The sequence below is a fragment of the Haliotis asinina genome, chromosome 2 (genome assembly GCF_037392515.1).
Source record: "Haliotis asinina isolate JCU_RB_2024 chromosome 2, JCU_Hal_asi_v2, whole genome shotgun sequence".
NCBI classification, from domain to species: Eukaryota; Metazoa; Mollusca; class Gastropoda; order Lepetellida; family Haliotidae; genus Haliotis; species Haliotis asinina.
Window position 1 is genome coordinate 18,902,984 of NC_090281.1, and position 72,089 is coordinate 18,975,072.

A 72,089-nucleotide genomic window follows, 5' to 3' on the forward strand; every position below is an offset into this window, starting at 1 on the left:
GACATAGGCGTAATGAATTAAACACAATGTCGGCATCTCCTCACAGGTACCCCTTTTACTGCAGGGGAACTGAAATCTGGATCTAAGTATCTTATCTTAGGAGAAATGTGCCAGCCTCGGGACCCGGACCTGTGTGCCTTCACCGGGGACCGAACCTGGGCATTCAGTGTGAAAGGCAAACACATTACCCACTGCAGTACTGCGCACCATATTGCTAAATACTTCTCACAGTGTCGGAGTACGATAGTATAATACTCAATAATGATACACAAAGTTACCCGAATGCACCCAGAGACGTCATGGGTCCCAGGTCTCAAATTTAGTTCACACTTAATAGTACCTGAATGAATGAATGAATGAATGAATGAATGAATGACACAAAGCACAGGAAATAAAACATGTGGACAAAAAAAATACTATATCAGCAACGAAACATGACATATTGTTAAATTGAGAAATGAATGTTCAATAAAGCTGAAAGCTACACTTTCTGTATTTAAGATTTCATTCATCACAATCTGTTCAAACTTTGTAACAATAATTGTTCCAATGTTACATTCCACTGTAACTCCTAGAATGTTACACATCCAGTAATTATTTGTGTTTCCAAGTCTCGGAATGTTTGTCGTGTTTTCTACAAGGTGTTGTGGTCAGTTCCTCAAACACTACATCCACAACCCGAGGTCGGGGATCAAGAGGGGCGTGTTGACCAATGCCCCGCATGGGTCAGATGAACACGAGAACATGGCACGGAACTTCTGGGGCAACGCTGTCTTGGTCATATGACGTCACATTTAATGACGATGATTATTGTGACTATTCAAAAAAACAAAAAACAAACAGTATCGATATTTCTGTGTATGAGGTCATGGTTCTTTAATCAAACTATAAAAAGAGACATTTCCTTTTGGCAATGACTCGGCCTAAACATTACTCGGAGCACGATGAGTCTACTAGCTGTTGCGGGAGGTTCAGTGTGTCATGTAGTAAATATACAATTGATCAGTCTTACAGCAGGTGCATTTTTAAAGAAATGTTTATTACAAAATAACTGCTTACCTACTTGTACTCTCTATATCTATATCCTTTCCTCATTCTGCTTTCACTTTGATATTATCCACTCTATCTTTCGCCTTATCGATGTCAACAGTTGCCAGTTACTAATGATTGATGTATCGTTCACGGGCTATGGACTCTGACAATGACACTCCGCATTCCCAGCAATCACACCCTTGTTACATAAACTCTTCGATAAAAGTAACAATAACTAATTTTTTGTACTAACTATCAAAATACCCTTGGAGTGAATATACACTTACCGTTAATTAATATATGTGTGAACATAGCAACAATATATTTGTGTTTACAGCTGATGCACATATAAGGTTCAGATTGCACTAGAAAGTTCTTAAATGACAATCTGTGGAATGTTCATGATCACCACGCAAGAGGAAATTGTTTAGCCACGTGCAGGTGTTGGTACTTAAACACGTACGTGCGTGTGCGCGCAAATATAAGTAGGTTTAAGAATGTTAATTGGTGGTTGATAAATCCTCTCCTTTCAGCTTGGACAAAACACCAACTAAATACTCCATTAGTCATGGACATGGATCTTAACCCATGGGCAACGATTTGTGTTTTAAACGTAAATTATATGTTCTTTACACTACCAGTTTTAATCGCTGTCTACTAGAACAACGCTGAAGGTATCTCAAGGTGTGTTGTGTAGCATCCCCTCGATGAAAGGCACAATGTATACATTCATTATGTACATTCAATACACTCCTTGTTACGTGTATTTGTTAAGGAATTTTAATGGAAAAAATATAAAGTCACGTGAGGTCATTATTAACCTTTTTGTACTTTAATGGCACTGTCGACCCAACTCCCATTATTGCAATACACTGAAATTCAAAAGAAAGGCAGAAAAGTTTGTATGACAATATGTTGGCTTTTTTCAGGCCAACCAATGTTCAAACTGTACCTCAGTGTCACGACAAAAGAAATCACATGAAGCACGTTAAAGTTTAGTTAGTGTATTTAGCTTCCCTTCAAGAGACTCCCCGAAGCCCAGTTAATTATGGCACCGCAAACTAAAATGCGCGAGAAGAATATAATTTGGGGTTCTAATCCAAGATGCACCACATTATGAATACTTTGGATATTTCCCCCAGCCTCAATGGGGCAAACCATGTTTTAACTGAAATACTACACAAAGTGAACTCAACTGGCCAATCATCGGCATCATCAACGTCAGTTTTTTCCTGGCAAAACTACAGCTCAAACTGGAAGTACCAATCATCAGAAATTCAATCACAGCGTGTATAAAAACGTAACTACTACCAGCCATGATGTTAAATTTGTTTTTAAAGTTTGTTTTAGAAACCTAATTTGAAAACAGCCATTCATATAACCATAGATGGTGTCAAGAAAATAAATATTTGATAATAAACCTTTGAAATTTAAAGTTTATTTAATTAAATATGCTGGATATTTTGGGTTTAGTTCTTCAAAACCTAGAAACAAGACGAGAGGAGACTGTGTGGTTTTCTCTTAAAGTCACACCAGGGAGGATTAGTTACTTTTACCACTGAGTATAACCACATGGGCAATCTTCATATCGCTCACTCCTTGAAACTGTTTCTTTTATCATCATGATGATTGATTTGCTATGGATGCCCTTTAACAGATCTTTTTAAAGCAACCAGGCTAAACGTATCAACCCAATTCTCGGAATTGTCAAAGAAAATAAAAAGGTATCATTATTTGAAATCGTCTCACAAAGGATAGATCCCTCCTTAGTATTCTATTACTCGAGCTGCGCCACATTTTCCCACTAATGTCCATTACTAAATGCTCTCTGTAATGTAGGACTGACCATTAGTGAAAAATGACCACTCGCATGCAATGTGTTCCAGTCATGCCGGCCTCTGGAACGCTGGAATGTCCGACTGTGAAAGATAACAATGTCTATATGTGAGCCCCTTCCTTCTCAACTGGATCATGAGTGACTTGAGGCGTACATTTATCACGAGAAAGAAAGGAGCGTTACACTTTGGGATTAGTTGGGGAGTTTGGGGGTCACTCACAGCCGATGTTTTAATGGGCCGGTAATACACATGCATAAACATGGATAAACATGCATAAACATGGATTAACCTTGTCTATTTGTGGTAGGCTAGTACAATATGAATTATTGGCAGCTAGTGTCGGGTATTGAACCCTTGGTGCTAAGGTTACAGAAAATGTGTTAGGGACACCTCCGTATTGTTCAACATAAAAACTAATGTTATCAAAGAGTGCAATTGTTTCACGAACACTAACAGAATAATAAAAACATACCAAATGTAGTATGTAGATTTGGGGATCATCAACATTTCGCCATCATAAATGTGAAAAAAAGTAACATAACATCCCAGCGTCACATTACGGCTTTCCAAGTGACAGTCTCAGTTACAGATTATTATTCGGCACACTAACGTTGAGACGTTTGACAATCTCTGGGGTGGGGGCAGAGGTAGTGGTGCATGAGTCAGTCATTTGGGTTATTCGCCGTTTTTAACAATGTTCGAGTAATATTACCGAGGTGGAAAGCAGGAAAAAACTTCACTGTTTGTACCCAAGGTGGGAATCGACTGCAGGTCTTCAGTGTGAAGAGAGGACGATGTAACCACTAGACCATCCTTAAATGTATCAAAGCATTAACCTTGGGGCGTGTACCGTAGGAGTCGACCAAACTGATCTGTGGTCAGGTTCGGTGACGGCTTTGCTCATGAAATCAATCACTGAATTGTCGATTTCATGTTCTGTCATAGTCTGCCATGACATAGTTGGGAGATTGTTAATTGTGGCGTTAAATGAAAAATGAAAGCCCAAAAGACAAAAGATAAATAAATAGAAATTGAAATGAGAAATGGTAAACAAAACTACAACACTATGGGTATTTGTTTATTAATAAAGAAAACACAGTTTTTAATTCCTGGTCACGTCGCTTGGTGAATGGTGTCTCAGTTACGTGTCCAGGATGGACGCACCTTATCTGTCTAATATGACTCGCGTGCCGGACTGAGCGAGCTGGTTATCAGGCGATATTGTATAATACCATAACACTTCCTGCCACCCTTGGAGATGATAACCTAACACTAACACCGATGTTGGACAAGAGGAATTAAGTTGTGATAATAAACAACTACCCTTGGTATTTATACCATGGTGCACTTTCTACTGGTTCTGCCGTTCGTGAGCGAGGCTACCTGGCAGAAGGATGTCTTCTCATTCTACCAAGAAACTGCAATAATTACCCTTTCCCCAAACCGAACAACATACCATCCAGTGACGGGGTTATTCCATTATTTTACAGGTCATAAACGTTTGCAATTCTGCTTACAGAAAAACTTGTAGACAAACTGGGATCTAGGCAAATTGGGATTGTAGGTAGAATGGGATGTAACCATGTAAGTCTTAGATATTTACCATTTGGGATAAATGGACGAACCGATGAGGTGTTGATGCTGACAAACCTAGAAACAATCAACGTGACACCAGGTGTTGGATCCACACGTTCTGGCACTCCTTGGGAAACTGGCACTGTAGGCATAATGGGACGTAACCAGTGGAAAGATGTCTATCAGCGATGTACGAAATTGGATCAACTGATGTTAACACACTGATGATGAAGAGTTGATAGATTCAATCTGGGGTTACCGGTGTCAAGAAAGGTAACTTTGAATCGTTCCCAAAACATAACTCCTTGAATGCAACCTCAGACAGACTACAATGTACCAGCCAGAAGGGGTAGAAACACAACAATGTATTGCTATACCATACCCCTAGGAGACAACTATGTGCTTAGCTGCTGGACAACGCTGGGAGGGGATCACTGGGGACTGGGTGGGGTTGTGTGGAGGGACGGGCTTGTCTCCTCAAATGCAGAAAGCTGAAATGTGCTAATATCACTCACTAACTCACTCACTCACTCGTATCATTAAGGGAGACAGTATACGTGAATCACAGGTAGCAACACAAAACTGGAGCTGGGTGGGGTTGGGGCAAGACTTGAGCCGGGTGGGGCGGGGCAAGACTTGAGCCGGGTGACATACAGGCCAAGTTATGAATCACATCGGCAAAAGCTAACATCGTGTAAAGGCGAAATTCAAACACGAAAGGTACTATGGATAATACCATTAATGAATGCCAGTTTTAATGCTAAACCGACCACTTGTGGCCATTTGTAAATTTGCAGTTAACCGGCCGAGAAATGGCCTGTGACTGGCCATGTATGTATCTTAACTGACCACTGGAACACCAGAATGTCCAGCAGTGAAAGAGAACGCTTTTATTTATATTTGTTTCGATTTGTTAAGCTTTACCGGGCTATGGAAGCCTCTCTGGACCATTAACTTCATACACACACTGAAACCTCGTATACCGATCGTTATTTTTAAGATTAACGAAGACCCTTCGTAAATGGGCAATACACGCAGGTCCCAAACTACGAGAAATATATACTACCCATCAAACGTTTAGACTCACTTATAACACTCACTATATGTTATTATGTATGAATACATGTAGTTACAACTTGAGGCAACAGCTACAGCTGTGCAGATAAAGTGCACTAGGATCGTGCACCAAATTGCTGAAATGCACGTGTAAATATCGTGCATGTAAGCAATATTGTGCATGTGAGCAACTGAGGTTTGGTGTGAAGTTTTGATAAGAATTCGCCATTTTTCACCGAGTGTGATCATTTACTGGCACGCATGACAATATTTTCAAGGTTTGTTTTACAATACACCAGCTCTTGTATAAACAGTACCTTTAAACAGTATGGATTAGTTGGCGAAATCTAGTTTAGAACAGTAGACAACATTTACACTACTGAGTCTAAACATTTGAAGGGTAGCATAGTTTACGTATAAATCGACCGTTTTCGGCATAAAACTTGCTGAAAGTCTCACTGACTTGGTGGTTGCATTGTATCCCAGCTGGTAATTTTCTGATCACTGGATTGTCAGAGCCAGGCGAGGTAATTTACAGATTCGGTCTTCATGCAGTGTGGAGTGTGGAGTTGAACGATGAAGACGTAAAACCGGTACAAGTACGCATTATCATTGATTAATAAGTATCACATTTTAATAATTTACTGCAAGTATACACATATTGGCTATAAACGCCATGCTGGGTGCGAGAACAGCTGACCAAGAGCACGAGGCGGGCGCCACATCCCGTCATATTGGCCCGGGGGAAGTTGTTATAACTCACCGAGGCGGATGTCGAGGGGCTTCAGTGTTTCCACGATAAACAAACCCCAGGTTCCAATAACCTGATTATTAATTACATTAGATGTTGTCTGTTGCCCTTGTTTTGCAGACGCTGGGGTTGGGTTTGCAAATCGGGAGTTCAGGTGGGTCTCTATCAAATCAACACCCAAAGGTCAAAATTTGGTGCACAAATAGTTAGTTACCGACACGGAAGGAGAAAGAAAGCCCTTTACACAGCAGCACCTCGCCATTGAAGACTTTGGTATTCATTAAAATCCTCCTCCGAATGTTTTAACATTAGAATATATTATTCACTGAAATATAATTAAAGAGGCGAGGGACCCCCCAGACAAAGGACAGACGGACAGAAGATAGTACAATTCCGACCGTTTCATACGCACGTGTTTTTAAGTCACAATGAATGAATGAATGAATGAATGAATGAATGAATGAATGAATGATGAGACAGTCCTCCCCAACATTAATGAGGCAATCAGTGATATCAAAAGTGATGTCTGCTATGTTTGGTGAGATTAAGCGTTCTGGGCATTTAAGTGAATCAAACGCGGAATTTAGTCATTGAAGTTAAACTTTGTAACATCCTACTTTAAATATCTAAGTTGTTTCAAAGGCATTTTGAAGCTGGAGGAATCAAACTAAAAATGCTTCATGGTTCAAATTCTTTATTATACAAGGTCACAACGTTTCGAGACAGATCCTAGTCTCTCCTGCAGGTGTACTACACTACAACCACCTGAAGAAGTTACTAGGATTTGTCTCGAAACGTTGTGACCTTGTATAATAAAGAAGTTGAACCATAAAGCATTTTTAGTTTAGTTTGAATATCTGATCACTAAGATTTCTTTTAAACATGTATCAAAACACGAGAAATTAAAGTTAAGGATTATACGAACCGCCTAATGTTTCTAAATTCGCAAAATACACGTTTTACACATGCTTTCCTTCTCATGTGATTAATACCTTTAGACACAACACTAACACACCTTAAAGAAGCGACACATTTGTCAGTAACCGTATCAAAAACTCAAGTCACTGAAGACAGCTTACACCTATGGATGCTAACTTACGTTATCTTTATTGAAAATAATGCTTTGAAAATGTTGCATAGATAAAGGATGATAAATACACATATCCCTTAGGCAATAAAAGTATTTAATAAATACCCCAAACAAACAAAACACCTTAATACTATGAAAAACAGATATCCACGTGACAATGATCAGCATTACAATTGTTTTCTTAACACATTCATATTGCTTTGAAATGTACATCACCCAGACACGTTGTCAAAACAATGTCGAGACGATTGATGACGAGCTGACGAGGTGGACATTTCGCAAACGAAAGCGAGCTTAGAAAATGTAAATAATATGCTTAGGCTTCGGGTCATGGGGACTTCATTTGTTTTTATCACCTCTAAGTGCAATTAACATGACTTGTTGTCTACATGCTGGCCCCTTTGTTTTCCATGTAGATCAACATTCTTAGTTTCTCGAAATCTTGAATATTCTGAAATTTAGTTGTTTGCTATTACTTCATAATTTTAGTGCATTTTTGTGCATAGATATTTATTTTTATTCGTGTTTGTTTATTAAATGTTCGTTAAGACCGGTGTTACCAAATATTTACCAGTACAAGAAAGAATAGAGGTCAGAGTGTTATCCCTGACCTACAGCTGTTACCGTGATGTTGCGCCAGGATATCTGAAAAAGCTTCTCCAAAAATGTACTGAAAGCAAAAACCTGAGATCCAATGGTCAACTTTTATTTACCATCCCCAAGATCAATCTCAAGTCCTTCGGCCAGAGATCATTCTCATCCTCTGCTCATTCTCTCAGGGACTGTCTTCCATCTGATATCAAAAACTCCCCATCTTTGGCCTTCTTCAAGTCCAAACTTAAAACTCATCTCTTCACTCATTACGTACCCACAACGGATGGAAAACAATAGAATGCAATGCACTTATAATTATGTACCAGTGTGAAATATCCCAGCGCTATTGTTGTCATTTTGAATTGACTTCACCTTTCCTATTTCTTACTCAGCACGACCGACTGTAGTAAAGCATCATTAACACTTAACTAATGTTGTATTTGTCAAAACTTTGCTATGCGAACTACAGAGTATGTACTTGAAACCCAAGATGACACAAGCCTTAATTCTCTTCTGAATATGTACAGGTTATGCCGTTTAGAAAGCGGTCGAATCTGTCGAGTCCTCCACTATGGAAGCTGTCCTGACTGAGTGGGTTAGATCGTTGACATGGGGTGTTGGCGATTAAGTGCGAGACTGTGGGTTCGCATTTCGGATGGGGCTCAACCTAACAAACGATCCTGTGCTTTACCTAGAAAGTGTAACCCCCAAAATAGCATATGACAAATTCTTTATTGATATGTCCTCGTATTCCATTGGCACTACTCGGGTTCGATCCCCAATGAGTACTACTCGGGTTCGATCCCCAATGAGTACTACTCGGGTTCGATCCCCAATGAGTACAATGTGTGAAGCCTATTTCTGGTGTCCCTCGTTGTGATATTGCTAAAGGTAGTGTAAAATCAAACTCACTCCACTGGCGCTGGTGGTTATTGTTCTAAACTTATTCCACAGACCATATATTGAAGTTGGGTATCTGTGGTAACACTTCCGCCACTTAGTTTGTAGTGGTCAGGAATATGTTTCAATACAGAAAAAAAATCATTAAACTTTTGTGTTTAGTCTTTTTGTTAGTGATACTACCACTAGATAATGCAGGAGATTTCCTTTTCGTAAACCCCTGTATACTTTGTGAACTATGCATAGTCCTGCTATTACCTACTATTGTCTCTAACGCTCAGTGATGTCTGTTGTGACACATGTTTGGGCTACTTTATCCCCAGTGATGGTGTTTTGAGTTAACTACAACAACGCAAACCGTGTAGTCAGGATTCAAACAGCTACCAGCTGACTGTGCGTCCAGGATGAATTACATGCGTGTAATCTTTGATTCACTTGCTTCCAAAAACCAGGCAATATATCCATCTCCAAATCAGTACTTATTGCAGATTCCTGCAACATAAGTCATATTTGGGATTTTCTCAGTAAAGTACAAATTCTCGTACTTTTTTGGTTGAGTCCCATCCGGGATTCGAACCCGCACCCTCAGAGTCAGGCACCTAATCGCCAGCACACAAAGTCAGCCGCCTAGCCCCGATTTGACCACTTTCTAAATTGGCATCGTGTAATTATTGCAGATTCCCGTTCCAACTCTAGTTTTAGCAGAATTGTTTTCAAGGCATGTAGCAAACCATTTTTCATGAAAGCCCAATAGACTGCAATGTTTTATATTTAGATAGTATAGGGTGCTTTACCAACTTTTTTAGCAATAATGGCGTGTTAACCCTGGCTTTTTCATACTGGTAGCTACGTCATTGTTTTCTGTCGTTTCTATTTATATCTTTTAGCATAAAATTTAACCAATTTCAATTTCGATTTCGGCCCACCCTTTCAACAGTCTGTGAAATGTCACACGTTTCATCTTGGAATGTTATTTATTGAAACAGAGGAACAGCAACTATTATAAACAACTTTGTTTGCAGTTTCAATCAAGTGTGAAAACGGCCATTAGCTCCACTGCACATTTTTCAAAATGTGGAACAATCCCCGTTTGGGTGGCACAGAATGGAACTGAATTCTATGTGACACGTTTCAGCATTCTCTAGATTGCAACTGGTGTCAAATTCTATGCAGTGACCATTCCATGACGTCATGCTTGAATCTACCGCCATTCTGGACGTGACTAATGACCCACGCGTGCCTCCTACATCACCATGGTGACGTAACAAGAGATTCAGTTTTGTAGCAGTTACCTCCCTTGGTGTGATCTGTAGCGCCCACTGACCGGGGTGCGTTTGTGTATGATACAAGCCCCGAGGATTGAGTTGATGCGCCGAGGGGGAGATACCATCTTGTCCCCCGGACCAGCTCGCCCTGATCCCCCTCACACAAAGGGGAGACAATTTCACGGATGTCGGAATCCCCTGGGGTGCGGGTGGGGGTGGAGAAATCTTTAGACTCTTCTGACACGTGATTGGAGGAACAATGGCCGACAGAAGACAACGTAGCAATTACTACATTACGTCCAATTAAACTTCACGAGATTTGGATTTGGATTTCAATACACGAATCGCTTCATTTTGTCCGTCCCGAGGCGAGAACATCAACGAGTAATGACGGGCGAGGGCGAGGAAAGTAAACAGCAGAATAACAACGGAATAATCAACAATTGCAGTCTAATCTGAATTTGGTGACACGCGTTGAATTAGAGAAAATATAAAGGCGTTGAACCAATTTACTTCTCCCCCATTGTTCGTCGTGATCATGTTCCTCTCAAGGAAACACTACCAACGTTTACACAAATTTGATACCTGCATTGGTTAATACATTTTTCAGCATTTATACAATGACTGCATGTGGCCAGGAGAAACTCGTCTCTCACAGGCCGTTGTAGTATCATTAGTATCAGTACTGGTTCATACTGTATCAGAGACATGTATAACATGATACGTAATTAAAACTATCTTCACAATGCACGGTGACATCAGCCCAGGTTTAGATTTAAGGAAAATGCAACGGGGTGCAATTTGTATATTACTTATTTCAAACACATCCTGAAATAATTTAGCAATATTCGTGGAATATGTTTGATCAGCTACCTGTAAACTGTCTAAATTTAAAATCATTTAGTGTGTTCAACACGCGGGTCTGTGCGAGTGCGTGTGCCATCATGATAACGTACGAGAAAATATCACTCTATTTGTTTGCTCTTGGCTGATTTTTAGGAATAGGAGAAGTTATTTGTGAACATTGAATTAGCTGGGTTAGGTTTAACTCCGCTTTTAGCAATATGTCAGTAATGTAACGACACCAGAAAAAGGCGTCACACACTGTACCCATTTGTGGAATCGAACAAGGCCTTCGAACGAATGTACCACAAGACTACTACACCAGCCCTGGAAGAGGTAAGGATCCAGTCAGTAAGAAATGTATTAGTGTGGTGCGTAGTGATTGTACTGTGGTATACTGAAAACAATTAACCTCTTGATCCTAACCTGAAATAGAAAAATATACTTTTGAAAGGTAATGTGTTATGATCCTCGGAGTGAAATGAATCCGATGTGGAAATACTGAATCAGTGAGTGAGTTTAGTTTTAAGCCGCACTCAGCAATGTTCCAGCTATATGGCGCGACCCCAAAATAGTCTGGACCAGACAGTTCGTTGATAATCATCATGAACATTGATCTACGCAATTGGGATACAATGACATGTGTCAGCCTAGTCAGCGAATCTGACTATCCGATCCCGTTAGTCGCCTCTGCTTTCATCTCACATATGAATCAGTGTATAGATTATACACTTCTATATATTTCAAGAGTTTTAGCGTAAACAAAGGTCGCATAGGCCTTTCTTAAACCCAGCAAGTAATCAGAATTGGAGAAAAAAGGATACAATCATGAGGAAAAACAAGAAAGTCGACACAATATGTTTTCGGCTACTCGTTAAGGAGTCGCTGTTTGTTAAAAACATAGGGACTTCGTTGATTTTAAGCGATTTTTGTCTTCAACATAACGACATATAAACCGATGGCATTTGCCAAAGTTACCTAAAGCGAGTGATGTTCATACCTAAGCGCCCCCTAGCGGCAGTATCAATTGCATCACACAGAAACGGCAACCGAAATGAAATTGCAATTAAACAACGTCACGTGACCATTGACATATTTGTTTGAAGAAACTGATCGACTATTAATGCCTCGTCTAACTATACACGTCAGCTTCATGACATACGATTGATGGACAGGTCGAAACTTCATAAGTTTAAGTTAAGTCAGAAATTGAATAGATTGTTATGGTGAGCGAGTTTCGATGAGGTCGAATTCGGATGAGACATCTTGTGTGTTGAAATGGACGCCCATTTAGATGAATGAGCGTGTCAGTTAAGATTATAAGTCAAATAAGCAATATTTCAGTCATATCGTAACTAAAGACAAGTTACAACTTTACAATAAATAAAGGTATTTAATTAGTTGTTGAAGGACACCAGCGTAGTATAGAGTACTATATTAAGCGAGTATGGTTTTACGTCGCTTTTAGCAATGTTACAGCAATATCGTGGCGGGTGACACAAGAACTAGGCTTCACACATTCTGTTGTGGGGAATCAAGCCCGGGTTTTCGACGTGACGAGCGAACGCTTTAACCACTGGGCTACGCACACACCGCCCCACGGAGTACTGCAAGATATATTTGTATAGCGCCATAGTGAGCAATATTCTAGCAATAGCCTGGGCCAAAGAGTTCAGTGATAGATATTTTGAGCAACTATCAACGCCCTAGGATTAAAATGATATAAATCCTGATAACCCAGTCCAATAGGTATTACGACCTCTGTACTAACTAGGTTGAGAGTTTGAATTCGTCCGGAACCTATAGGGAATGCCATCATCGTAGGGGGTCTCATAGTAAACCGACACTGTTTGGGGACCTCTTGATTCTGTGAATAAATGAACACGAAAATGCTGAAATATATTCACATCGACATTTTCTTGGAGTTTCATCTTCACCGCCTCACAACGAAACATCATTTTACCCCTCAAAACATCGTTATTTTTAAAATTCCGTTTACTTGGGATGTGTAAAGACAAGGGAACCGATGAAAACACAGCTGTCTCTTTGAAACACCCCAACACCCTAGAGGAGAGTGTTCTGTATGTTGTAGCTTCTATCTACAAATACATATAAAACAACATGCACTTGGAGGTGTCATAAAACTGCTTTTAAGTTTACTAAGCTTTCACTGAAATTTGATGTCTGTTGATAATGTGAAAACTTGCACTATCGGTATGTATGTATGCATGCATGTATGTATGTATGTATGTATGTATGTATGTATGTATGTATGTATGTATGTATGTATGTATGTATGTATGTATGTATGTATGTATGTATGTATGTATGTATGTATGTATGTATGTATGTATGTATGTATGTATGTATGTAATGTATGGGTAATTCCTATATTGGCGTATCAAAGAGGTGTATACAGTTCATAGCCCATTAACTTGCCAGTGGAGACGTAGTGCCCACTTAGTATCGTGATCACATTTGAATTTAATATGAACATCAAAACAAACAATATTAATGTTAGCCAGACAACATGGCTTTTATTGCTGCGGCAGCCAGCTTGGCCGTGTTCATTACACGGCCATCTAAGTCAAATTGCTGTTTGACTGTCTGTACAAATTTGTTTAAAAGTTTGGGATAATAAAACAAAATCCCCTACAGGTCTTTTCGTCAGTTTCAAAAGTTGGATTATGGCGGCCAGTTTGAAGAGTGCAATGTATCATTGGCAAGTCTGTGTCTAACGGGGACGAGAGGTCAGGCTGACAATAGTAGATGCAGGTCATCGCAACCCAGTTACTAAGATCGCTGCCATCGTGTCAGTCACTAGATTGTCTGATCCAGACCAGAGTCTTTACAATCTGTTTGGCTTCACCCCGCTTTTGGTAATATACCAGCAATAACACGGCGAAGGACACCAGGAATGGGCTTCACACGTGGTACTCATGCGGCGAATCGAACTCGGTCTTCGGTGTGACGAGCAAACGCTGTAACTTCTAGGTTATCTCCCGCGCCGATGCAGATTTGAGTACAATATATTTACAGAGACGACATAGGTGGAATTTTCTGAGTACAGCGTATTAAAGAAAGCAAACTTTATAATGGTATAATACTATTTATAGTTTACATAACAAGTTTCAGATCTTGAAATTTTCTTATCATATTTTACATTTGAAACGTCAGTGAAAAGTAGTAACGACACCCAGTGTTATTGCAGATACAAACGGTAGCATGCCATCCGCCATTTCCACCATACATGTATATGCATCTTATTAATGGGTTGGAAACATTTTTTAAATCACAAACCCCACATTTGTATGTTACATTCAGATGCTGCTTGTGATTTACGATTGTACTTGTGCAATGTGGGGAGTGGATTTGTTGTTTTTCTTAATCTAACACGCCGTCTTCGTTATTAGGTCAGATGTTTTCAAACATGATAGTTTAACGGTAAAAAGCTTCAACATTGTTGTACAGAGTTTCTGTGACTGATGGCTTGTCGTGTTAATATCATTAATGTCACTCAAAAGATAGCGTGTTTATCGCAAGAGAGGTTGTGAACAAACGTAATGGGGTAAATCATCACGCTGATTTCCCACACATTTATATATACACCTTCTCGCTCGCGCGTTTTTCTTTGAAGAATTATTTATTATACGGACCCTTGGCCATTGGTCAAATTGACTTTGGGTCAGTTTACACGAATAACTTGACCAGGTCAGCCAATTTAATTTCCGTACTGGCTTTATATTACAAATTGCTTGATATCCGCGAGACTTAATTCGTATATACACACGTGCTGGGTTCGTAAAAGGAAAATTCTTCACTCTCGGTGTCGTCTTCCACATTTTTGCTTTTGATCTGCAGGGAAAGATCACGTACAAACACGCGCATGAAAATGGCTTTACTTGGGAATTGCTTGGAGTATTTTATAATAACAGTAAATATATTTACAAGTGAAAGGGTATGGTATGGGCAAAGTAAACTGATGTCATGAATAGGGTCTGGCTTCCCTTTCATACAAAACACAAACATGTAAATAGCCCGAGTTTCGAATTATAACTTGGGGCATGCCTTACAAGAATAATTTAGATAATAAAAATATACTTCCTGGTTAGAGAAAAAGCGACATTTGCCAATATTACAGAGGCTACTTTCATGTCATCAAAAGGTCCCAGCGTTAAATAAAAATTATAGAAAAAACAAATGTCTGAATAGTTGAAATTTTGACTTGGGGTATCCAGTATTGTCGCAAGACGATTTATTTTCATAGCTAAATATTTTATTTCCTGGTTAAATAACACGTGAGTTTCAATATTACAGAAGTTACTTTCGGGTGTGAAATGAAACAAAAGTAACGATAACTTCAGTCAAGTTGAGATCGGCCGAGTCCCCCGAGTATCCATAAGATACAGGCAAGGGGAAGTAACTCTGACGAAATGGTCCAGTTTTCAAATGCCTGAAAGTACCATCAGGACTGAAAGTTTGTGGTCTTAGAAACCACTTCATGACAACTTTGTTATCATTTCAAATGGAGCACTGTTAGTCGTCTTGATTAGTGAAGAAATAATTTCTAAACCTTTGTACTGAGATGGAATCACAGATGAAATTAATTATACAACCGGATATTACGCCACTGTGTGTATTTTGTAATTTGTTACAAAGCAAGTTATTGTAATAGAACACAACGGTTCAACATCCAATCTGGTTGAAGACAGGCTAAACGATTAATCTCAAACTTCCTACTAGGAAATGGACGCCTCGGGTATTGTTTCATTTCTTAGGACACATAATCGTGCCGTTATTACTTCTAAATTAACATGGACAAATACAGTTCCTGCATCAGACATCAAACACGAATCCCGGGGGTGAAGCCTGGGATATCTTGGGGGGTGACTTCGCAGACGCGTGCTCGAGATTATCTCTTCTGATTTACATAGATTAGCCTCGGTCACGTGACTTCCCCACCCCAGGAAAAAGCGTCATCCGCAGCCCCTGGGTGGGTTCAGAGCGATGGCCAATTAAACCCACATACGATCTCCCATTTGCCATTAACTAAGTGATTGAGCTATAGACAATGACATATTCTAACGACGCCCTCGGAGAATTTCGTTATGGGGAATTACTTTCACTTAAGTCGGTTGGTCGCATTGGAACGGATGTGATTTAATTGAAATAAACTTGAATAACTTCTGTTTAATTGTTTACGTCAAAGATTGTACGCAGTGTGAATGTAGAATCATTGCTGGTCATTATATGTAATTATGTACACACCGGAAAGAAATGATAGCGTTTAGCGATGCACAAGAACCATCGCAAATTGAGGTCCAGATTTGAACATATCAAAATCGTACAAATTCTTTTGGCAACTGACATGGCAAGGTGTGCTTTATCATATGTGGTGTTTTTTGTTCGGGAAATATTTTCTGCTTTTCATGGGTTTGCTTAACCTGTCATAACGTGGAATTCGTTATCATGTGCGAACATGATGAACTGGAATACTGTAGTTAGCATATATACACATTCTAGTCCATTTGGGGGTTATTCACCTTGTCAGCCACAGATCTATGTTTTAGGTTACAACCGTAGGATAACTCTGTATGGTGTCGATACTCCTCTTTCTACAACTTCTGTCATGACGGAGACAATGACAGTGGTAGTGGCAGTGATAGTAGTAGTAGTAGTAGTAGTAGTAGCAGCAGCCGCAGCAGCGGCAGTAGTAGTAGTATTGTAGCAGCAGCAGCAGTAGTAGTAGCATTGTAGCAGCAGCAGCAGCAGCAGCAGCAGCAGCAGTAGTAGTAGTAGTATTGTAGCAGCAGCAGTAGTAACAGCAGCAGCAGCAGTAGTAGTAGTAGTAGTAGTAGTAGCAGCAGTAGTAGTAGTAGTAGTAGTAGCAGCAGCCGCAGCAGCGGCAGTAGTAGTAGCAGTAGTAGTAGTATTGTAGCAGTAGTAGTAGTAGTAGTAGCAGCATTGTAGCAGCAGCAGTAGTAGTAGTAGTAGTAGTAGTAGTAGTAGTATTGTAGCAGCAGCAGTAGCAGCAGCAGCAGCAGTAGTAGTAGTAGTAGTGTAGCAGCAGCAGCAGCAATAGTAGTAGTACAGACCGATTTTCGGACGCACATGTTTTCGGATATCAGTGTTTTTACTGTGACATGCTGGCTTGCATGTTAAATAAATAGATTTGACTCAAATATGAGTGGTTTTTTTCAGTTGCTCATATGATAAACATAACGAATATTCTGAAGCGTGCGAAACTCTTAACACAATTACATAGCAGCAGCAGCAGCAGTAGTAGAATATACAAATCAAATCAAGATATATGTCACACCCACAAAACGTAAAGTGTTTAAATGTGCCGAGTCAGCACTCTTGTAGGTGTCCATTGTGTGACAATGTCATTTTTATAAGTTTATTGAACCCAAAGGTGTTAAAAGGTGTAAAGATATATCGAGTCCAAAAAAAATCTCACACAATTTCCGAATCAGTAACTTTTAATTGCCCCATGAATACATACAAGGGGCTATAAGGAACTTTTAATTGATTCATCATTACCTCCTACGTTTACAATCCTATTGTTTAAAGTCAAAGCGTAAATTTCACTACTAAACGGTGCATGAGCACTGGGAGATTACTGGCCATTTCCTGGGAGCGGACCTTAAATAACGAAACAAGGGCCCTAAAACACGTACACGATGCCCAGATAACAATACCCTCAGGTAACACGGCGATACGGGACCCTTTAACTCTTGATAGCCACGCTTCACTGATTCCAACTAAACACAATCACGTTGGAATTAAAGTCTAAATTATTCAACAAGCTATTTTGGTTTGATTTTCAGAATAATTCAGTCATTACGATCAGAATATTAGAAAACCTCAGTATTAAAAAATAATAATTGAATGGTAATTACCAAAAAATGTTGAATGGTTCTGTTCTATAAATACGTTTTCAGATAAAACTGAATCGAAAATTATTCCCATGACAAAATCTATTGAAGACAAAATCATAGACGCTAAATATTTCGACCCATATTTTCTGTTATTGTAATCAGTAATGAAATGTCTCGAAAACTGTTGTGTGACTGCTTCCAAAGCTCTACCAGTGTGAAAGTGACGGTGGTGTGTTGAATTCTTCCAGACATCTGATCCGTCGTTCTGCCCCAGTGCTCCCATTGAAACCCCTCCCCCACCCACAATCTAGCCGCGCAGCTGCTGCTGTCTCCGGATTGGCCGCCAGAGGGAGTCTAGTGACGTCACGTATCGCGGCACGTTCAATTCGGCTACGAATGTACACATTGAACCACGAGAAGTGGAGAGAGCAAGACCGTTGCGGACAGTTCGGACGATATCTGTGTTTATAATTTGGAATATATTGGATTACATAGCTGAACTGCTTGTGCATATACCACAGACTATCAACAGAGACGTTGGATATTTGTTTTTCCCCTATACGGTGAGTTTTTACTATCTGTTTCTTGGCTTTGTTTCGTGGAGCAGTCAGACGATAGCCCCATCAGCAGACGACAATCGACATCTGCCAGGCCGGTCTCTATAGTAACGTTCGCAGTTTAAATGATATCGCTGTACCATCTCGTCTAGGGGATAATTGTGCATTGCGTACTCACAGAAGAAATTAATGTGACACTTTTATGATTGGTTAGGTTGATATCCAAACTTCACGATGTTATGTACAGTTCGAATAAAACGAAATATTATTTTCATAAATGTCATAATGTCATTTTTATCTAATAATTTATAACTGGCAAAATTATAGTTTCGATATCTTCAATATCTTCTAATTTTGAATAATCGTGGAAAAATATCTGTTTTTGATTAATTGGTGTTTGTCATTTGATCGTGTGATAGTCATAATCAGTGGTGAAGTCTGTATTATAACTATGAGCCGGCTTTGCTTGTCATTGAACTCAAAAGCAGTGATTGATAATGATTGATTCATATTGTCATATATTAACTGCTACTACCGATAATGCCATTTTGTTTCATTAATCTTATTAATTATTATTGCATATTGATAAAAATTGTTTGCATTTGTACATGACATTGCAGGTAGTATATGACAAACATTACTTAATTCATCCTTGCCTCTGATTTCGATATTTGTATGGGTGGGGTTTGTTTGCTGTTTTGTTTTTTGCTTTTGGGGTTTTTTTTATATTTTTTTATGTACGTTTATTTTCTTTAGAGACTTACTCAATATTCATAAGACCTGTTCACTGCATCCAGGAAGTTTCTGGGAGTTTCTGTACCTGACATATTTGACAACTCACATTATTGTCATTGAAGATACCGTGTTTGTATTTAAGATTATTTTGATACACCTTCTAAAACTTTATACTAAAATCAAGACAATTGATGACGTTTATCACTTAATGCGCTTCTTTCATCTTTAATGCCAACCATTGTGTCGACTTCCACGAAAACAGTAGGTCCCCAGAAACCCATCTATAGGATATAAAACACGTATCTGCTAACTTCAATATTTTGCCTCATTGTTTTATTCTCATGTTGGTGTTGCTGCCCCCGGTTCTCTGCACCATGGCACGCACTGTCCTCCCCATTCTTCCTGTATTTGCCCCGTGGGGGAAGGGAATCCTACAGTCAACACAGCACGGGAGAGATAACCTCCTCGCCTGAGTCCAGGCCTTTGTTTTACGCCATTTTCATCGCTTCATTGCCCCCAGCTTGCAAATATTACGTGAGGGGAGATATAGCGAAGATACTCCTGATATCAGACTACTCGTGTCAACAAACATTGCACTCTAACACTGTTGGAGCAACAATCTAGTCAAAAGTAAACACTATAAAGTGGTTTATACTCGGACATCGAGTTAAAATGGCAGATACGTGAACGGTTGACATGCCTGTGAACGGAATGTTTTTCATTGTTAAACTTGGAGATAAATGGGAGAAGGACCCTTGGAAACTTTATGAAAAAACTGAATGTATGAAATTGTGTTTTTATGTCGAAACGGACTATGTTGTTGGAATTCAATATAGTATGTAGAACCAAGTGAAGAAACTAAGACAGTTTACGTTCTTCATCAGGCATAGAGGAGGTAGAACGTGTGCAGTAGCAATCTTAAAGGTGTGATTGTGGTCATTAGTGGTTCCAGTAGGAATGTGATTGTAGCTATTAGTGTCTCACAATGGTAGCGGGCACCTGCCAGAAGCGATCTGCTTGTCACAACCACGAACGTGTTGTGATAGACATTAATTTAACGTACAAACCTGAGTGAATCGCAGCTACCGGTCTTTCACTAATGGACTTTCATTTTATGGTATATCGTAGAATAAACAATCAGGGATGAAATTAGTAATGAATATTTAACATATTTGCTTTACAATCTGTCAAATCAGCACCAGCTTCTGTAAAGAAGTTTGACACTTCAAGGAACCATTAATCACTACTTTGACAGCATCTTCAAAGTTTACTAGTGAATTAGTATATTTTGAAGTTTCTGATTTATCAAGGTAAGCATGTTTTCCTGTAGCGTTTGAAAGTTACTTCTTAGCTGCTGTTGAGGTCAGAAAACGTCCATCCTCATTCTCTACCCATCATTAACTCCGTACATGCCAAATGCACCATTATCCCCAAACATGTCAAATGCCTGCCCTTGCCTCAGTGTCGTCGCTTTGTCTCTTCGCCTCATCACATCAATTCATCCCCCAACCTCGTCGGTTGCACATGACAGATTTTGCTATATAGGACTACAGGGTGTATCCGCCTCTTAAGTAACTTCTGGCTATCTATTTTTCGCAAATTACGAATAAGTGTTATTCAATACACCACCCTATTCTCCAATAACCAGATGTTGAGTGAGAGACACTCCAAATGTAGTTTTGCTCTTCGTATTTTAATGCATGCATGATGTCAAGCAAGTCATGAGTGCGACTGTTTTAAAATATTAGCAATTATTTCTAACTTTAAATATCGCTTGTGATATCAAGTGATGTCATGTTCGTAGATTAACGATATGGTATAAATCGATTAGAGTCGGATCAATACAAAGATATCTAAGAACTGGGCGTGTTTCTTTTCTTTATTGAAGCGCGCCGATGTACAGTCTCGAACGTTTCAATGTGTACCGCTTCTATGGCCCCTTACATAGAATTCATAACATCAGAATTTCTTCCACGATTTCTTAGACTAGGCTTGATATGTATTTGATTATCGGTAGGTCATAAAATTAAATATAGGAACAATGTTACGAGGTCATTGGACATCAATTAACAAAACCCTTCGTTGTGCATCCCTTGAGATCAAAAGCACCGCGTTCATCTTTCCAAGTGCTGCTAGTTTGCAGGATTGCACTAAGGAGGCGGAGACAGGGTTGGACAACCCGTCAGCTGTTTTACATCATGGAATTGGCAATCAAAGAGCCCTGTTGAACTGTGCAAGGTTACTCCATAGACCTACAATAAACTTACGTCCTGCTCACATAACCGTGTTAATGTCCAGTTACCGCGGCCACCGGTCATCAAAGAGGACAGCGCGTTATCCCAATCCCCCCGAAGCCCCTTTAAGCAACACGTGGTTGTATGAAATCCTGGACAATATCGTGGCTGTCCAGCCTAGCTGACCATCACTCCATCTGACATTTCAAGTGAGAAATGTATTATAGGGAGCGAGTTGGAATTAACTTTTACTACAACGGCGTTGGACTGGATGCTCGGGGTGATGGACATTATTTATGGAATGTCCCCTCTGTGTTATATATGTCACTGAGATATATGTTGACCCGAATAACAGAAATAAACAATACACGTCTTTGTTAATGCGTCTCGGCATGTCTCAAGTTTAGCTGATTGATGACAGTGGTGTGGTCATCTGCTGGAAACCCAATGGCGGATATGACCAGCCATGGAGTGCATTTTATTGTCCGGCTTGACCGCTATGCTGCGATTCACGGAACAAAGCCGCAGCGATTTGCTCTTGTGGGGTTCGTCTGTTATTTTATTCTCGCAAATTGGTCTGTCTCTTGGGGGCAGCGTTTCGATCGCTATCTGGTGGGGCTAGACCTTTTTTTCTGACAAGGTCAGATTTCGCGATCCTTAAATATTCTTTAAAAAGAGCCTCATAACTGCCGTTTGAAAATATTTGGACAATTTAAGTGGATAATTTCATAAGGTGTGGATTCGCGTTGTTAAAATATTTTACTAATCCAAAGGATCAAAGGTTTTTTTCTTTTCATTCACCTGAATATGGAATAAAAGATGTTGATAATCCAAATACCGAGACATATCCCGCAGAGTGCTCTGCTAAGCTGGAGTAATGGGTTAATCAACTCCAGAGATGCTTAATTCAAAGAACAAGGATTCCCCATGGTGATCCTGGGGTACGCTCAAGTCTCACCACGTGACTATAATCATCTTCAGGTGGGCATCTCTCCCATGTGGGTGGTACGTGTAGTGGTCACCCAGTCTTATGAGAGAAAAAAACGAAATGAAAACATGAGTTGAACAGCTTTATTATTTGAACTCAAACTTCCTCTGAATGCCTGTTCCGGTTCTGATGGACCTTTGCCTGATCAGAGATAATATTACCGGAGGTAGCATAGGGGCTGGCACGACTGTCATCCGGTGCAGTGGAAACGCTGGACCCCTTGGGACAGAAGTCGGAAGTAAAATGCGAGTTTCACAGGTTTGAGAGTATCAAACTGTCACATTTCAGATAGGAATGGCGCCCAGTTGCTATTTGATCTGTCCCACATGTGAAAATCATATCGCATAACCACCGACAAAACATTTGTATGCCTGACGTGAAGGTTTTAACAGGTCTTCAAGTTGCTCTGCAAGCGTCTGATGGACGTGGTTAGTGTGGGTGTGAATGGATCTTGTTATGACATCGCAAAGTCCAGACAAACATTCAAACTTTCCCTGTTATCACTTCCCAAACATACAACCCCAAATACCATATGGTCAAGGGAGGGGCTTAGCACGTGAACCCATAGCACGTCGAATCAGCCATGACTACAAGTATACGCATCCGAGATTCCTGTTCCCAAATTTTATAAACATATAACCCAAACATTGAACGATGTGCCTGAGTGAAGAATACAGGGTTTTAGCATGGTGAAACACATTCTTCCCTTGTACTTTCCTACCACATGGCCTTGTTTAATTCGAACCACCCCTACATATCTGACATGATGCACCATGCATGACATGAATAAGTGCTGCGAATCAGCAGGACATGAATATCTTACTGCAGTTCCCATGTCCCTAGCTGTACCCAGTGACCTTCCATACATGAGGTTTGCATGGGCTGTGAACACGTGTTCATGTCATTCCAGGCATCCATAATTGGAACTGATTGGCTATGTTTATGTTGGTTCTCTGTTCGTAACTGATGTTATATGTTGTATATTATTCCGTAGCAGGCTGTGGTATAACTTAAATGATTGCTCAAAGCTGGGTCCAAACTCATTATAAGGCGCTAGTTATATGTAGCAGTGAGTTTGTCATTTTTATCTTCCGGTTTTTACAGCTTTTGAAAGAATGTTTTTCCTATATTACACAGAATTTGAAACAGTAGTCGTTTGGCGGATGACACTCTGAAACGAAACCCCGAATTGTTCTTAAATGTTTCCAGCCGGGAATCTATTCCGTCATCGTGCATATAGGTCGTGTTTGGACACAACTCCACGTCATTCTGAACCTATGTCAGCAGACGGGGATTGACACTGAAATAATCAACCCGTTTCACGAATGCTGGGGAAGCGTTAAACAAGAATCTGACCATCCGCCCTCTTTTGACACCACCGTCATGCAATATTCAACACCTGGCCGCGGTATGTCCACGCTCTGTCCATCTTAACGGGAGATGGACTCCTTGATTCTCGCTTCACATATTTTCTAAATTATCTTATATCTGACACCCGTGGAACCTTCATGGGAGATTGGGGATACGGTGTCACATCAGATATGATCCCCATGGATTGTGACGTCCATCTTGTTTTACTTGGACCTTTCTCATTGTGACAGCACAGCAAGGAGGATGAGATAGATTACAGATCTGAGTTGACTTCAAGGGTTCTGGCAGACATTTTAACAAATCTTGTTTTGGCAAGGAGCGGAATTTTTATCACACCGGGGTCGGAAGGCAGGTGACCCCTGTCAAATCGGACAGGGGTAGGTTAAAGCGGAACAATATCAAATTTTAATTTTATTTCGAAAAAATTTTTGTCATCCAACAAATGAGCACTCAGGTGTCAGAATAAAATGCAATAGAATTAGACGATAAGAAAATGCCTTTTTCTGCTATGTGTAGTCGAAGACGAACTTGAATATTTATGTAGATTTCAAACATATATTTAAAGGTTTGTACCAATTTCAAGAATGGTAGTAATTTGAGCACCTCAGTCGCTTAACTCAGAATTTCCCAAACTGCATAGATTACAGTTCGCAGGTGCGAGTCATTTCTACGACGTTGACGTGAACACTTTGAATCAAATTGGGATATTTCACACGGTAATTTGTAGAGTAGAACTGCCAAGTGGCTCAGCAGTTGGTAACTGTCCAGCACCCTGGAGGTGGCAATTTGTTTAAATACAGGTAATCATTACACACAACTGTTCTCGATCACAGCGTACAAACTGCGACAAGTACCTAGATGGGTTTTCATAGAAAATATTATGACACAAGCATCGGAAGGGGGTCGTCCCTCCCAACCCAGCGTCTGCTCATCTCCAACGCTGACAGACTGACACTTGAGATGATAGTAACGAAAACTGGTCAGATTATAATTGGTCTGAATCATCCCTAGACTCTCCTGGATATCATGTTTAAGTCTGGAGCGGGATGTCATGTGGTTCGTCGGTGGGAATTTCAAAATTTGAATTAACTAATTAAATCGATCAAGGTTTTGAAGCTTGGCAGTGTCTCCTAAGGGCTTAATTGACACGTCCACAATCTCATTGTTAGATGTGAATAATGTATTTAGTGAGACAGCTAAACGTTCAAAACTGACAATATCAGGTGCTGTTTCCCACACAGCACAATAACACTTTCGGGTTGGAACCACCCCACTTCATATGGTTTGTGAAGTGTTTTGTGTTATCCAACACTGAAACCATTGTGTTGCACTGATGACGCTATGTGAAATAACGCCATAAGCAGGGTATTGATTCAGGAAAGCTTTGTGGATGGGTGAAAATGGAACCGTTGTTTTTATCTATGGTTTTACCATTCTTGTTTTAATCAAACTAATTACGAAAGAAGACACGGTTTTAAATTACATTAAGAACCAGTAAACCAGCATGACCGTTTATGCAAATCCCGGTAAACCCTTCCCATCAAACTAAGTGATAATGTGGTCTAGAGCTCTCCATGTTTAGATTAGGCACGTTTTAGACCACCAGTTCCTCCCGACCAGTCAAGTTAATGATAACCTTTGACCTTCCTGCAAGTCCTGGTTGATCACTTTTCTGCCAATTTCCTCATTTCTCAGTTCTGATTTACACCAATTACATTTAATGATAAGCCTCATTAACAACGTTACCGATGGTGGTACAGCGTGAGAAAGCGCCCTCTACCGAACAGCCTCGTTCTAAAGTGTGATGTTGCGTCACGTGTTGCGTAAATTAACGTGAAGCACATCTCAGCAAGTTAAATATCGGCCTCGAAATCAAACATTATCCCTCTTTGGTGTTGGCAATGTTGACAGTGTTTTAAATTCTGAAGAGTTTGTGACTTCCTAGATTGTCATAGGTTTTGGGGGTTTTGTATTTTTGTAACCAGGGATGAAAATTTGCATCAGCACCAATTCTTCCCAAAGTTGCAACTGACATTGATATACAGTGTATCAGTTTAGTTATCTCCGTTGGGATTGATTCTGAAAAGATAAACCTATTTTGTCAAACACCACCGAGCATGCACAAGTAAAACGAATAGTTACCGCATGCCTTTGTTGCTTAGCAACGGGTAATATAGGTATCTGTTGGGGGCGTGTTGTGGCTTAAATGCATCGGGGTTGTGGGCCATAAAGCCAGAAATATTGTTTGTGGTTTAGATCGAGTAGTAGATATCTGTTTATATGTGAGGAAGGATACATGGGTAGAGGAGGGGGTAAACATGGCGACCATGGTTCGCTATCGTCACAACTGAACAAACTAATTGATGCCATTTCTTATCTGGTTAAATTGAGTGTACAGGTCAATCGATTTGATAGATAGGCTAGTATTGCACCATAAAACGGTAGGGTAAACTGTCAATGGGATTGACAGTTGTACAAAGGACGTAACAATATTTGTTCCGAGTTGATAATTGACGTCGCTGTTTCACCCAAATGGTGTACAAAGTCTCAGGCTCGTAGGTGAGAACTGGCGAACAACTATTTATCGCTATAAACATCATAGATTGGCACTTGACTTGTACACCGAAGTCAGTGATTGTCTGTTACACGACAGTGACGTAATAGAACAAACGGGGAAGTTTTCCCACTGCATGCCACGGCTTGTTCGACTTGTTGAACACTGCTTTCCATTCAGCTCTTTCCCGGACTTAATGTCAGGAGCAGTGAAGCGAAGGCCACCTTCAGTTCTTATCATGTCCATATTTCCGCCATTTTCGGGTGGGATAGAGTTTGTTCGACGAGCGTAAGGACAATTAGTGTCAGGTAAAATTCGGGATCGGTTGAGGAGGAGAGGGAGAGATGTAAGGGTGGGTGAAAATGACGGGGTGGTTTCACTAGCTTGTGCACATCTGCGGGAGCTGCCATTCAGGCTCTACTGTTATTCAGCAGCTCAATTAAGCTAATGCTACTCTGTGAAAACATGCTTTCACTAGTTCCATTCGGGAAACGTTCCTGTTCATCAGCGTAGCTATTTTCTTAAAATCTTAAAATTCTTAAGTGAATAATGTCGGTCTAAAACACGAACCGTGACATCTAAAAACGTAACTTTTTGAAAACAGGATGTTCACGGTGTAATTATGTTCTTGGTAACTAAAAGCAGTAGAATTACTCCAAAACAAATTTCTAAAAAAATAATTATTCCATCTAAAACCAGTAAGTAGAAAATTACAGACGCAGTCAATAGTAGACACTCCGTAAGTCGCAAAGCATCCTCAAACTATCTTGGTAACAAATTTAGATGTGTAGGATATTCCACGGATCAAGTCAAAGTTGTAAAAAGTTACCAGTTTTGTGTTAGTAGTAATTTTCAATTACCCCCCAAAGCAGCTGGTGTCCAGTGCGTACTTAATTGGTAAAATAAAAACCCAATATCTCATCAAACTGTATTTTATGACTCAGCCGTGGCATACTGCTATACCATTCAGAGTAATCATGCTATGTTTAACCTTAAACCCGAATGTTTAAAAATGGACGTAAGATGAAAAGCATTATACAATAGACACGTTATAGTATATTGTTATGTCCCAATCGTGTGATAATCCCTTCATATCGCCTAGAGAAAGAAGAAAGTACATGGTAATCTGCTGGTGACTGTCCAGTGTTTCAGTGCTGTTGATCGTCCCCAGTGATGTCGTAGGTTGATGTAAGAGATTATTCCGATTGGAAGGTGAACACAGAGGTTCATTGTGTCGGCCTGCGGGTAGACGATAATCGTTGCGCTGTTGTTGAGGATAGTCAGGTAAACGTGCAACAACAGCCAAAGGGCAAAGCAGTTGTCGACCACAATACGACAAGACCTTATAGACCTTGCTTGTGAAAAGGCCACCAGAAACAAAGCTGCCTTCATTACAATCTGACCTGCTCCACCGTCTTTGAATGCACAGATTCGGACATCAAGAACCACTTGGCTTTGAAGTTTTGCCGCCAACCGGGCCATTTGCGACAATTTTCACTTGTTTTGAAGAAAACTGATACCCCATTGTAGGGAAGGGAGGATAACACTGTTTGTTTGAGGTTTATCTGATACAAGCCTTGAGTAATCCTGGAAAAGCGCTCGTAATAAAAAGTAATGGCCGTATCGCCCATGGTGGTTTGTGTAATGTTGTTTGGTTTGCTTGTATTTCTTTATTTGTATATAACCCTTGATTTATCGGAAGGAATACAATGGGGCTATTCTTTCGGATGAGCCTTCATTATACTGCTACTAAGTAGAATGTACATGTGGTCGAATCCGAGCATTTTAGGAATGGCGTTACATTCGCAAATATTCTGCGAATTGAGACTCCTTTCTTCATCCGGACCGACTTAAGAGACCTCCGCGGATTAAGGAAATATTTCAGTCAATTAAAACATCATAACCTGTCAACGGATGGTTGTTAGAAATCACAAATAAACCCCACAAATCGGCATCTATCAAACGTTGAATTCGTGATGGTTTATTCAAATATTTGAAATTCATCAACGGGGTCATTTGAAGAACCTGGGTTGGAGAATTTTAGAACATTGCTTGCTTGTTAGTCGGGAATATGAAGAATATTCTTGTGTCTAAAAGGAGTCAAAGAAAGTCATTGTCAATTTTGACCAAACAAAACAAATTATTAGGTTTATTTCCTGTAAGTGAACAATTGCGATAATTCGGGTAGTTTCAGTAAACGCTTTTAAGAAACTGACCAACCGAGCTTAGCTGATCCATTAACAGATTATGGGATCTGATCCATAGACAACGATTGTTTCTCAGATACGATTCTGAAGCTTCTTGGTCAATTTCCTCTGTGTCTTTTCTGACGACCGCCACGGATTCACTGCTTTTTGAGTGACACCAAGAACTCAAGATTGTATAGAGAGTATTTAACCCTTATTGTGGTCGTGCATCGGACGATTAAGCAACTGTGAGCAGAATTTCCCATGGAGGGATTAAGCTTGAATGGCTCTGGGGGTAGCTGGTCATGATACAGTGCATATCTGTAGCTGTCAACATCAGGAACCCCGGGACGTACCTATTAGGTATGAGAAATGATTGACACAAACGGGTGTATTCAACCTGCACAGACGTTAGGTGCCTGTGACCACAGTATATTGATAAATGAGTCTCTTCTCTCCCACACAAGCACACCACAGACAGCACACATTCTGAAGGTCACTTGAATGAACTCCCAGTAAAAGTTATGGAAAACTGTTTTTGTTATCTGTATAATCGTGCGAGTTTTGTTTTAACATGCTCAGTTTTTTGGGAGTATGGTAGATTCTGGCATGGGAACATGTTACACCTTTGTCGTGAATGAATATGTGATATTTTCCCTATGAATATGTTTCCACCATGTTAAAAGCTGGACTGTTTCAATTGGTAACTGTTGAGGCCCATAGCTCTACTTTAACAAGAGAACTGTTGGTTTAATCAGGATTAAGGCGACTTTGTGTCAAGGAGATGTCAAGTACAAAATACATTCTTTGTATGTCGGTGTCCACCCCTAGGACGACGTATCCCTGACTATCTTGTCATCGATGACATCCTCTACCAAGACACTTATTGGGGGAAGGGGTTCCGCCCTTTGGGACTGGCTGCAACAAGGCGCTGTGGGAGGGGATGTCAGAACGGGGACGGGATTAGTAGGGAGTTCCACAAGGGTGAAGTATGTGGAGGAGGCTTTCAACGTGACGGGAAGTTGAAGTTGAGAGAATATTCTGAAAAAAGATCTCTACTGGTTTAATTATGAAGGTACGGTGGGAAACTAAACTAAGGTGGGAAATGAATGGTTTTCTTTGGTTTCCAACCTAACAGGATAAGAGGTTTTGTTCAGTTTAGGAGGTTGAAGTTAGAATTGTACAAAGACCACGAAACAATACGTGAAGTGTTGGTCCTTTCTTGCGAAAACGTCCAGTGGTCAGAGGGATCTGTTGTTAGAATGACAGACGTTAAAGGTCCTTGGTGTCAGACTCGGCTATATCTCACTGTCCGTGATCCTACTTGAGGATGAACAATCATCAAAGGAAATCGTTTAACCCGGAGGCACAGAACAATCTCAAGATGACCAACCAACATTTAGAATCAGTACTAGAGAGTGCCAGCTGTCAAATAAGAGACACGAGAAATGTGTATACAGAAATTTATATCAAATAGATTTCTTTCGTAATTTGTGTTTACGAAAAACAGTCATTCGCAGTGCAACACCACAGTTAAGCGTTCTTTGTTGCTGGTCACCCAAAGGGAGGTAACTCTAACATATAGGTAGTGATTACGCAAGACACGTGGCTGAGAAGGCAGGGGAGCTGGTCGCCTTCGATGAACTTTTAAGGTGCTTCGCCCAATTCACCTGGTAAATTGCTGACAATGCCTTGATGCCTGAACGTTTTGATAAATCAATCAACCGAAATTGGACATCTCACAAATTTCATCTGTAATTCGAGTTGCACGCATAGTCAGTTTGAAAGATTCACTTTGAAAACCGAAGTAGATCAAATTTCCTCAATCTATGTCTCCATTAGGACGACAAATTGAATTATAATTAAAGGTCAAAGTTTAACAACATTAAGACAGGGGTGCTTATCAAATAGACCAGCAAGACGAAGGTTGTTCAAACTGCATTAAGATACGAGGCACCTGAGTTACAATGAACAGTGGAAAGGTCACACTTGACGAAATGGTCTAATTCTCACTTGGTCACATGCAATGAAAGTGTGATCGCTGTGAAGCCATTTGCGGGAACAATGGGCGATTTCTCAGCTTTCACGCTCGAGGGACTATCGTCCATGTCGCGAAGAATTCCGGCATGGTCTTTGACGGCAACTGAAGACAGATGGGCCTTTCCTCTGCAAAACATCTGTGCTAACGCGTGTCTGCCTTCTTCTGATGTCAGGTTCCTTTTTAGTGACACCACCTTTTGAAGACCATTCCTTTATTTTCCAGAAATTGCCCGTGTGATGTAGAAAGTGCTGCTGTCATCCTCTGGTAATGTGAACCCGGTTGAATTACATATATGGTAAGTACACCCTCATTCCACTTGAACAATTTTTCAGCCAGTTTATGAAAAGACCAAAGACTACTGGAGTCACAATGTATGCTAGCAATGGTTGTTTTGGTTACCTGAAATGTTGCAGTGTAGTACCGTTTAACTCTTCATTAACATATCACTCCATGCAGATAAACTCCAAGAGTATGGCTCCCCCAGCCCTTTAATAACCAAGTTATAACCTCTGCTAATGTTATAGCATCTGCTGTGATTATGGATATTCAACAATGAGTTTTATTGCTTGTATATAGCTGCGGATCATAAATATGTTCTGCCTAAGCTGACCTAGATTTAAAGTATTTAAGTCAGGCTGAGATCAAGGGGAGTCATTAGTGATGCTCCTATCTCCCTTTTGGAGTCAGGCAAGGAGTTAAAGCATCATATTGCATCAGAGACCTTGGACAGATCAATTTGCAATCAATCATGGCTGCTGAAGTCTAAAGATGGAGTTGGGTGAAGTTAGGACTAAACTATCTTGAACTAATTGAGTGTATATCTGATTGGCCTGGGGAAGAAGAAAATTGGCCCCTTGGTACCCCATTAGAAATCTCAAGAGGAAGAGCAGTTATCTCATGGGTAGGAGCACCTGTTGGCTCCTTACACTGTTGAGGATTTATAAGGGTAACTTAGGATCTGGGTACACTTTGGCTTATTAAATATTGCTGAACCTATGACAATGATAGTCAGTTATGTCAGATATATAAACTTAAGGTTGATACTGTGATAGAAAGGTGAAAAATATATTCACAAAATTATATTATAGGAATGAAAGAAGGTAGAGAAATGTGGTTTGCTCCTAATGTACTGCTTGATAAGTTCTGCCAATCCCAAGTGAATGAGTGCTTTTGTTAATTCATGATCAGATATTAACATGACCCTGAGCAACCTATTCATTTCAATCAGACATTATTCCTGACATTGTAATAAAGAAGTTATGTCCAAGACTTAGGACCCAAACAAAATGACACTAATAACTTTCAACTGGACAATAAGAGTAAATAAAGCATGACAATCAATAATCATTGCTTGTTATTACTTTTGGGAGTGGATGAGAACAGTTCATGTCAAATATTGTAATTTTTAGTAATTACTGTAGAAACAGGTTAATTTCATACATAATGTATGCAAACTTGCTCAAGTATGACATGAGAAAGTTTGCTGATGTGGAGTTGGGTCAAACATGACTTTCTGATAACTTGATTGCTTTGGCTGACACTTGAACAATACAGATTCAGTCCAAGAGAATGGACACAGGCCTCAAGAAATAAACTTGACACAAGTAAATTGAACTTATTACCCTGTGCAAACATAAATGGTCAAAATTTTTATTCACTCACTACAAGGAACAAAATAGCCATTGTGAAAGAATAAAGAAGTTAAAGATGAATTACAATACCACTGTGAGGGCTAGTGTCAAACCAGACTCATGTATTTGAATAATCGGATACTAAAGTCAACTATGAGAGCACCGAATTGAAGCTATTGTTACAGCCAGTGTGCTTTCCCTCACACAGTGAGGGGGATTATGGGATTGTTTGAAGAGGGGTCCTCCTGTCGACAACGTTTTACGTTGTTCAACAAATATTGACTGTCTCAATCTGTCACTCATTTCAAATTTACCATGCATCCAGTGTGAGAAGGCAGGTTCAGTATGGGACTTGAGTAAAAGATAAACTCCTTCTGGTATTGATTTTGGTCACAGATGTCTACTACCAAGCTGTGGAGGCGCTTCTCCAGACAGCAACATGATAAAACTGATCTCTTAGGGCCTAGGTGGGCAGAATGATGACCTGTGGCTCCCCTTACTGTTTTATGTCTAATCCTGATTACACAGTTTAAACCTCTGTGGATACATTTCATGTGGATGAAATCAGAAAGGACAGGCTTATTACTCCCGGACTTCGAAATGTTTTGTCAAGGTACTGGAGAATTTATCACAGATATGTTTGTGAATACTTCCCCGAAGCCCTGTTCTTCATACACTTAATACAGTCAGTTATTTCTTTCAGCGTTTATTTGGCTCTGTAAAAGTGAAGAAAAGTCAATACAGAAAATATTCAGTGCAGAAGTTGAAATTGTGAATAATCCTGTGGTGTCTTGTAATTAGTTTACAGCAAACTAAAAAATTTATTATTCAAATTGTAAGCTTTTCTTATTTTAAAGCTTAATTCCATTCACAATAATGGATTGCTATTATTTTAAAGATAAGCTTAGATGTAACATGTTGCACTCAGTTGAAGGTCAGCACTTCAGAGAGGCTGCCGTGACTCTTTGTGACTTAGAGGTCCGATGAGAGATGGCAGATTTTGACATTTAAAAGAATTATTTCCCATAACTGTCTCATTATGGGTACCCAGCTCTGTTATCAAGCATAAATAGGGTCTAAATTACCCCCAAACTTTAAAACAACTCTGTTCCTGAAGATCTGATGCTTCATCAATCCAGCAATGTCTGTTCTTGTTAAAGGAGCAGTTTATGATGCTATGTAGACAAAGGAGTCCCAGAAACAACAGTTGTGGGGTCAGTCTGTCCATCAGTGGACTCATAAACCAAGTATTTGTTACTAGGACCTTCTCCAGTCATGATGACCATAGGTCATAGTTCTCATTACCGCTACACAGGAGCTCAAGGAGTGAAGTGTCCTCATTGCCCCCTACAGTACGGCCTAGTTTACGCTATGTATCACCCGCAGATTAAAAGACAAACCAGAATCAAAGGGGAAATCATTGCAGCATATCACTTGACCTAGGAGAAATTACAGCAAAGAGTTTTATCACTTGTATTATTGTAGGCTTTGCATCATTTTGTTTACAGTTAACTTTGGTATTTGAAATCTGATACTGTGTGTTCTTCTCTGTTGTTCACTGAGTAAAGAGCCTACTAGTATGTCGATTTTCAGTATTGGGTTTATGGTTTCAAGATTGTTGTCTTAGCAGTGATAAGCTGGGTTAATGAGAAGGTCTTTGACTCATTGTACTAGCTAGAGTAAATTATTAGTTGGTCAGATGAGTTTCGTGAAATGCCTGTAAGCTGACAGGTAAATGGTACTACCACTGCTGTAAGTGTTCTTTTGCACCTTACTTTGTGATCACAGGTGATGAAGTGGCATGGTCTGATATTGTCGGGGCACTTTAATGTCCAGCCTTGCCATCTTGACCTTGGAGACAGTGGTCATTGAATGACCAAATACCCCATGACCAGCTACACAATACTTTTCTAAACAAAGAGACATTCAAACAGGTTTACAGCATGGCACATCAAACAGACACAAGATCCTCTGTGATGAGGTGAACCAGAGCTCAACCCAACCTTGTCTGTTGGAAAAACAAGATGGCTGACAAGACGTCTGCAGATGTTGTAAAGGCCTAATGAACAGGATCAAACAAACTAGATTGGGGGGAAGGGAAAGGCTTGTCACACAGGGTAATAAAACTGTATGAACTGATGAAACTCTGTCTGGAACGGTCACAGATGAACAGAAGCATTTCACCAAAGCCTTTCCCAAGTTCCCTGCTTCATTAATATGTGTCTTAACTGGAATTAAGCATGGACGAAAGATATGGTTGAGTTATCTTGCAGTGCTGCTATTGTCAGGTATAACTGATCAATAGAGATAATGCAGCATATCACCATGCAGTGACAATAGCATCCTAGACTCCATTAGCATAGGCAGGAGACCGAAACTAACAGGCACATATGAAATGAAAAAGGACATGGACTGCGATGAAATATAATTGCTACTCAGAACAAGTACTGTAACTAGTGTGAAAGGAGGTTGGTCTCTTGGGGCTGACCATGAGAAAAAACATCAACTGGATTTACAGTTATGCTAATAAAAGGGCAGCCTTACTTTTATTTTCCACACCCTGTTGCTTGGTGCAGGGACAAATATGTGACCCCTGTTGATCTACAGGCAACAATTTACCTGTTCAACGAGCTTAAACCCAGGTACTGAATAAATATACAAGTCAGTTGAATATATTCTATTTTATTAGCAAGGTTCATGAAGAGTGATTGAGTTAAGATTGATTTAGTTGTTTACAAAGTCTCACTTATTGCTTGATGCCCTAGAATTTACCAAGATAAATGAGTAGCCTGATACTAACAAGAGATAATATTTCTTTTGAAGCTACCATTTATGTAAAATGGATATGCTTCTAAAAAAAGGATCTATCAGATCGCAGGTCCCATAGTTTGGACCCATATAAATTGATTATATTGAGCATTAGTACTGAGTGCGATAATATCTGAATTCTTCAAACCTAAGTGCATCAGTAACTGAATATGAAAATGGAGAGGCCTGTGTTTAATGGGAACTTAATGATAGTCACAAATTGTACCTTAGATAAGGGTGACTACCATATGGGTTCCACTGCTGGTACCAGCTCCATCGAAAGGGATCAGTTACACAGATAAGGTATCAATGTCATCTATTTGTTTGGGACATGATTAAGGAGATTTAGATGGACTCGAATTTTGCTTAAGTGCTGCCTGGAAATAAAGGATGTTTTGTAAATCAGTGTAAATCAGAAAACAAATTGAATGTTAAGCCACTGGGTACTTTGTTACTGTGTTGACATTAATTCTGATGGATTGAACATTTTGAATTTATAAGACAGTGTGAGATGCTTTCAACACCTATTGATGGAGATTAATGTTGATATTAGTTCTGTGGTAGAAATTTAAAAAATGTTTCAAGACACTATGAGCAAGCCAGCAAAATGTATTGAAATGAAAATATTTCATGATAATTGAAAGATATCAGATTTCCCTTTGGGATTTGTCTGAAGGTATAGAGGGTGGAGTTATATGAAAACAATATTTCTCATTTCTAAAAGGATGCAGATGCTGGTAGTGGCTTGTGTGTGCATTTTGAAAGGGAAAAATTGCTGCTCTAATAATATCCACAGGGTGTCAATAGCCGGAGTAGTTTTGAAATGCATTAGGGATGAAATTAATTTCAACTTAAAAGATGACCAATAAGTTTAATGAGGCCCAGAGGGCATGTGCCATAGTTGTAAGGGTCATGGTATACAACATGTGAAAACAGGAACCAAAATGAAACAAAACCTGATGTCCCTTTGAGGGGTGATCCAAACCACATTGTATCAAGGGCTCCAAGCACTTCAGAGAAAAGTTCAGAATAGAAATTGTCAGATGTAGTGAAATGTTAAGACATTCAAGATGAAATCATATCATAAAATGGAAAAGATCATATAAGTCAGCTAGGAATTGAGTTTACAGTGGCTTTGAACTCACTCACCTTCAGATGGTATCTTGTATGTTATCCTTCATTCTGTAACAGGAACCTCAAAGACAGTTGTCAACAGATTCATGGCTATAATGTATCCAAGTCGTCTTATGACTGAGACATGTAACTGATACCCTTTCTAAAGCAGGCCCTGCTTATTTTTCTTCTGGTGGACCATGCATTTAAGAATTGTAAGTCTAGCCACATTTTGAATTACAAGTTGAATACAAGAGACACTACCTTGTACATAGCCTATCTTTGAGGTAGTCTTCTAATTATCCCGTTTCTAAAGGTTAAGTAAAGGATGGTATAGTTGCCTTGTTCACACCAAATACAGTTGTCTTTGTGAAAGTCTGTGATTATATACGCTAGCTTCATGTGAACTTGAAAGAGTTAACTCTGTCAGTGGGATGTTTGTAAAAACACAGGTAACCAGACAAGACAGTAGGATAGATTGAGTTAATTAGCATCTTAAAACAACACGGGTGATAGTAAGGAGTCCACCTAATCATCAGATTAATAGATTGTTGTACAAACGTTGCTGTTATATAGTGGATAAATGATAATCAGTCTATTGTTCATTGACAGGATTAATCAATTTAGAAACAGCATACAAGTGTAGATTTCGTTGGACAGGTTGATTACCTGTAACGAGTATTGACTGGGCATGATCTGGCCAAGACTTTGGGAATAAATTAGTTCATAGAAAACTTGTTATGTGCTTGTTTAGAAGATGGATACGCAATAGTATCACTTACTTGACGGAAAGTACATTTGAATTAAATGTTCATTAATTGAACAGAATGCAAACAAGTACTCTAAGTCTAGACTAGATTTGGGGGTCTAGTCTACCCCTTGAAGTCTCAACAAGATCTTAGCTCAAGTTGTGAATAAACTTGTCCTGAAATTGGCTCTGGTTGTGAATGAATTTGTCCTGAAATCGTATTGGAAAATTAAAGAAAAAATGGATTAGATTTGCACCAAAATGAAATGAATCTGTTTTTTAGAAAAAAATAGAGATTATGCTAGCAGTATTCAATTGCCCTGGACATAATGAGCAGTCATCTCAAGTATATATATATATAAAACAGGAACTTCACAGTGCATATCATTCAGTGGCAGACTTAAGTTCATTATACAGCATTACATGTTACAAACCATTATGTATTCACTGAGGAACATAGCCATGAAGGACTGCAGCTATGAACTAGCATGCTCTGCAGAAAGATGTAACCTTGACTGGGAGAGCGAATCTCTCAGGTGAGATTTGACTCATCAGTTTGGCTTCCAGTCCATATTACATAGCATTTTTGGTAAATCACTGGCACTTGGGTATTAATAGCCCTTATCTTGCATGCTCTTAAGTTGTTGAAATATTGTTGAAAGTGGTGAAAGGTCATTTCTTTCATTGATAATAATTTTGAGACCTGATGTTGTTTGTATTTTAATAGTAACTTTGCCTTTTTTTATTTAGACAGGGAATGGAGAATTGTATGAAACGCCGTGATCTCCTGTCTGAGGACAGTGATCAAGAAAACTGTGTTGAACGTGGAATCATTAGCCCCTACAAGAAACTCAAACTGTCAGACTCCCCTTTCCTCCGCAGTGGAGAATGTCAAGTACAGTGTACAGCGCCTGTCGCAACCAAGAAAACACACAAAGTCCTGCAAAGTCAAGGTAAACATTTGTGGTTCATGTTATCCATACCACCAAACTAACCACTGCAGTGTCTACTCTTACACTCATAGCCTTTCTTCAGAAAATCTTTTGAATAGGGTCTCAACTATAATTTGTGATGGCAGAGGTAGTGGTTAAAAAAGCCAACCTTCAAACCCAAAAATGAGTTATCTCCCATGATGTCAGGAGAGGTTTTAAATGATAGTTTAATCTGCAAGAGCAGGCACTGTTTGTCTTCAGTAATCATCATTACTAGTGTGATGTAAACATTGTATTGTAGGATTTTAAAGAAAGTTTTAAGTGTACTCAATGCCTCATCCCTTGTAGTCACATGACCTCATTAATCATGTGACTCCATCTTTGTGTTATCAGTGTTTATACCATTGATGCACATCAATCAAACATCACTATCTGTAATCTTTACAGCTCGAAGTTCCACTGTTTTGACTTTTCGCACCCACAGGAATAACCAATAAAAGGACATTTCTCAACATTGTCAATAATTTTAAGGTTCATTTGTAAAGTATGAGATAACACATTGAATACTGAAGAATGAGATAAACAAACATGAATGTTGCATAAGTTGAACAAGATGTGTCATAGATAATGAATAGTTGTCTTTGTCCCGTAAACTTGGGTTTAAGTCTCAGTTGTGTTCCCTCATCACTCAAGAGAAGATGGTTAAACTTGAAGGTAATTCTTTGACTGCTAGACTATTTATGTTATTTGTGTATTATCCTCATACTTTCTATCTGTCTTTGTCAGATTTTAACATGAAATGTGTAGTATTCTTATAATTTTCTAAGCATTTTCTTAAATTTTATCAGTCTGAAATTAGGGTCCATTTGAATTTTTTTGTGCTGAATGTAGAAATGTTTGGAGGAACAGTTAAATATATAGTAGGTTACATTTGTAATTAACAATGTGTTATACTCCAGAATTTCTTTAAAAAATGAAGATGTTCATCTTGAGGTAGAGTGACATTTATCTGGCTTAAATGTTAAGACTATCAGTCTCAATTCATGAAATGACAGACGTCACCAGCCGTTTTAAGACAGCCTACCTTTCAAACTCTCAGTTGGGAATAATGATATGACTGCTTGTTCCTTATGATTCAGGTATGCTAATTAAATCAGGCTAATTACAGGTATTGTTCTGGTAGAGCTACCTACTAATTAGCACTTATGACCATAATGATCAATATTAACCCATTTATGACAGGCCACTAAAACAATAGTAGGCACATGGCTGTGACATTTGCATGAAGAGGGGTGTGAATGGGGGCAGGATGTCATAAAGATATTACCTTACCTGTGTGTTACTTCCTAGGGGGGCCATGTGTTTGGAGAATTTAGGATAGGGATTTTGAAGAATATTACCCCCTTCCTGCCATATAAACTAGGTGTGAAAAACTTTGTGTCATATTGTTCTTACCTGTAATCAACCAATAGAATTTTAGCATGATAAGGCGGTGCATGAAAATCCTATATATATTGAGTGTGGGCAATTCTGTATCATTCAAACCTTATGTTCTACTTAGTGCTGTGCGAAGGTATTAGAATAAGTTATCAAGTACTACAGAAAAACTGGCCACAGCTTTCAAAACCTGATATTTTACTTTGAATATTTTTTATATCATCATGGTGTACAACCAACAAGAAATGGAAGGTAAGACAAATATTTCAACATCTCCGTGTTTGTAAATGCATAAACATTATTGAAATGTCAATTACAAATTGCTCTAAATCTGAAAATATTGACCTCTCTAAAAACTCTGATACAATGTAAATGCCAGGTGATTATCTTAATGTATAAATCCTCAACCTAACACCTATCCACAAAGAATGGCCTTGTTTACAAACAGTAAGGCTCAAAGCTGTGACAGCTTCTTGTTTCTCAGCTATAGGTGATCCATTACACTCAATGGTTGAAAGAATAAACAATTTGCTGTTCAGTGCACAATGCCCAGAATAAATATCTCACCTGTAATGATGTGCAGGTACACATGCTGTTGTGTTACCTGTGAGGTAGGGGCAAGGCCAATTAGCAGAGCATCAGTGACACTAATGAGTTATTCCATAACAAGCAAGGTGGTATGTCACATGAGCAAGGCATCATGCCTCCAAGTCACATAAAGTCAATATTTAAACATTTACAGAAAAAAATAGGACACAGTAAGAAAAATATTTAGTTTTGAAGTAGAGTATTAATGCTGAGGAAATTTTGAGGGTTCAGTTCTTAGTTTGGAATCGTGGAGACAGTTTGATCAGATAGAACAAGGATGGTAAATGCTGTTGGTATAGGTAGGTGTTTCTGGTGTTTTGTCAGAATACTTGCATCTAGCTCATTAAGACATTCAATTATGAGCAAGAATTATACGTAATCTTAGTATATTGTTTATGTTATTTTTTATGTATAATATTAAGATTTGTTGAATTCTTTATCTGAGTTTAAAATACTGTGGGTTTTTTTCCTGTTCTGTTTTTAACAATCAACAGTTCTTGAAATGTTTCTTTTTAAAACACATTAACAAATCCATAAAATATTACTCTCACTGAATTCAAAGTTAAATTTTTCAAAATCAGTTTTCACTTCCTTTGATTTGTTTTTCAAATTTTTAGAATTAGGTCATGATGACAATAATGCTGTCAAGTAATTGCTGCCCTCAATCATTGCTGAAGTTTGAGGGTCTATATGTGTGTGATATTTACCAAAATATATTTGTGATAAAAAATGCATTCTTATAAAGTATTTCCCAGTATTTATTCCTGAATGAATTATTGTGATCTTTTTCTGTAACATTCTTAGATTGTAATTTGAGTTTTGTAAGTTTAAATATTTCCAAATAATTGGGAGGACCCCTTTGGACCCTTTATCAAGCGGCAGGTGCTCTTGAGACTAACAGGTTACTTGAGAGAGTCTAACTGATCACTGAGTGAATAAGACGCGTGCGCACCTGTTGGATGTACCTTGATATCCCATTCTGATTGGTTGAGAGTCCCGTGACATAGGACAAGACGTGTGGCATCCCTCACGCCTCACCGACCGCCTTGTGTAGTGACACACGCTGGCACAAAGGCCGGATAATATTAGTGGTAGGACAGGAAAACTTGAAGGCTTATCACAGCTCTATCTTATGCATAGCCAACATTAATCCTGGTATCTTTAATGAAAAAATATCAAAGATAGTCATGCTGTGATGTATTGTTATATACATGGTATAGGATGTAACCAGGAGTTTAAGTTTGGTAGGTTGGAGACAGATGGTTTCAAGTGATATGATGAATCTTGGAAAGCTGTATTCAAAACAGAAAAAGTGACACGTGATTCTAGCTTGACAGGTTCAGTATTCTCCATTGTGTCTTTTAAACTTGAGGTGATATTACATCCTCAGGTGTAGATAGGCTTCAAGTACATCCTGTCCAGTGCTAATCTACAAACATCTCGGTATTATATGAACAAACATATGTTGATTATTCATCGGATACTGCAGAACATTTTAGTGGTAAAAATAAAAAGGATTAAATCAAAAAAGTGAAAAAAATAACATTTTGACACCCCCAAATCAATTATGCTTTTAAAACTTTTTATGTGCCAATTTAGTTATAAAAATAGATATGACAGTAATATCTCAATTGAAATAAAACAGTCCTTTCTGAACAACCAATGTGTCTTTTGAAAATACATGAAATTAGTAAATGCTTGGATATGGCAATAGATACAAAGGCAGTCAAAATAGATGTATATGATACTAATGTTTAATGTTTTTGAAAACACATGGCCTGTGGTTAATTGTCTGTCTGACATATATGTGATATATGTGTTTATGGGTATAGGAAATGGGAAGCTGGGCTGTTAATGAGTGGAGTGGCACCTGACATTAGACACTGGGCATGCTGCCTTGATTGCAGGATGTTTGTATAGTCCTTGATCACCTTAACGATCTCACTGAGATGATCAGTGCTCAAGTCTAGGTGAGACAGTAATAGAGGACGTGTAGATTTATGATGAACAGAAAATGAACAATGCTGGATTATTGCTACGTGGAATATTTATTGTTAATAAATTTGGCAATGGTTTCATTAAATGTAAAATTGAATCTGGTATATATCATGAAGTGAGGAACAGCGAATGATGTTTTCAAACTTTTGTTCATAGAAATTAATGTGGATTTTAAAAAATAAATGCAGAATAAATTTTTAAAAATATTTCTTACACTAAGTACCTAAACAGAGAAAAATGAAAAATGTACAACTCTTCATTTCTTCATTATTTAATACAAAAAACACCACAGGAAAAAAAAGTCTCTCACATGAAAATGTATGTTGATAGTAAAATAAGAAATATTAGTCTCTAATTAAATTATGGCGAAATATTTGTAGATCAAATTGTCTAAAAATATAAATATTTGCAACTCAAAAAATCAGACTGCCCACACACTTCCTTGAGTACTATTTTCAAATCTGTGCCATATGGCACTGCCAGGTGAATTACACTATGTCACTAAACCACTAATCACCAGCCATGGGGGGCTCATCCGATGTAACAACATGTCACTGGGTAATTGCAGGTAGGTAATACCTACCTGAGTTACCTGTATATTGTCAGTAATCAGAGGCACAAGCCCACCCATGGTGTCAGCCATGAGACCCATCTGTCACTTGCTGTACCAACAACCCTGATTGGTTGATTGACACTACTACTCAACCTGGGATATAACCCCTGACCCCAGTCCAAGAGCCATTCATTCTCTGCTTCTAGTGCTGTTCACATCTAGATTTGCTTGCTTACTTATTACATACATTCAATATGGTTTGGTCTCCTACAGAGGAAACTGACTCTCAGAAAATCATGTTAAAAGGTAAACTAAATTGCACTTGTCAGCTGCACCTGTAAATATCTCTGTCTTTACTATGTTTACTATAACTTTACTATGCTAAAAGTCTAAGAGAATATCGTCTTATTTCATTTATTTTGTTTCATTAACATGATTTCTAATTTGCTATTTTATTTTGCAGGACAACTGAAGGTATCTGCCTACATGAACTTTGGCTTGTTAACTGTTCATGGTAAGTGTTACTTGAAATATGATCATGAAATATATACAATGCATTACTTTTCCAATTTGAATGCTTGTGTTATGATAAGCATAAACATTAAGATGTTCCTGTAACTTTAAATGAATTTGTTATGATAATATTTAAATTTTATTTAAAACATTCTGATGTCATTCCATGATGCATTCTTATGATCTTCTTACTTTTACAGTCGTCCAAGCCCGCAATCTTTCTTCAAACTGGAAGCCACAATGTGACTCATATGTGAAGGTAATTGTAATAAACTTAAAACTTAAGAAGTAACTGGCAATACAGTTACTGCAATATCTAAAATGTAAAGTTTTCTCCTTTAAAAAAAAACATCATCACAAATTTAGAAGCTTGCCCAAGCTGAGGTGACATGTGATTTGCCCCATGACACCCACTGAGTTTGTCACACCTTAATTAGAAGCTTGGCTTAATGAAGAACTGACACTGATAACTGAATTCACTCTAACTGAACTGTGTCCTTGCTATTTTGCTAATTTCACCTGTTTGTTGATGTAGATGTCACTGGTCCCCGATGAATCTCGACGTACTCGCTGCAAGACCCAGGTTGTCTGTGACTCCAACAACCCAACCTATGATGACAAATTTTCCTTGTAAGTATATATACCACAATTCTGTTTACCCAAATTAAAATAAATACAAATATTTTAATGTAGATTTTCTGCCTCTGTCAATATTACTAATCTCTACTGTTCTTCCCAATCTGAAAAAAATAAACAGACATTAGTTTATAAAAAATATTTTGAAAATAACTACCATCAAAGTAATTTGTGTTGATGTATATCTAAAACCAAGTCTGCCAAACTAAAAATGAGCTGGCTCCATGACCAACTCACAATCAAATAATCACCAATTGTTAGATCTATTGTTCTCGTCAACATCCCTTTGTTAAGTGATTGTCTTGTGTCTCACAACCATTGTCTGCTGTTTGTCTCTTGTCTAGTCAAATTAATCTTTGTCAGACATGGGATGAGTCGTCAGCAGGTGTAAAGTCATTAGTAATACTCGGGAAGGTGTTAAACATTACAAATAGTTTCATGAAAAAAGTAGGTTTATACTTTATTATGTAGTTTATACTTGCATTGTGCAAAGACATATATTTTAATGTATATTTCTTGTTTGTTTTACAGTGAACTCCTTGATGAAGATCAGAATAAACGTCTCCTGATTTCTCTCTGGCACAAGGACCAAAATAGCAGGTAAGCATCAGATGATTTAAAAAAAATTTCATTTAGAACAAAATTGCAATTACAATTGTCATGTACATGTTAATTTCAATTAGCACTACAACAGTAACAGTAAGGACCAGACTGTTCCAGCTGATTGAGCAGGCTGTGATTGCAGCAATGTGATCCCTATTGTATACAAAGATTATCACCCCTTTCCCATACCCTGTGATGGCATTGTTGTCCAATCGGTAATGTTGTTACAGTCAATGTATGTATCCACCAGCCAGGTATGGTAAATGGACCAGCAATCACATCGGTCCAGACATAGTTAGTGGTGTACATTACATCAAAGGTAGATCCTTCGTTCACCTGGGTGTGAATCTAGACAAGAACGAAAGAACAATATTGGTCAGTGTAATTGATTACCACATTAGAAGGAGCTATATTAGGACAGGGTAGTTAGCAGAGGCCAGTATCACTGCAACCATTAACACAGTAACATCTGAAGCTAGATCATGGCTCCCAAGTCTACAACTACTGATCTGAACATGAATATCAAGATATCTAACAACAAGCCTATTATTTCCAGCTTGAACGAGTTCCTCGGCTGTATGTCCTTTGGGGTGAAACATCTCGTGAACCCCAACAAGGAAGTCAATGGATGGTACTACCTTCTTACTGAGGAAGTTGGTCGCAAGAAGCACCTGCAAGTCTCATCCAGGCCTAAAACATCAGCAGCCCCTCTCAAGTCAAAGAACAGTAAGTACTAGAAGAAAATTCAAAACAGTAAACTGTATAACTAATTAATTTCATTTTAAGTTTTAAATTCAAATACACGTGTAAGTTTGTAGTTTGGTAGTTTCTCAGATTTAATATGTGTTGCTTCCTTTTGCAGATTACCAGAATATTCCCGTCATCAATAAGGATGTTATTGGTCTTGAGCCCATCACTGTCAACATGTACAGAGGAAAGAATGGCTATGGCTTCTCCGTAATTGACTCCTTCCCTGTGAAGGTCGGTCGTGTGGATGGTGCTTCTCCAGCTGAAATGGGTGGTCTGAAGCAAGGTGACTGCATCATCAAGGTCAATGGCCAGAATGTCTCTCGCTCCACCTGTGTCAGTGTTGCCAAGCTTGTCAAGTAAGTATAATTATACACAGCTATTGTATACAATAATTATGCACAAGAAAAATATATAATGAAACTGTGGTATGTGTAATAATAAATTCATCTTTCCATTTATTTGTAATAATTCTCACTTTTCTCTTCAGACGAAGCAGTAGCAAGCTCATCCTGGATGTCCAACGCCAGAAGGAAGTGTCCATTGAAACCTTCGAGAAGTCCCCATGGAAGCCAAAAGCCCCCATCTACGAGTCCATCCACAACAACTCCACTGATGATCACGACTCATCTGATGGTGACATTGAAGAAACAAAGGCTGACCAGTGCATCTCTGTGGACCATGCCTTCATGGAAGACTTAGAGGAAGATGACTTCATTGCCACTAGCACCCCACTCCCCCTGCTTCTTGGTGGTCACAGGGTAAGCATCGCAAAAATACATCATAACATAAATAGCAGTTAATTCATACATACAGTATTTGTAAATTAAATTCAGTTTTAAATGAAAAAAGCTCATGATTTTCTCTTGTTATTCCAGACTGCTTACACTGGTCTTGCTGAGCGCCGCAAGCAGGAAGCTGTTCACCGCCTGATGAGTCTTGAACTTGACTACATTGACTTCATGCATGCTGGTATGCAGCGATACTCCCGTCCTCTCCGCCACTGCATCCTGTCTGCCCAGCAACACAAGGCTGTCTTCCAGAACATAGAAAAGGTTAGCGGGCTTGATGTGCTCTGAACTAGTACTCAAACTACCTGGACAAAAAACAAACCCGGACAACTGCATGAACTGACGATCCTTGTAATTCCAGATCATTTCATAGTGTAACAGCATTGTAAAAGATTCAAGTGTTTTAATTTGTAGATCACTTCATAGTAAATCATGCTGTAAATCCTATTGCTACCTTAAGAAATAAATGTTTGAATGTTAAAACTGTGTTACTTATTTGTTGGCTTTTCTTCCTTCAGCTGGTGACCATCTCCGAGTACCACATCAAGCAGATGCAGGACAACCAGCCCTCCATGTACTCGGACACTGATGATGATTCCCAATCCTCAGAGTCAGGCCACTTCCTAACCTCCATGGGGCTCATCTACCAGTCCAAGGTCCACATGCTCTGCCAAGCTTATGAGATATATGCAAATGGTCTTGCTGATGCCAATGGTGTTCTCTCAGACCTCAAGAGGAATGAAGATTTCATTAGATTTGTCAAGGTATGTATATTTATGTAAATAATATATAATAATCTTTTCAATTAATCAATCACATTAATGTTACTTAATCATTTCTTTCACACTGTAGTATGTTATATTGTGTCTATAGCTAATGGTTTGTGTATTCCTTGTTTCAGAATCCTCAGCTTCTGTCAGGTCAGCCCAGCATCTCTGCCTTCATCTACCGCCCCATCCAGCATGTGAAGGAACTGTACCAGGTCCTCCAAGATATTTTCGCTAACACCCGTAGCGACTCCCAAGATCACATCACCCTCCAGCAGGTCGTTGATGGCATGCAAGCCTGTGTCAACAACATCACCAACTGCAGCAGCGCTCGTGTCTCAAGCTGGTCCTCACTCACATCCTCCAAGAGCAAACCCAGCAGTATTGACAGTGGCAGCATGAAGTCAGGGTCATCCAGCTCATCTGGTAGCTCTTCCTCATCCCACAAGAAGAGCACTGGCTCATCCATTCCCAGCTCCTACTCCATGAACACCATCCGCTCTTCCGTTGACTCCGAAGTCATGAGGATCCAGGACAGACTTGTCTTCTCCAAGAATGTTCCTGTGTTCCAGCTGTGCCAGGAGGAACGTCACCTTATCTACCAGGGTGATGCCTTCAAGTGGGCAGGCCGACAATGGACCAAGGTTCACATGCTCATGTTTTCGGATGTTCTTCTCCAAGTTGAAGAAGAACATGACTACCTCCGTGTCCTTGAAGAGCCCCTCTTCCTTCGTGACATCTGTGGAATTGAAGCTCAGAGAAAGCATGGTATGTGTCAATTTCTGTGAAATTTAGGCAAATCCACAAATATTTATACTCAAATAAAACAATTATATACTCTCTATTCAAGCAATATTCCAAAATAAATTTGAATGTGTACTTTGCAATGGCCGTATGTTATACTCCTACAAAAGTATTACATTTATAATACTCTCTAGGAACATTAACTTTCCAAATATATTTGAACAATTTACAATACCTTTGCTGTCTTCCTGTACTTATGTATCTATCCTCTCCTTCCAGCAACTGAGTTCATCCTGCACACATGCCCCAAGTCACCATGTACTGGAATCCCCATCCAACAGAAAATGGTTCTCCGAGCACCCACAACGGAAGACAAATGTGTCTGGAAGTCCCTCATTGAACAGCGTGTATACTCAGTCCGTGGCTCCCTCCACACCTTCAGCAGCAGCAGCGGCCACATTGATGAGATCTCCGCCCGATCCAGCATCATCATCTAAGTGTTGTGTTCCTATGCTGACTACATACAGAATGATGGATAGACTGGATTATGTGTGTCATCTTCCAAAGACTTTGTTTGGATGTGTTTATAGTGCTCTGACAATGTGGGGACAACTGATCTGAATTGTGATCCAAGTGCAATCTTTGTATAGTGAATTATTGTACATAGAAAACCATCAGCAATTGTCCATAGGCAACTTTCTGTCCTGCGATGCATTGTTACAGACCTCAGCATGCACCACAAATACACTACTTCCTGTTCTTGCTTTCTCATGTTGCAATATTGCTGTTGGATGGTTAAGTGCTATGTTTGTAGAAACGTCTCCGCTTTGTCATCTTGTCCATTTGTACATAGTCCACTGTGCTGTAATCTATCATTCGTATTTATGTCTGTATAGAAATACAATAAATGGCAAATCAAAACAATTTACTTTTTGTACTGTTTTATGGGTGAGGGATATGATGGTTTTGAATGGATCATATTATTTGGAAACACCATTTCAAGATGGCTCACATGTGTACAGCTGACAGACCCCATGTTACTAATTAACTTGTAGATGAACAGGTATAGATGGAATTATCACAATTTTTCTAGGTCTATTTAATGAAAGCTTTTGAAACCACATACTTGATTGACTGAAAATAGCTGCAATGGAGACACTTTGTTTTGTTAATGTAGTGCTTCCAGAAGCAGTGGATGCAGGAGAAAATGTGCCACACAACAGAGGAAGTTGTAGTAGTTGTAGTAGTTGAAATAAATAAATGAATGAATTCATTTATTTATTTATTTATTTATTTATTTATTTATTTATTTATTTATTTATTTATTTATTTATTTATTTATTTATTTATTTATTTATTTATTCTGGTGCGTGCAGTGTATATCATCTGCATGTTCTATTTCTCTCACAAAATTAAAAGAATAGATTGTAACATTTCATACGCCCAAAGGAGATTATTTTCAGAGTAGTTAGAAATTCAAACAAAAGAGGGTTTGGAACTACACCCATTCCAACAGAAATCGGAATTACTTACTTAATTACTTCGGCCCTTTCGAACTTACATTATAACATCGTTGCTACGTCTGCCGTATATAGCGCCTAGACAATTTTTGTGTCTGAGATGCTTGTAACAACGTCGTTCATTGGCTTGTTACATACAACAACATCGTTAATTGGCTGACAATGACATCACAGGGCACCAGACAGTGGGGATAATGTATAGGCTTGGAGAGAACCATAACATTAGAAAAAAGTGATTGGAACTTACGAAATCTCACACGTTGAGAATTCAATAATTGAGTGCACCCGACTTCATACTCTGTTAGAAATGAAAAAAAGTATGTCTTCACCAGATGAACGTGTTGTATACCGTATGCAACATGAACGGTATGAGAATGTGTGTGACTAGTTTAGTTAAAGCCGCTTATAGTGGGACATTATTCCTGATATATGATGAAGTGTCCGGTTCAAGGAGTGTCTGGATTAACGGAGACGTTGAAAGGTACGCTAGTGGTTAAAGCGCTCGCTCATCACCCTTAAACCAGTCCGATTCTCATCATTGGTACAATACTTGAAGCCCTCTTCTGGTGATCCCTCATTGATATTGCTGCAACATTGCTAAAAGCGGCGTTAAACTAAACTCATTCAATCTTGTTTAACGGCGTTCTCATCAATATGGCGGCATTTTCTAATTTTCAAATCTGGCCTGTCGACCATCGCAATAATGGATCACGAGACATTCACGAACATGGGGTTCGAACCCATGGTTCTAGTTTTCTGATGTGCCCAGTATAAGCGACAAACACATTGCCATAGTCAGAAAACATCCTTAAAGGAGGCCACTGAATGATTCTGAATTTCATGAGCATGTATTTCAGAATCACTATCAAATCGTGATTGTATCTTGTGTTTGCGGTCAGCGTATCCGGCTATGATGGCACCAGCCACAAACACCGACAAAGACAACGGGAACACATGGTAGAACATCAATGGGGAACTCCATGGGACCTCTTTCTGGTTGAAGTTTAGAAAATTTAGGAGTGTCCTCCACATGCCTACCGCAAAAACGTCAAGTTAGGCAGTGAGCGTCATACCTTGAACAGATCCCAACGCAAAATAACTGGCAACCAGGTATATATTGGCACCGAGCCTTTGTCCAGCATAAATAAACTGTAATGTATATAGTGGCCCCATCAGTGACAGTACTTATACGTGTACCTTGGTACCGGAGTTTGCATTATGGAACCCTTATATGTATTGGAGTATGAAAGAAAAAGAAATGACTGAAACTTTATTATAACTTGTCTGATGAACACGAATATTTCCTGCAAGAATCTTCTTTTCTGAACATTTCATTCTAAACGAAGCTGATATTCGTCAAACAGTCTCAATGCATGCAATATTAAACACGAAACTCATGTTTTAAGCTGAAATTCTTGGGGAAATCTTCACATTGTAAAGTGAGACATCAATAGCAGAGGCGGGACCCAGGGGATGGGGGCGGTGTGCTCCTGAATATAGAAACTCAATATGACAATATACTGCCAATATTGAAGGTGGCGTTAAACGTACAATGTGTTCAAAAGTGGAAAATATCATAATGCCGCTATGAATATGGGTGTGTCACGTTTCCACATCCGACCTGAATATTACAATTTTAAACTCTGCACCCATCTAAATCATTCTAAGATCATGTTGACTGTAATGGCGTTAAAATAGGTAAATAACGAATTAAGCAATTTGACTAGTTAACCTAGACATTTAGTTAACAATTGTACCACAAGGAGTGGTCCGTGTAATAGCTGTTTAGATCCCCTTCAACGAAGCTTAGATCATACAAATGTACAGTTTAATATCCATTAAACCGTCTGCCGTTCAGATCGACTTGTAATGAGCCCACTCCGATCGAGACGTACCATCATCAAATATAACATCAGCGGTGATTGGCTAAGCTTATGTTAAAACACTACCGATTGGATGACAATGACATCAAAGGCGCAAAGGAACGGGTGATAATCTGTGTGTGTGTTGGGATCAGCCAAATTCAGACGAAACCTGTGAGACATAACGGCTTGGTTGGTTAAACCAGGGATAGTCTCCCTGGGTAAAAGTACTTTTTACGTGAGTTAATTAGTTGTAGGAGCTGTATCGATTGCAATTACAGACCCAGCCGATGCATACATATCTGTGGGACAAACATATTAAAAAATATTCCCGTTAAATGAACAATGTGATAGCTCTGATTACACAAGCGTCATTTTAACGACGTTTCGGTGTAGATGCTACTACCGTTATTAAGCAAGTGTTAGCATCTACACCATAACGTCGCATGTATGGTAATGAAGAAATTGTATATATGGAAATATCTCCCTCGTTCATTAAACCAACTTCTAAATGCCACTCAAAAAGTATCTTGTTCTGTTACATTACGATATATACCGTTTGGATATATACTGTGCACAAAATAAGGAAACAGGGATATTTATGGATTATTTAACGTGCAATTGTGTTTTCAGTCTTCAACACTGATCACAAACATTTTATATTCTGAAATATTTTAAGAAATAAAGTTTCATCAACTCCGCATAGTGTAATAGAATACAGTTTTGAGTATTAACTATCTGTTACAATTGGCGTACACTTATCATTGTCGTATTTGACTCTTGATTAAAAACAGTTTAATGAAAGCTGTATAACAACCAAAGCCTTAACAAAGTTTTCAAAAGTTTCATGTTACTAGTATACATATGCTGCACGAATACTCACGCCATTTAAACAGTGGTCAAATGTGATGTGATATTTTTGGATAATACATTCTAAGTTAAGAACCGAGGCTTGTATTTTTCCTGGGATTCGAACCCTCACTCATTGTGAGACACCCAGCACACAAAGTCAGCGATCTAACCACTCAGAAACCCAGCAAAGGGTAATCTATATCACGTATATGTGTACCCTTTGGTCGACTAGCGGTGCGACAGGAATAGTCGAGGACATGAACCGTTCACCTTTTTGAGAGGACTAGATATCATTACAGCTTCATAACCTCGTGGTTAAAGCGTTCGCTCGTCGCGCCGAAGACCCGGGTTCGATTACGCATATGGATCCAATATGGGAAGCCTATTTCTGGTGTTCCCCGCGTGATATTTTACTGGAATAATTAAAAAAACTAAAACTAAACTCACTCACTCACTCACTCACTCACTCACTCACTCACTCACTCACATATCAAGGGCAATAGACATGTCGAACTATGCTTACACTTTTTCTAACAATGAAGTTATATTCAACGTAACTTTTTGAGAAGCGTAATTGTTTTAAGAAATTCAACTAGTGCAAGACGTGTCATGAAAGATTGTCATGTCATCTTATCAACAAGAAACAACAACATTATTTTATGTTCCAATATGTATGTGTAGATCCCCAGGTTTGTAAGTAGACATCACATTATTTATGTTCCTTGCACGTTGTTCACGCATGGCCCGAAGGTTGGGTAAGTTCACCAGTCCAGACAGTAGTGTACAACCTGTGTTTAAACCTAATGCATGAACCCATGAACCCTCGCCGTCAACTGAATGCAAGGTTTCAATGATAAATGTGTCAATTCCGTGAAACAAATCCATGAAATGTCTCGCATACATCCTGTTGACATTTCGACCAAGTGGTTACGACCTTTCGCAGATACGACACTTCGTATCTCTTGCGTAATGGCTTTATGAAACAAAACATGTTTGAAAAGGAAATGCATGGAAAATGCGGTTTTTGCAAAATTTCTAATCCAATGAGAGGAACTGTTTAATGGGTCTGTTTCTATAACAATGATATATCTGTGTACAAAAATATTCAGGGGCTCAGCCATTGTCAGAAATTTGATATTTTACACGTGTCTGTTTCCATTACAGCGACATAGGACACAGTAATATTACTGTATCTTATAGACGGGCTCAGCCACTGTTAGAAAATAGTATTCGGGAAAAATGTGATAAATGCGGGAACTGAACTTTAATCTGGTGCGGCGGTGAGGTAGCCCAGTGGTTAAAGTGTTCACTCATCACGCCGAAGTCCCGGGTTTGATTCCCCACATGGGTACAATGCATGGAAGTCATTTCTGGTGTCCTCCGCCGTAATATTGCTAGAACATAGCTAAAAGCGGCGTAAAAACTAAACTCACTCACGTAACCTTGCGTGCCACTGTTGATGTCTACCGAATATGTTCATAACTGTGCAAATTGACAGTGGCAGGAAATAGGGGTCAGTGAAATGTGTTTCTTACGTCACCTTGTACAAAACAGTACAAAGCAACTGTAGCTACAACTGGCGTAAGTTCATGTTAAGGTAAGGAAGTTACGAACACTGACACTGCTTTGTATACCGGCAGTCTTGTACTGGAATAAGACAAAATGTTATGGATGTTTTCTTCTTTATTATTTACGTAGCGTTTCTGGGCTATTCCTTGCCCCCTCGTCAGGCGGATACTAACTGTTACACGGGATATATATACATTAGCGTACTTGAAGCCAGAGCGACGATTGTAGCATCCATATACAATAAACAGCAGATGGTTATATTATATATACTTTACAGAAAGAAAACTCATAGTAAAACAAACTATATGTTGTATACCAACAAATATAATGTTATGAAAAGGAGCCCTTAGACTTTCTTCATTTTCAGAGACTAAACAAATATGTGAGTACCAATAGAATGCCAGGCATGTTCAAACTAACACCACGCAAAATACTATACTGTGACCTTAGCCAGTAGGCCGAGAATCGATGGTCTTTAAACTCACTCACTCACTCACTCACTCACTCACTCACTCACTCACTCACTCACTCGCCCACCCACTCACTCACTCACTCACTCACTCACTCACTGTAACCTTGCAAACCTTTGAACTATGAAGGATGATGACAATTCAGGTTGTCGTTATAACGACAGTACAATTGACAAAACATGAACATTTTCATTAATGACAGTTTTTCACTGAAGGACAATTAAATTAGTCCAGGAAAATTAATGGTCAAAGACGAGCAGACAGTTTCTCCCATGGTGTATCTGTGAGTTATGGGATTGGTCGTGTTGCTTGTTGTCATCTTGTTAATTTGCGATAGTGTCCATAAATCGTGTCCCTTGACACCGACAGTGTTTAGCGCGTCAATCCATTAACACTCGATTTATCTTAACAGCACGACCTGTCTCACCGTCATGTGATCTTCCAAATCGCAATTACTTCCAAGTTAACTAAACCCAGTGACATAACTACTACAGTCACCAGGGGGCGCTGTTATCGGGTGTTGGTCGACAGATGGCGCTTTGAAGCAATGGCTAACTTAATACATTAATAAATTCATATTCATTGAAGGATATGATTTGATAGACATAATATTCTTTAATGGGAGAACTTCACATACGCCCTTGTTCATTTCGGCTGGTCTTGACAATTAAAATAGGAGAAGAATTGCCCATTAGGTATTCTATTCTTCAACATGTTTGCATTTGGGATGTTTTGTGAGTTAATGGTCGATAAATTATAAATTACGGGAAATTACTGGTTTACTTGGATGTTTTGTGATGAAGAAATGGATATGACATAAGGATGGTACACAGGACATAGCGAGTGTCTTTTCAACTCAAGGACAGGTGAATGAAGTTGTTTCGTGAAACAGAAACGTATTGATTACTTATTCAGAAATACGTATGGGCGAGTACAGTTTAAAGTCGATTTCAGAACTATTACACCCCATTTGAACCTAGATACTGAGTTCATATACTGTATCCATGAATCGTCCTCCTTTACATACTTTCAGAGGTGCTCACCCACCCACTAACTATCCACGCTTTATACCCCCATCCAGTTCAGGGAGGTTCCGGGGAAACTGGTGCTCACCCACCTACAAACTATCCACACTTTATCCCCATTCAGGTCAGGGAGATGGCGAGAAACTGGTGCTCACCTATCTACAAACTATCCATACTTTAAACCCCCATCCAGTTCAGGGTGATGGTGGGGAAACTGGTGCTTACCCACCTACAAACTATCCACACTTTATACCCCCATCCAGGTCAGGGAGATGGCAGGGAAACTGGTGCTCCGCCACCCACAAACTATCCACACTTTATATCCCCATCCAGGTCAGGGAGATGGCAGGGAAACTGGTGCTCCGCCACCCACAAACTATCCACACTTTATACCCCCATCCAGTTCAGGGTGATGGCGGGGAAACTGGTGTTCACCCACCTACAAACTATCCACACTTTATACCCCCATCCAGGTCAGGGAGATGGCAGGGAAACTGGTGCTTGAATCGAATCGAATCGACACTGAATATATAAACGTTCAAATATTTTATTTACTGTTACTGATTGTCTGCCATAATTTGGAAGGTTTTATTTTACGTTTACATTATCACCGAGTACACGTGTTGTGCCGGCCCAGTAGCCATCGTTTTCGGACGTCACTTCCAAGATCTAGGCTCTATTCTCATGTTATTTGTTGAAACCATGCCTGGTTTCCTCCATCGTGAGAGGGTCGTGTGTTTTTTCCTTAAAGCTAATTATGTAATACCGCTTGTAGCTACGATATAATGACGTGTTACTTCTGTTAACCACATTGTGCAATCCATCTTTTCTGTGCTATCAATGTATTGTCGCGAGTTGTCTACCTTTGAAAATAGATGTTTGGGTTACATGACACCAAATGTTTCTATAGTAACACTATATTTTAAAAAAATTCTAGGCTATCAACAGCCATTCCGTGTACAGTCTGGCCTTTAAACTACAATAAAAAACAAATTCTGTCCAACTTGTCCGGAGATTTTTTCGAGCACAGGAAGCGGAAAATATCAACCTTCCATCCCGCACCAAATGTCACCTACTTGAAAATATTGGTGCACACATAAGCATAAGTCATGGTGACAAAAACTTAAAATTGTCGTTAGTTTTAATTACTGGGTAGGTGTGCTTTTAAAACACATAAACATTTTACACTATTTCATCTGTCACAGGCCTCTGTCCGTTTGGGAAGCATGTGATTATGATTTAGTGTAGTGGAACCTATGGCTTGCGTGCTATCCATGTTCAGAAATGCGTTATACTAACTGAACACGATCCACTGCAGTGGTGGGGAAGATGTTCAACGCAGAATATGTAATTAACGTTCGTATAAATAATGTGTCGTAAGTGGAATTCTGTACGTTATCTAATGTCCTCAAGAAACATAACTAGTGTGTGGCAACGCAATTGAACACCTTAATTTGACCCGTGTATAGATATACAATGCAATGTTAGTTTGACACTTCAAGTGCCCCTCTGTTTCTTAAATTTGAGAAGCAATAGATTGACAAGTTAAACAAATTAACGCCTTTCTATTTTACCTCTTTAAATACGTGTCACCAAATTCAGATTAGACTGCAATTGTTGATTATTCCGTTGTTATTCTGCTGTTTACTTTCCTCGCCCTCGCCCGTCATTACTCGTTGATGTTCTCGCCTCAGGACGGACAAAATGAAGCGATTCGTGTATTGAAATCCAAATCCAAATCTCGTGAAGTTTAATTGGACGTAATGTAGTAATTGCTACGTTGTCTTCTGTCGGCCATTGTTCTCAAGTCTCGTGTCAGAAGAGTCTAAAGATTTCTCCACCCCCACCCGCACCCCAGGGGATTCCGACATCCGTGAAATTGTCTCCCCTTTGTCTGAGGGGGATCAGGGCGAGCTGGTCCAGGGGACAGGGTGGTATCTTCCCCCTCGGCGCATCAACTCATTCCCCGGGGCTTGTATCATACACGAACACACCCCGGTCTGTGCGCTACAGATCACATCAAGGGAGGTAACTGCTATAAGACTGAATCTCTTGTTACGTCATCATGGTGATGTAGGAGGCACGTGTGGGTCATTAGTTGTGTCCAGTTTGGCGGGGCATTCAAGTATGACGTCATCGACCTACCCTCACGTAGAATCTGACACCAGTTGCAGTCTAGAGAAGGTATCTCAGAGGTGCACGTGTAATTTGCCTATTGTCACTCTTTTAACGTTTGCAATCTCGAAGAATTTTTGTCACCATTTTGAAAAAGTACAAAAGAGAGCATTATTTGTACACAACGTTTCGGAGTACATTTTGTATATGCTTGATCACAGAAGTGACATCCATGAAACTCTTTTCCTTAACTTTTAACATTGGCACCAAAACAAAACTACGTTAATAGCGAAGTGCGAGAATATGTTATACACAGTATCTGATCAAATGTTCCATTGCCGTTTAATTCTCGTGTGCACATGCCGCACTTTTTAATATGCGCGTGCACATACACGAACACACGTGCTTACACGCACGCATACTCCCACACACTTGCACATCCCCACCCCTTGTAGAGTTGTTAAGGTCGCGATATGATACATACATTTTCAATTGATACGTGTCTCGATAGAAGGTCACAAAACGACTCAGAATACCCTACACATGATGAGGAGATGATCTCCACCGTAAGGAATACATAACCGAACCCAGATATATCTAGTGAACGTGAGTAAACAAAACCAGCTACAAGCAACTAGCAACGGTCAGAAGGGTTTCGTGGAGACACATTGCCACTAGATACGGTTGTGGTATCGTGGCACCATTCAGCGAGGCACGCTGTAAATTCGTTACCATGTATCTCAGCAACCTTCTGTGGATTTCAGCAGAGGCAAAATATCACATTAGACTAATGTTTAGTCTCTGAATATATAATTTTGATCGTAACAAGAAACCCAAATAGATTAAAAAGGAGCATCAGAGAGACCAGAGATTCAGAACCCGAAGAAATCTAGACTTGTTTCATTTAAGGCTTCAGCATAGGGGAGAGAGCAAGGCAGTAGGCTAACTCATGTCGTTCAATGACTGAGACAGACAATTGATACATATACATATGTTAACTTCACGTTAACTATGCAAAACAACTCCCATACCTTCATATAACGGCTGTCATACATAGTACGTAGGTTTTTGTTAAAGGTAGCACCAGCCAATAATTCGTGTCATCAAGCGGTCAGTACTCGACACGTACCATACAATGAGAATAATATTGGTGTTCGCATTTGAATATTGCATCACCCATCAACCGGTATTGTTCACTGTTTACCAAACAGTACTCCATATCGTGAAGTGAGTTTAACATTAGTGTTCAGTGTCTGTAAGCCGGTGTCCAACACTGTATATAAAGTATAGTATTGTTGTTCACTATAAATCAGGGTCATCGTACAATGTTTCACGAGTTTGATATTGGTGTCCATGTCACTGCATGTTCACTAATGAAGTTGTGAGACAGAATACGCACAGGAGCCTGAGAGTCCCTTGTCCTGAACTGTCTATATGCCTCTCGACTGAGTAGATGGTAAAACCCATCGTCAACCAACCACGATGGCCTTTGATGATGACCGAACACTTCTGAATGCGGTCTTAGAAAAGCAGATTATTAATTTGCCTGGATTTTAAACGGTTTCTGGAAATAAAAATCCAATCAAGCTTGAAATGGCATAAGAAATGTGTACGTATTTAAGATGTGACATCGTCAAACTTCCCCCTTACGTGGCTGGCACACAGTTTCTGAGCTGACGCACAACGGCAAGTTGTACATGGAATCTGACTCCCGTTCTACAACCTCCCGGATGTCTGGGAATTTCCCTGTCGCCATATGTACCGTAATGTTTGGAATGTCTGCTTATAGGCACACAGGAATCTGTACATACACGTTACCCAGGAACCCGTCACCAGAACTAGGACACACTGGGCGCTATCGCAAGGACAACATGGCTCCTCTATACAGTTGTTTACCGTGAACATACACACAAACACTGATACTGCTGCAGCAAGGAGATAGAGAAAGATTTGACGGTTGGGGAGGGGGACGCGCGAGAGAGTTACTGTTTGCTGTGTAACGTCGCTCTCAGCAATATTCCGGCTTTAAAGCCTCTGGGATTTCCCTCCTCCCTCGGTTTTAAATTCTCTACCAAACCGAGAGGAAGTGTTTTATCAATAACATATAAATTATAATCTGGACCAGACAATCCAGTGTTCAACATCACCAGTATCGATCTACGCGATGATTAGGATGCGATGATATGTATCAACAAAGACAGTTAGCTAGCCTATCAGTCGCTTCCTATGACAAATATGTGTTGAGAGTGAATGTGAATGTGCGAAAGAGTGAGTGAGGGAGGAGCAGCTGATGAGAGGAGAGAGAGAGAGAGAGAGGAGTGAAGGAGAAAGGCAGGGGGAAAATACTGGATGGGCGCAGGGTGTGTCCACATGCGTGGCGTTTCATCGTCAGTCCCCTTGACTCGAAATAGTATTAATTGTTCCTAATACGCCAAAGAATTGTGCGTTCCTTAAATATCTTGCTAATCAAATAAACAATACCCCACCTCTATAGAAGTAAATGAGTTAAAATTTACAGTCACGCCGGCAATACTTTAGCCATATCGTGACTTTCAAAGTTATAGATTCTTAATAAACGTAAATATTGGGTTTTTTTTAAATTGTCGACGAAGGACAGTAAAACTACTAGATTATCACAGGTAAAACTAGCAAAGCTCTACAGCAAGGTGTAGTCAGTTTAATTACTATTTTATATAAGATGTGGTCATCAGTGTCAGAGCTATATACTGACGGTTAAATAATGAATACACTTGACAAATGGTTTTAATCAAAACATAATAAACGTTATGAAACACTACTCGGATAGAAACCTCCACAGAAACACTGCTAACACCAGGTGCAAAATATATAATAACTGTGATACCCTTCTCAGATACATATATGCACAAATATCAACAATGATGTAGCTCTATTTCTAATTTAGAAATAAAAGACATTCGCTTATTTCCAGCACAGAATTTGAAAACAGTTATGTTAGGATCCCATTCCAGAAGCATGTCTATTGGTACAAACACATTTATTTAAACCGGACCTGCAAGATAAATTACCACGGTGTGGAGAGAATGATTATTGTGTTTCAAACCAGTTTCACATTAAGCTTTTGTTTAGGGAAAACATGATTTTAACGACATCCCTTATCAGCATCAACAGCCGTAATCCCTAGGGATCAAGCACCTGCCAGGTGATGTTGTTTTCCCCTTCGTCACTGTCCCGGGGCTGTTGATGTGGATAACAGCGTCCCCAACCCACCGTCACGACGCGAGTCAGGGGATAGACAGCATCTAATGTAATTATTAATCAAATCCCTGGAATAATGAGCATTGTTTGTGTTGAAAACACTGGAGTCGTCCACATCCGCCTGACTGCATCTCGACAACATCCTCACCCACGGTGTGGTTTGATCTTCAGTCATTTACCGTCGTCATCGCTGCTCTATTTGCTTCCTCATCCCTTACCCCTCATCCCTCACCCCCAGGGATTCCTGGGGAGCGAGATAGGGGCATACCCTGCTGGTTTGAGGTGTTCCGGGTGACTTATGGTATTGTCAGATTCGACCCCAACCTTCAGACTCCATGGGAACTACAACCCCGGTCCCCGAATATATGATTTATCATGATAAAATGGGGATTTGATACACTGGAATAATCGAGAGTGACCACAGTATCTTAATGGTCGGGGATATAGTGACTGTTTGTTGTTTAACACTACTCAGCAACATCCCTGGTTTATAACGCCTGCTGTTTCAGAGCGACAGTGATTTATATAAAGGGCAACGTTCCACGCCTTCCGCATAGTGTGACTCACTATTAACCGTCAAAGAGCCAGACCAATCCATGAAATCCCCTCTCATGAGTGAATGAGTACTGTTTTACGATACTTTCCACAATTTCAGTACGATTGTTCCAACGTGGGAAAAACCCGGGTTTTTACAAAAGGATGAGCGAAACCAACGCTAACTGTATTCCTGAATCTCCATGGATGTAGGACGGAGTGTTTTGACACCATATTTACATCGCGTTTGTGCGAGAACAGCTCTGCTATAGATTGTTAGACTTGGCATTTTCCTTAACATGCACTTATACGACATGAATAGACCACCGACCTCTAGATGATTGGTCTACAAGAACAGCTGTGGTGAAAATATATGATTAAAGTCACTTTGGTCTTTATATTTCGCGATAATTAAACCCAACTGCTTTTCTTCTTCTGAAGATAATGATCACTAACATAGACCATTTCGGTAGATGTTGTTTATCAGTAGTTAGGCCTTAACAAAGCTTATGCGTGTTTGTATTTTCAGGTGAATACTTGCCCTGCCTTTTCAAGTGTTTGGAAATGTCACTGCCCGAGCATAATGCCTTGGTAAAAGCGATTTCAGTTTATGCCTGAAACAGCCTGAGCATGGATCTGCGCAAGTGGGAACCGATAACATGTGGCGACCAAGTCAGCGGGCCTGACCGCCCGACCCCGTTAATCGCCTCTTACGGGAAGCACGTGTTACTGAAGACCAGTTCTATCCCAGACCTTCACGGGTGTTTATACCTTGGACCAATAAGGATTGAAGCTAAACGTATGATACCCATATACCCCGATTCCATTCCATGCAGCGATGAATGTTAGGATAATCGTAAATCTTGGTTAAAGATCTGAATTTATGGCATTCGTCTGGTTTGTGGAAGTATTATCGATACCTCAGCATAAACCCCACCCAACGTTCTCAGGTTCCGATGGTCAAAAATTTTAGTCAACGTCAAACAAAATTTTCACAATATAGCCAGTTCGCCTGCTTTGTTAAAGACAAAATTACAAAATCGATTAACACAATAATTCGTCTTTGACACATAAAACTTTATCCTTTTTTCAGCATCAGTAACGCTACAGTATCGTAATATCTCTCAGCCCATCTGCTAGTACCTATAAACGTTTTTTAAATCTTTTAGGACTTTTAGACTTAGAGCTGACAACATATGCCACAAATATAGCTTCTCAACATGCACTCTAAATACCAAAACGACTGTAAATCAGCTAAACGGGAATAGAGACAGGGAACTTTCAAAGGATGGGAACCCGACACCGTGACACATACCATTGACTTTGGACAGTTTCTTGTAAAATGACCATGTTACATATCATTCCCAGATGAAGAACTTCTCCAGGAGAAGATGACACTGACAGTTGGGGTAAGATTATATGTCTGTGCCCGTAAGGTGATCGGCATTGGGAAGGGTGACAATATGGCCACTGTCACATAGGTCAAACTCCGACCGTTTAGTGATGGTCTCTGGGCGTGACAGGCAGGGTGGCTTATCTCTGTCTGAAAGGAGACGGTTTTGGGGGATTAGGTGATGTGAGGAATCACTTATTCTCAGGGATGATCAAGATTTGGATACAGTTTGGGTATGGGGCCAGTTGGTATCAGATAGGTTAATAGTATGGTGGACCTCTTCCATTAACTATTGGAACAACGTTTCTTGTCGTCGAGGCTGGTGGTCGGGGGACTGTTGAACAGTTGGGCGTGTCAGGTGGCTGGGGAACAGGTATTACTTGGAGATGTTCCTGTTATTTTAAAGACAGGCTGGGTAAAAGTTATATATGGTTACCACGGTGTTCACACTATGTAAAACGATGTAATCGGCACTGGAATGTTCGTAAAGACAGGTATTATCTTGAAGGTGTACTCGCTGAGATTTATCGTGTTGGAAGGTAATTGAATTAGCTGGGAAAGTGTGGGAACTGATGGTCTAGGTGGGCAATTATGTTAGTGAGCTTGCGAATCTTGCCCTGCACCGAGTGAAAAACACCTTTACCTTTAAATAGTGACTGAGTGTGGTTTTACGCCGCTTTTAGCACTATTCGAGCAATATCACGGCGTTGGACACCAGAAATGGGCTTCACTTTTTGTAGCTATGTGGGGAATCAAACCCGGGTCTCCGGCGCGACGAGCGAACGTTTTAACCACTAAGCTACCCCACCTTGTATTAAGGTAGACAGGATCATGAGTGACTATCAACGCTGGCAAAGCCCATTGATTGACATTCAGCTTGTTAGTACACTGACAACCATGTAGGGACTGTCAGCATAAGCCAGGATTCTCGCATCATGTGTGTGATCCTTTGTCCTTGTTGATCGCCTTACTCCAGAAGGCGTCTAAAACATAGGACAGCCACCCGTACATATGTGAAAACCTGATCAAACAATCCAGTGTTTGATATCAATATTGATCGGGGCACATTGACAAGCCATCCTCCAATTCGACTAACCAACTGATTCATAAGACACGCCCATCCATAAGCTTGGGTTGGTTGGGACCACCTGCACACCAGAATTCTCCCTAGTACCGAACTTTAACAGGAAGGTAGGATAGTCTAGTACTTAAAGCGTTCGCCCGTCACTCAAAGGACCGGGTTCGATTCCCTAAAGCGGATTCAAAGGGACAAGGTGGGTTTGTCTTGAGTGTGCAACCCCATCCTCCACACCACCCACCAATTTTTGGCCTGAAAGTTTATCGTATGACCATTGAAACTCTCGTGAAAAAGAAGTATGCATCTCCCTCTCAATGGTGCAGACACACACACATTTTACCTAAAGGTGGGTACAATGTACGAAGTCAATTATTGGTGTCCCCTACAATGGTATTGGGGGAAGACTGAGGCGTACAACTGTATAATGATATTCGTAAAAAATGATAGCGCATCCTGCCACAGATACAACACTGGAATTTTCAAAATATGTTGCTTTTACGTGTACTTGTTTGGGATGACGTGACATCACGTGACGAAGATGGCGGCTTCTGAACGTGCTCCATGGCGTGTTCTCGTGTCCAGCTGACCCTGGGGGGCAACGGTCAACACGCCCCTGCTGATCCCCGACCTCGTGTTGTCGACGTGATGTTTGAGGAACTGACCACAACACCTTGTAGAAAACACGGCAAACATCCTGAGACATGGAAACACAAATAATTACTGGATGTGTAACATTCTAGGTGGTGTAGTCGAAATGTTACCAAGAGAAAATTGCCATCTGTGTCCGCTTTAGTCATTAACGGACGTGCTTCATCCACGTCTTAGAGGGGAACGCTTAGTTAGGTCTACAAACTGTTTTACTCCTCCGCAGGACCCGGAGTACATCTCATGCCGCTGCCCAAAGATGTTTTGTTTGTAAAACGCTTTTTCATTTAAAATAGTTATTTTCAACCTTCCACACATCGTTATTCGTTTGGGAGGGTAAGAGAGATTGCTGAAGACGTCTCAGGGCTCGTCGTCGGGTCCGTCGTCGGGTCCCTCGTCGGGTCCTTTATTTACATCAAACCCCACCAGATCTCTCGCTGTAATCTGATGGAATAGTATTACTGTTGCTTCCAACACTTCTCGTATATTTTAACATTTGAACTACATACAAACCCAGGTGTGTAATTCAAAGAAGTAAGTGGGCGAATCGGGAGTCTGTTTGCTTGCTTCGGATTGCTGGGAGAGAGTCTGGGTTTAATTTCCAAATGGGTGTAGTTTGTGAACCCCTTTGGGACACTCAACGTGACATAACATATCTGTATGGAATATACGTAAAACATACCCCATTTAGGCCGGTATAAAAAGTTTGTCTTTCAAGACTAGAAAAGGCTGACTGGACAGATAAAAACATAGGTTGCATCTTTTTTTCTTTCGTAGGTTACAAATCTGTAAAAATATATACTCGATTCAAAATCAATATTTTATCTTATAGTGTACGAATCCTGTAACTCGGTAACTATTCACAGACACTATTCACAGACACTATTCACAGTTCACGAATCCCTGTCAGTCGTTTCCCTTGAGAGTCTGACCCACCAGGTATGGTTCGGCGTGACAAAAGGTTGGATTTCACTGAAACAACATAATGCCAGTTTAACAAGACGCAAAAACAGAGTACTTAAAATATATTTGTAAATCACAGACGAATTAAGCAGGTCATGAAGAACAATATTTTAATAAGCCATTCTCAAATTCACATCATGGTCTAGACCAACATTTCGTCTCTGAAGTGAACATATTTTACAGAAAAAACAAATCGTAATCATTACACATAAAGGAGTCCAAAGACTTTTCTGAAGCTGTGGAAATATACATAATACATATGCATACATAAACCTTATCCACTATTCTAGACTTGCATGATCTTTCTTGGGTATAGTTCTTTCAGGCTCTGTATGACTGTCTAATCAAGATCCATCCTGTCCACTGTCGTCTTGGGCTCACAGTGGTCACTTCCGGGTTGAACTGTTTGACCCGTGCAGCTCGTGTGACTGTGTTGTGACGTTACGTTGATAACAGGAGGGGGCCCTGCTGTCATGATTTAATCAACCTTTTGTGTTTGGTGCTACAGACAAGTGTATTATTTTGATTACAATCACCTGGCACTCGTGTCATGATCTTAATCAATTTACTTGAGCAGGTGAATTCCATCCCTTGGCGTTGGACTTGATTAAAAAGACACCACACTTTGGAACCTCATCTCAAAGAAATGCACCTCAGCTGGATGCAGATTGGAAAGCACTGACTTCATTGTTAGAATACAGTGACTCCGAAACAAGGCTAGAACAAGTCGTCTCTTACGTCAACCACATCCTTCTTAGACGTACGTCACGTGACTACGGATCTCAGAGCAAAGAACCTTTATCAGACACTGGAAGTGAGTGAGTGAGTGAGTAAGTGTCGTTTTGGTTGTTTAACGTCCCATTGAGCTATACTACAGCTATACGACGCCGGTCTTATAACCCGTGCCAGACAATCCAGTGATCAAACAGCATGAGCAGCGACCAAGTGAGAGTGGATGGGAATGGGTGGGTGGATGAGAGAGGATGAGTGGGTGGTTTAGAGAGAGAGAAGAGGGAGCGAGTGTCTTATCACAAATAAGTAATCTACTCATAACACTTCCTCCGTTTTTTTGGTCTGCCAGTCGCCACTGATTGGCGTCAAAAGTGGCCAGAGGTTTTATGACACAAAGACAGGGAATCGCCAACACCAAACAGTGAGTGAGTTCAGTTTTACGCCGTATGCCGTACGCTTTAAGACATCTCCCCGCGACCAACCCCTTCTCGACTACGGCAGCAGGGGGTCGATGTTCACCTGATGTCTACATGGCAGGTGTTATAAGCCTACCTACAGGTACTCACTAAATACCTGGATTATCCTTTCTCCACGCCCCTATTGCACAAGGTACGAGCTGATTATCTGAGCATCCAGGGGATTATGTCTAGTCAAACGCCCTCTGGCGGTGATACAGTCAGCAGGAGTTGCCTCCCTCGAGAGAGTGGTATTTGCCTGGTAATGACATTTGGTGAAAAAGGAATGTGGTATTGTTTTGAAAAACAATCTGAAAACAACCATTCTGTTCTTGTCTGTGTATTTTGAAGTGCATATATAGTTTTGAGTTCCTTTACTGTATTTTCCCTCCTTGTGAATCCACGTTAGTGGTGGCCATCCAATGCTGGTCGCCAGGGCCGACGAGTTTACGATTGAGGACTTAGTTGGTACCATTTTAGCAAGCCTGATAAACAACAGACACACACGCGCACGCGCACGCGCACGCGCACGCGCACACGCACACGCACACGTGCTCACGGCACATATTCGGAGTTTCCCTGTCGTGTCGGATCATTGTGAATTAAAACATTCATGAAAACCGTTGTTTCATTTCATTTTCATCATTCTTATGCACCTTATGTGGGTACTGTCAGTAGTGTCGGATTAAATTGATACTAACGTTCAGTAATTTAACTTGTCATCGATATATTGCATCGGGCAGTTGACAATCTCAACGCAATACTCAGCCGAATGTCCTTTAAGTTGTTTAGGAAAGATACGAGAGACAACGAATGTACGCCAACAACGATGCAATTCCCTCCCCACCACCCCTCCCTCCCCACGTAGTTTACAAAAGCGTCAAACCCCCCGTCGACTAATGACGGACATTACCAGTAATTATTGTGTCATCGTGGGCTATATACAGGTATACAGGGATATTAACGCAGTCTCTCCAGGTGAGATGTCAACTTACAGGTTCTTCTCTTATCGGTCTTGATGGAAATCAGCAGGAAATGATTGGAACAAAATAGGTATTATTGGTACACGCCAGTTTGTAAGTACGTCATTACTGTACTTATGGTTGGGATCATAGGATGAGACTTTATCTTAGGTCGAATTAAGACCACTATTATTACTGATGTGCACTTCCTAGAGGCACATGGGGGCGTTTTTCTTGTGTTGGGAAGTGTTCACAAATAACAACGCAGACCGAGGTTCGATGATGATGTTGATGATGATGACGATGAACGTTAAGTTAATGAAAATGGCGACACATAATGATGATGCTATGAAGATAGCAGAGGTACTTATGAAGATAACTAAGTTGATAGCAAACAGTACGTCGACGACGACGACGACGACGACGACGACGACGACGACGATGATGATGATGATGATGATGATGATGATGATGATGATGGAGAAGAAGTATTCGCAATCAAGAAGATAAGTGTATTAATTCTCTAGGTAAGTATTTGGTGACAGTGGTGATGACGACAACGATGACGATGACGACGACGATTATGTTTGACAAAAAACAAACAGATACTACCACCCACACAAAGAAAACCACGAAACGAACACGTCTTTGTTGCCGCCAACAACGTCTCAGGACCATGTCCTGTCATGGCGATGAAAGATGAAAGTATCCGTTACGCATCGTTTGGAATAATAAAAATAGTTTTCAACAATAAAACGCCTATGTCTTCTTGCATGTTATACGAACACAAAAGCAAAGAGGACAATCGCATACAGATGTACATGTACAGTGGCCTAACACCCCCTACTCGCATTCGTTCAAAACCTCAAGCTCCTGCCTAAATATGATCAAAGGTATTGAAAATAAACACTCTTCAAGAACCATATGTTATTATTGTTATGGCTTAATTTAAGTAAATAGTGTTATAGAAGACAGATGTAGTGAAGCCCCGTCACCATGGTAACGCCTCAAGAAGACACACGTGCCTCGTAGTCACTGAAGCTTGAACGATTATCTCCCCTTAAAGCCAAACTGTTCTTTTCAAACTGGCCTCTTGAGATACAAGCGCTGAAGTGGTTGATATGAAATGAAAAGTGTCTCATTATGTCGCCACGAGCCAGATAAAGGTTTTAAGAGGGTATCTCATCGCCACACGTGTTTTGGTTTAATCAAGCATGGCTTAGAAAAAGTACACAGATGTTGTTGGCCATGGAGATGAAATTCTTTGACACCCGACAACCTGTAACGTCACATAAACTTCATAGAAATAATGTTATTTGTTCATAGAAGTTGGGCTGTTTGGGGGCTAACTAAATCAAATTTAATTGTCTTGGGACGTGGACTTGACCCGGTTAAAGAAAGATTATCGATAATTGACTGCGAATACGATCTGTAAATCGCCAGTGATGTTGATATGTTTCATGAGGGAATTAAAGTCACGAAGGTTGTTTCAGATGTTGATATATTACTTCTGTTTATTACAAGTGCAAGAGAACTATTTCATTTGTATCTTCCTTCCATTCTTCCCTTTTACGATCACCCTTCTGTAGTCTAATGCCTTTCCCAGGCTTTCGCCCGCCTATTAAACCAGACATGTAAATCCCTACCAGATAGTTTTCGACTGAACGGATTAAAATGTTTAAATTACCTGTACAAGGTAACAAAATTAATTGGTTGTAGGATGTTTGTCGCCTTTGCGTATCGGGCTTCGGTGTGGACACATCGCATAACGAGGGTTCTTTTACCAAAGAGAAATGAGCACGGTAGAAGGGTACGTACACACACCATCAAACGAAAGGCCGTGGTCCTCAGAACAGAGTTTAGTTCTTCGTGTTTTCTTTGTTCCTTGGTATTTTATCACGAAACTTCATTTCAGCCGTGGGCAAACTTGCGTGCATAAACATACATGTACCTACACAGAGCACTGTTAAACAGGGACCGTATCCATGTTCTAGCTGACAGAGCGTCTTGAGGTTGAGCGAAAGTTGGGGTTCGAATCCCAACAGTGTCTTAACGAAAGTGCATGCTGTAACCTGCTTGCCCTCAGCTTTAAGGGGTACCCGTGAAGGTCCACCGTAGATTAGGCCTTCAGCAACCAATGCTTGCCGTAAAAGGCGACTATGCTTGTCGTAAGAGGCGACTAACAGGATCGGGTGGTCAGGCTCGCTAACTTGGTTGACACATGTCATCGGTTCCCATTTGTGCAGAACAATGCTCATGCTGTTGATCTCTTGATTGTCTGGTCCAGACTCGTTAATTAACAGACCGCCGACATATAGCTGGAATATTGCTGAGTGCGGCGTAAAACTAAACTCACTTACTCACTTTAAGGAGATGAAGCAAAATCTAGCCAGATACTCTGTGAACTTACATTATGTACTTGCAAAAAGACCCGTAAATATCTGGGGTGTATAGCTGGTATTCAGTAATGCATGCTTGACGTAAGAGGCGACCAACGGGATCGTATGGTCAGACACGCTGACTTGGTCAGATTGATGATCATGTTGTTGATCACTGGACGGTTTGATTGCGACTCGATTATTTTCAGACCGCCGCCATATAGCTGGAATATTGCTGAGGGCGGCGTTAAATAACAACCAACTCGCAACAAGTGCTGCCAAGTCCGATTATGTTCGTCACTGTAAAACAAAACTTTAATCATCTTGACTGCGATGTTAAAACTCATGTCGCTTCTTCTCAGTTGCAAAAACAGTTGCCAAAATCCACGCACAGGTTGAGTGAATCTCATTTAGTGAGTAAATGATGGCAAGCAACAATTGTTTTCAATTCTACTAGCTCAAGTTTATTTCTTACCGGATTCATGAAACATAAAACAGGTTTCTCAAACCACGTCGGGTTAGTAACGTTAAACATTTACAATGCAATTTAGACCGATCGAACGCTGTCGACTCTGTCGAGTATTTTACGCTATTCAGCTGAAGCCATTAAGGCGTCATAAAATGGGTAAATGTAGTCCAAGCTCTTGGTGTAACCAACACTAAACGAGCTGACTCTAATCCACCATAAATTCTTACACTGACATCTAAAGTCGTGTCTGTCTAATGTTTGATTTAGGAACAAGATCGAAACACACGCCATCTTGACTTTTGGTTCATTTGCAATTCGTTCTCGCGAGATTTGACGTAACTGATGCATTATGGGAGGGGACAAACAGAAGGAAGCGTGCTTGTGGGTAACCCTCATGGATTACGTCTTGTAATGTTGCATATTCTTTTCACCCAAAACAAACAGTATAGTTCGTTACAAACAAAGCCGTTTTACAGATGGATATGTTTTCGATGGTCAGTTGTCTTGGGTTGCCTTTATGGCTACACTAATTCACTTCCGTGGCGTTTAGTAGCTGTACTGACAATCTTTAAGGACTAAACGTTTCAAGGTTTAATCTCCCCAGTAATTTATGAGTGTGATGCTAACTGTGTCAAATGTTGCCAACACATAGTGGATTAACTCAAGTGATTTTTAATTGAAAGTTGACACTGGTAACATGTCTTTCCCGCAGTTCAAGGACGCTCAAATGAGAGTTAGAGAGAGAGAGAGAGAGAGAGAGACAGACAGAGAAAGAGAAAGAGAAAGAGAAAGAGAGAGAGACAGGGAGAGAGAGAGAGAGACAGCGAGACAGAGACAGAGAGAAACCGGGGCAGTGACTGTGGAGAATTACTGGTCCGATCTGATTTTGATTTGTACAAGCTAGCGGGCCAGCGCCTATTTCACACACTGGCTTCCGACGTAATTATTTTCATTCAAAGACCGTGGTTATCCAGTGCAAAATGAATTTGTTGCTCTGACTGAAGCAGCAGATGTTTTTTTTTCAATATTTCATTAACAAATATCGCTATCTATCAGAGATATGGCTATTTGCAGCTAAGGAGATATTACATTTTGTGATTAACAGAACGCATGTACAAATGTGGTGGGGTTTTTTTTTGTCACACACATCACCACGCCGTATTACAAGTGTCAGGGCGGAATGTGTATGTATCTGTGCGAGTGTGCGTGTGTGCGCCAGCGTGCGAGCTTGAACACAGGGATCCTTCAAAGCAGAATCAAAAGTAGACATTTAAACCACATAAATGGCGGCAATAAAATATGAATAGAAGGATTAAGTGATGTGCATCGCTAACTGATACGATGATGCGATATGAAATTGATCGCTCAAAAAAGCATGGATGTACATGTTTCTCTTAAAAACACGGTTCATTATAAAATAGTTTGGGATTTACGAAAGTCCAACTTTCAAACAAACCATCCTCCTCCTTATCGGGTTACGAGGGTAAAAGGGGTTCATTATCTATAATCTTTCTGAATAATCCGAAAAGTAGGAATTTGAACTAGACACCCTTGTCAGATATCGAATTTGTATTTCGTATTTTATTGCTGTCATCTCTGCTGAGATAGGTCATAGGTTTTCAATGCCAGGTATACTTTTGGTAATTACCACATATAGGTAATACTGTTCTAGGTGGCATTAAACCAAACTCACTCACTTACTAAATCACTCAATCAAATATACTCGGATATTAATATTAGTGCTTTCACGAGTGCAGGCATATTTCTAACAACGTTAGCCCAAAGGAGATCGAAAAGGATGGGGTTAATGCAAATTGTCTAACCCCTCTCTCATGATTAAGAAACGACCGATCATTATGCGGGTTTCTCATCGGGGAACCATATACACAACCACGGCAAAGATCTTCTAACAACTGTCTCTAGGTATGTCAAATATCTTTTTATCTTTTTAATCTGAAACTATCGGGCATGTAATCGCCAGTGTCTCGTTAGGCGATGGTATGCCTGGGAAACCACAGGGATGAAGAAAGTAGCGATATAAGATATTTAAACCACATAATTATATTGTGGCAATAAAAATATGAATAGAAGGATGATATGATGTGCATCGCTAACTGATACGACACACTATGTAACTGATCCCCTAAACAAGCATGGATATACATTTTGTTCTTAAAAACATCGTTCATTATAGTTTTAAATTTTTGAAAAGGCATCATATTTGATATGAAATCCATCTTTAAACAAATCAGTCTCAAGATCGGATTACACATTGGGATATGTGTTTTATTATCGTTAATCCTTCAGGATGATCCGAAAATTAGGGATTTGAAGTATTAACCTGCTCCAGATATCGAATTCTTCCTTTATTGAGCTCATCCCTGCTACTGAATCAAATCTAACCCTTTGTCATAGATAGTCAATACTGATGAAGTTGTTCTCTAATCCAATAGTTACTAACTAGCAAACATTCTTGGGAAATTGATGTGCGGTGACATTTAATGAACATTTAAAGAAAGCTGTTGCCACTGAATCTTAAAAGAAATAACTCATTTAAGCAGCCAATATCAAGATTTGAATACAACGAAAACTATTTATTTATAAGGTTAGCTTTTATTCTACATACACGAAATATACATGTATTTCCATCTAAAGTCAACAGGCATAAAAGGGCAAAATAGTATTGAAAGTTTTTATGCGTGTCTTGATTTCAGTATATCGGACGTGACA

General features: G+C 39.8%; 1 protein-coding gene across 1 annotated transcript; it reads left to right on the forward strand.

Annotated features, from left to right (window-relative positions):
- Positions 1-18,190: 18,190 nt before the first annotated feature.
- On the forward strand, positions 18,191-48,021 carry LOC137272320 (uncharacterized). Its single transcript, XM_067804687.1, has 14 exons — positions 18,191-18,388; positions 30,714-30,786; positions 37,542-37,744; positions 42,763-42,813; positions 43,013-43,071; positions 43,348-43,442; positions 43,980-44,048; positions 44,608-44,777; positions 44,914-45,157; positions 45,289-45,559; positions 45,677-45,853; positions 46,108-46,353; positions 46,491-47,124; positions 47,380-48,021. Exons 3-14 carry the CDS (start codon positions 37,549-37,551, stop codon positions 47,595-47,597), a joined length of 2,430 nt encoding a protein of 809 aa, XP_067660788.1. The 5' UTR covers positions 18,191-18,388; positions 30,714-30,786; positions 37,542-37,548; the 3' UTR covers positions 47,598-48,021.
- Positions 48,022-72,089: the final 24,068 nt, after the last annotated feature.

Excerpts from the sequence above, each read along its gene's own strand:
- LOC137272320 (XM_067804687.1), top strand. The coding sequence starts at position 37,549 with ATGGAGAATTGTATGAAACGCCGTGATCTCCTGTCTGAGGACAGTGAT. Across the intron at positions 44,778-44,913 it reads CCCTCTCAAGTCAAAGAACA|ATTACCAGAATATTCCCGTC; the intron begins GTAAGTACTAGA and ends TTCCTTTTGCAG. Across the intron at positions 47,125-47,379 it reads TGAAGCTCAGAGAAAGCATG|CAACTGAGTTCATCCTGCAC; the intron begins GTATGTGTCAAT and ends CTCTCCTTCCAG.